This window comes from Cryptomeria japonica, chromosome 1 (genome assembly GCF_030272615.1).
Source record: "Cryptomeria japonica chromosome 1, Sugi_1.0, whole genome shotgun sequence".
NCBI lineage: Eukaryota > Viridiplantae > Streptophyta > Pinopsida > Cupressales > Cupressaceae > Cryptomeria > Cryptomeria japonica.
Genome location: NC_081405.1, coordinates 550,335,815 through 550,407,903, shown reverse-complemented (window position 1 = coordinate 550,407,903; position 72,089 = coordinate 550,335,815).

The following is a 72,089-nucleotide window of genomic DNA, read 5'->3' as shown; positions in this document are numbered from 1 at the left end:
CTTTTCTGGAGAGGCTTTTCTAGGGCAATGTCCATACTCGGTGCATCTTTAAAAACAAAAAGTGATATTAACATGGTCTGAAGTTTGTGTCCAATACCAATGGTTCTTCTTAAGGACGATGAACTTTGGGAGAATCTTGTTAATGTTCATTTCGATAAAAAATTTCATAAATGTTGTGCAAAGATGAAGTTGGGTATCATAAAATGGGCGCTTTTAAATAGTGGTGTCAAATCCCTGCAAGATGGAATCATACCCAAATTTTAGAGGAAGTTAGAGAGGGTGAATTAGCATAGGAATCATGTGATTTTTGTTTTTATATTATTTTTTTAAGGGAAAAGTAGATATTAATTAGATGTATATATATAATGTTATATTACTTGATAGTAGTGGATATATTCTCTTATAAAGGGGAAAGGTAGATTTTGTGTTGGTGTAATTATTTATTCATATAGGATATAATTACACCTTACTTAAGTTGACTTAGGTAAATGCATAACATCGTAGTTTGCATATGAGACACTTAGGGATGTACATACATTGGGAGTGTGTATGTAGGAGAAATTCCACGTTTTATGGTGTGATACTGTTATTACTTTATCATATCCACTTATCGTGGAGTGATAATTCCACCTTTGGTGGGTGATCCACCTCATGTGAAATATTTTACCATTTCTCCTACCTACCCTTGCATCTCATTGAGCCACATGTCATCTTTGTGTGCTCCCTTGTCTCTTTGTCTTGCCTTTATAAGCAAGCTCATCTACATTGTATGTAATTCTTGATGATCCAGTTGATTAGTATTTGCATCTTGATTAGAATACAGTTTATTCTTATCAAATATTTTGTCTCTTTTGTGCTATTCAATGTGCTCTTGGTATTGGCTATTTTCAACAAATTCTCACATGGTATCAAGGCCATTGGCGCTTCATTGATTAGTCTTTTTTGGAGAGATTTTGGATATTTTCGGATCTGGAGAGCTTCTCATTTTGGGTGCATCCTATGGCGATTTCGACTTCACCGTTGCGTCTGGGAGGCTATTTCCATGAATTTTGAGTATAAATTCGTCTATATTTGGTGAAAATCAGATTGGGGCTTTGGAGGAAAAATTCAGCCAATTTAGCTATACGGTACGGATTTTGTAAAAAAAATTATTAAAAAATATTTTCTGTGAATATATATACTTTTTTTAAATCAATTTTTAATTCGCAGATTTTATCTTTTAAAAAGTGTTTATTGAAAAAAAAAAAAATCAAAATATTTTTATATTTTTCGGGGGGGTTCCCACCCCGTACACTGTACTGTAGTGTTTTTTTTGTAGGGGTCGTACCTTGCACAACACGCAGGGTCATACCACCTACCCGACCCCTGCGTCCTCTGGTAGTCTTGTCATACCACTCCTTGTTCTTCCAGCCACTCTCATCGGCTCCTCACAGTATCGCCTACCTGCAATTCTCGGACCCGCCACTGCAACTTCCGACCACCTGCCGACGACCCTCTTTTTTGGCATCCTCTGTGTCACCGACAACCTGATCCACCGGCTCCTGTGTTGTTTTTGTTGTCGGTGCTCTTTTCTCCAGCCTCCATGTTCCTGCCTCGCCTGCCGCTGGTCTGTAGAGCCACGTGGTAGCCAGCTATTTGTGGCCTCTACTTGCCACACAATAGACATGCAGTGTATGGACCTGCACAGTCTTACGGTCCAATCATCGCCACATTGTCCACCGTACAGTCCGCGTGTTGGGCCACTTCAGCAGTACGAACTGCCACGTCAGGGCCACACGAGTCGACCATACACTGCCACATGACTGCCACGTCATCCGGTCATACGCCATGTGTCATCTTTTGATTCGATCTAGTCCACTGCCTGTAATGTACGGACATCCACACGGGCAGTGAGGCGAATTTTTTTTGATGGCTAGACGCCCGTCAAATTTAACCCCATAAATGATGGCATCATCTTTTTAAAAAAATATTTGGACCCCCTCTCCAATGGGCTTTTTAGTTTTGCAGTCCAACTTTGAAGGCCCATATCTTGCTCATTTTGAGGCCTTTTTTAGTGCAATGTTTTTTTATTTGGGCTAAATTTTCATGTACTTTCACTTGGTGGTGTTATTTTCTGATTTTGGTGGACACATTTTTCAGAAGAAAAAAAAATTGTGACTGTACTTGTCCAATCCTCATTTCTGCAACTTTCGGGGCTCTGTTCAGGCTCATATGAACTCTTTTTTAGGTGCCTTTTATTTGAAAGTGCATAATTTTTTGTCAACTTTCATAATCTGCCACCGGTTTGCATTGATTTTGAGTGGATAGTGTACTTTCAACATTTGGTCATTTTTTGGCCTATTTGGTACTTGTACTTGCTTGTAGATCATTTTTTTTTTGTTTGAATCTATTATCAGCCTATTGTGGCACTTGTAAAACAAAATCATAAGTCCACTTTTCCATTGATTGGAAGTGGCCTATTATACATGCACTACTTATAAAGTGCCCAAATCATCATTTGAGTGAATTTGGGGGGTCTCTCTTGTGCTCTTGTCTTGTGATCTTGTGCTCTTTTGTTTCATCATGGTTTCACCTAAGTTTCCTTTGTTAACTACATATAACTACGCTTCTTGGAAAATTGATGCTTGGAGCAAGTTAATGGAAAAAGGTTTGATACAATATGTTGATGGAACAATAACAACACCTATAGATCCTAAAGCTGATCCTAATGCTCAAGCAGATTGGCTTCTTAAAAACTCTATGGCTATTGGTACTTTAAGGAAATATGTTTCAAAAGATCTCATTTTCCATATTGAAAAATGTAAAACAGTCAAAGAGGCTTGGGAAAAATTTGCTTCTTTATATGGCAAAGTTGATAAGGTTAAGGGGTACATGCTTGATAGTGAACTCTCTAGCCTTGATCCCAAGAATTTTGATTCCATTGAATATTATGTAACCAAAGCTAATGAGCTTAGAGCACAACTTATGGATTGTGGTATAACCAAGGATGATGATCAATTGGTTTTCAATTTGGTGCACAAGCTTCCATCAAAATATGCAGCCTTTGTCTCTAGCTTCCATACTCAAAGATTGACAAGCAGTACATACTAGACACCATCTTTTGCTACATTGACAGAATTGTTGATTCTTGAGCAAGATAAGTTGAGGCAAATTGGGATTCTCGAGTCTTCAAAGTCCATGGCTTTGGTGGCTAATCAAGGGAGTCAAGGAAAGGGCCCAAACAAGAAGCATAAGCACTCTAAGTCAAAGCTACAACAAGAGAAAACACTATCACCCTCTTCACAACAAAGTGATTCTACATCCTCAACCCCATCTAAGGGGAAATCATCTAAGGAGAAGTATTTTTATGCATATTGCAAGAAGTCGGGACATGAAGAACACTATTGTTACAAGAAGGATATTGATGAGTTGAAGCATCTTCTTGAGAAGAACAAAATCAATTTACCTTCTATAATGTCCACTTCATCTTATCCTTCATCCTCCAAAGAAAAGGAAATTGATAAGGGAAATAATCACACTAAAGGACAATCATTTTGTACCACTACAAGTCATGATTCAGGGAGATGGCTTCTAGATTTAGGGGCTTCTCATCATATGGCATCTTCATAGTCTATGTTCTCTTCATTTGAGCGTTGCCACATGCCACCAAATTTGTTGGGAAATCGTACTTACATGAATGCGATTGGGAAAGGATCTATTTCCATTGGGGATAACTCCTTCAATGATGTGTTGTGTACCTCATTTGACAAATAATCTTCTTTCCATCCATCAGATCATTGATGGGGCAAAAAGGAGAACTATGGAGTTCACGCTTGATTTAGTTATCATTAGAGACTTGGAGAGTAGAGGTATCCTTGCAACTGGGGTGGTGGATCATGCATCTCAGTTGTACTCTTTTTCACATTTTGGTCCTTTTGATGATGTTGATTCTTCACATGATGATCACAATTCTTACGATGATTCAGATTTTGAGGAGAACTTTGGGTACTTGAACTTGGGGATTCTCACATGTGACCCCGTTCTTGAGCCTTGCATTTCATCTCCTCTTCTTGATATCACATCACCTATTGCACTTGATGATGCAGATGATGTGACAGTTTTGTCTTCTTGTGATTCAATGCAACAGGATATTCTATGTCTTCCAACTTCGGTTTATTGGGATGACTACTTGATAGACATTGCAGGTTTGTTTGTGGAGTCCTACATTGCAAATTTGGGAGATATCATTGATGATATTCATCTTCTCTTTGATTAAGATGATCCTTTTTTGATTGTTGTGAGGGAACACTCTGACCCTCTTATTTATTCTCTATATGATCATTCTTTCGAGGTTGACATAATTATGGATACTTATGTACAACATTTGGAGGAGGTATCTTTATCCTTAGAGGAGACATGTGAGTCTTTGGATATTGTTCTACATTAATCACCACTAGATCTTGGAGTGCCTTTTTCAGCAGTGTGGATTAGTACACCACCTTTAGAGGGGGTAACTTTCAGCATCGACATGAGGACACTTGAGAAGTTTTCAGAGATTCCATACATCATAAGTTTTGTCCCTACATCTTCCCTTCATGATTGGGGAGACTTCACGGATACACCTTTGGTTTTGTTTCTTCCTAAGGGGAGGAATGTTATTCGATGTTCGTGGAGCAGTTTCTTCATTCAGCTTTGAGCTTCTACCATTGTGTAGATTTTACATTGAGGGGGGGCTACTTGGTCCCTCTTCTTCTCTCATATGGGGGGGACTTTTTCCTCACATGGGGTTTTGTCCTCCATATACTTCTTTGAGAGTTCTCTTGTATATATTCATCTCTCTTTTGGGGGGGAGGACTTTTTTCCCACGTGTTTTTCTCCCTTTCTTTGTTTGTGAGAGTTTCTTTGCATTGGTTTGTGTGCATTAACATTTTTACATGGGTATCTAACATGGCCTAGTATCCAAGACCCATCTTGCATTGTTGACTTAAGTGCATTCCCCTAAGTTGCACTTAAGGGGGGGTGTTGGTGTAATTATTTATTCATATAGGATATAATTACACCTTACTTAAGTTGACTTAGGTAAATGCATAACATCATAATTTGCATATGAGACACTTAGGGATGTACATACATTGGGAGTGTGTATGTAGGAGAAATTCCACCTTTTAAGGTGTTATTGTTATTACTTTATCATATCCACTTATCGTGGAGTGATAATTCCACCTTCAGTGGGTGATCCATCTCATGTGGAATATTTACCATTTCTCCTACCTGTAGGATTTGAGAAATACAAATCCACAGAACCCAAAGAAACCTACATGCAAGAAACCTGTCACAGAGAAAGAGAGAGAACGAATACAAGGGTTTTGGCTCTGACAAAGTGAAAAGATTTATTATCAGAGAAAAATGAATCAAGAATTTCACAATAATACAAGAGATCAATCCTTATAAAGGAGATCAACACCGAAAGGAAAACCTAACCCTAAGGTGAGAGCATTTAATAATTAAATATTAATTATTAAATGACTAATGTATGCATAAAGAGAAATCTTAAGAGGAGAGTAAAGTTAATTAATTACTTTACTCTAACACCCCCCCTTAAGATGAGCTACAATGCAGCTACAAACAATGTAGAAGAAAGCAAAGGAACTACAATGCAAAGGAGGGTCCCGGCAACAAGGCCTGATCAGGTACCCTAATACAAGAAAATCTCTATAAAGCGGAGTAAAGGAGAAAACTCAGTGGGAAAAAACTCCTCTCCAAAAAGAGATACAGAAACATGCTGAAAAGAAAACATGAAGGAAGGAAGGCCTCACTGAGACCCCCCAAGGACAACTTCCTTCACCCCAAGCATGGAGCGCAACTGAAGATAGCGCGGAGATGCCAAAGGTTTAGTGAAGATGTCTGCAACCTACTCCTCTATAGGAATATACTCCAAGATGAGAGAACCATCCTGAATCAACTGTCTGATGAAGTGCATGTGGATTTCAATGTGCTTTGTCCGCTGATGTTCCATTGGGTTGCGAGAAATGTGAATGGCACTCTGATTGTCACACCAAAGAATAGTGGGACAATCTGGAGGAAACCCAAACTCTGTCATCAACTGCCGAAGCCATAAAACCTCCTGACTGGCTAACACTGCTGCACGGTACTCAGCCTTTGTAGATGATAATGCAATAGCAGACTGCTTCTTGCAAGACCATGTAATAGGACTAGAACCAAGGCAAAAAACGAAGCCAGAAGTAGACTTCCGATCATTGACATCACCAGCCCAATCGGAGTCAGTGAAGCCAATGATGTGAGGGGATCCTGAAGTGTAGTGAATGCCATAATGTGTGGTGCCCCGAATGTACCTCAAAATACGTTTGGCTGCTTGCCAATGGCTCTCATGAGGATCATGGGAGAACCGAGAGACAAGGCCAACCACAAAGGAAAGATCAGGACGAGAATGTGTCAGGTACAACAAACTGCCAACCAACTGCCTGTATAAAGTGGGGTCTACTGAAGGAGTAGAGCAAGTGGAAGACAAAACAACACCTGACTGAAATGGAGTGGGGACAGACTTGCAATCAAGCATGCCAAATCGCTGAAGCATATCAAGAGCATACTTCTCCTGAAATATGGAAATCCCATCCGAAGACTGAATAACCTAGAGACCCAGAAAGAAGTGCAAGAGACCAAGATTTGTCATCTCAAACTGCTCCATCAAAGCTCTCTGAACACTCTGAATCATGGAGGATGAGCTACCTGTAAGAATGAGATCATCTACATATAGCACAAGAATCAAAAGATCACCCTCCTGATGCTGAATATACACTGTGTGATCGGAATGATAGCGTGTGAAGTGAGAGGAAAGCAAAAAAGAGTCCATCTTCTCATACCAAGCCCTAGGGGCTTGTTTGAGACCATACAATGAACGTCGAAGTCTGCAAACCAAAGAAGTGTCCTACACAAAACCCTGAGGCTGCTCCATATAGATCTCCTCATGTAGGTCTCCATGCAAGAAGGCACTCTTCACATCCATCTGAAACACTGTCCATCCCTATGAAGCTGCAAGTGAAAGTACCAGGCGTATAGAATTCATCTTGGCGATAGGAGCAAAGGTCTCAGAGTAGTCAATACCCTCTACCTAAGAAAACCCCTTCGCAACAAGACGGGCCTTATACTTATCAATAGAACCATCTGCAGCATACTTGGTACGATACACCCAATTGCACCGAACCAACTTTCTTCCCTTAGGAAGAGGACAAAGATCCCAAGTATGATTCTTCATCAAAGAAGAATACTCCTCATCCATGGCCCTATCCCACTCAAGGTGTCTTGTCGCCTCTAAAAACTTTTGAGGATCATCTGAAATGGCATGACTCAAAAGAATAGAACCAGATGTCTGAGCACGAGTGCGACGAGTATCGGAAGGATCACCTGCCAAAGAACCAGCTGCCTCAATAGTATCACGGGCCCACCTCGGCAAAGACAGAGCAACTGGTGGTGGTGGAGATGGTGGATCATCATCTACATCATCCTCAAGAGATAAGTAATCCTCAAGAGATGAAGAGGAAGGAGTAGGCAATGAGGGAGAAGCTGGGGATGGAGAATCCATTTGAGGATAGCACTCATCAAACTGGACATCCCGCCGAAACAGAACCTCTCTGGAATCAGGATCAAACAACCTGTATGCCTTAACATCCTCATAGTAGCCAACAAATATGAGTGGTCGGCTCTTCCTCTCCATGGCGTTCTGCTGAGCATCAGGAATAAATGTCCAAGCCTCACTACCAAAAACTCAGAATCTAGAAACATCAAGCTTGACATGGGTCCAAGCCTCCTCAGGAGTCATATGTCACAATGCCTTATGAGGCATCCGATTCTGAATATAATTGGCACAATTGACTGCCTCAGCCCAAAATGAAGAACTCATATCTCGTGACTGTATCATACAATTTTCCATCTCCCGTAAGGTTCTGTTCTTTCTCTCAGCAACACCATTCTGCTGAGGGGTGTAAGGAACAGTAAACTGATGTTGTAAACCATGCTCAGTGCAAAAATCTCTGAAGGCCTGATTTACATACTCCCCCCCATTATCTGTGCATATCCTCCTGATAGAAAGTCTAGATTGCTTCTCCACAAATGTCTTAGAAATCCTAAAGGAGTCAAAGATATCAGACTTGTACTTAAGAAAGTACACCCATATACGTCTGGAGAAGTCATCAATAAAAGTGAGCACATAACGGGCCCCTAAAAAGGAAGGAGTCAGAAAGGACATAAGATCACTGTGTACCAACTCTAGGGCTGCCCTAGCACGAGAGGCTCGACCCTTAGGAAAAGGATCGCGATGATGTTTGCCAAGAACACAACCACGACATACACCATCCGTACAAGAAATCTGTGGAAGCCCAATCACAAGTGCCTGTGTACTCATCTGCTGTAGATATCTGTAATTGACATGGCCAAAATGCTCATGCCAAAGCCTGCTCACTGAATTTGCATGTGCTATAAGAGAGGAACCAACAGTGTCTGAACTCTCAAAGCCATCAAAACTATATAAGTGAGATGCAGAATCCACACTCCCAGTAGCCACAACCAAGTCAGGATCATGAAGTTCTCGAATAATCACATCATGAGGTGAGAACTCAACTGTCTTACCAGAGCCAGAGTGGCAAATCTGATAAATGGATAGAAGGTTTGTCAAAATGTTAGGAACCAAAAGCACATCCTGAAGACAACCACCATCCAATGAAACAGTACCAGAACCCTGAACGGAAAGTTGTGCTGAGTCACCAACTGCAATATGTCTAGTGCCGGTAGGGGCAAGAGCGATGACCAAATCCTCTGTGTGTGTCATATGGTGAGAGGCACCAGAATCTAGAATCCAAGTGGATGCGGAGGACAATGCTCATGCAGAAAGAGCATGACCTTTCCCTGTGGGCTGTGAAGGAGGCTGAGGTGCACTGATATTATGCTGCTGCATGGCTTCCTCCAAAGCCTCTAAACGTTTCCAACACCTGGAAACGGGATGTCCTTCCTTGCCACAAAAACTGCAAGGATCACCAGATTTCTTCTTAGTTTTGGAGGAAGACTCACCAGACTTTGAAGATTTGCCCTGTTTAGAATTGGACTGTGGTTTTGAATCAAACTTAGGTGGTGGCTTGGAGGGATTCTCACTAGCCTTTGAATCTTTCTTAGGCTTCGGTTTCTGCTTCTGTTTTCCTTTGGAGGACTGGGCTACCAATGCTTGGTTCTGTAAACCTGAAAGTGAATCCAACTGCTTAAGCTTAGCTTGCTCACGAGTCAGACGATCACAAAAGACCTCAAAAGAAGGCATGACATGTCGAGCACCCAAGGCATCCATGGTGGAATAGAAGGTCGAAGAAAAGATCTAAAATGGACCTCGAAGCTTGGAGAGGATCAGGAAAATGCACTATGTATCAGTCGTAGTCTTACCACAACCCTGCAAGATAGATCTTTGCTGTTTGAACTTCATCAGAAAGTCCTCAATAGAGGGAAATGAATCAGGTACCAAGGAAGTTAACTCTGCCTCAAGCTGCAAAGCTCTGAACTCGTTGACAGTACCAAAAAATCCTTCAAACTTGGTCCAAATGGCTCGAGGAGTGAGACAACCCTCAAGATGAAACTGGAGACTGTCGGAAATGTGTAAAGCCATCAATCCCATAGCCTGATCCATATTGTTCCTGTGCTGCATAACCTCAAAGGGACGTGCCAATTGAGGTTGAATCTCATCTAAATAGGGCCATAACCCTCTATACTGGAGAAGAGTCATCATGCGACCCTTCCAAGTGTGGTAATTATGTGGTGTGAGAGAGTCAATAGGTTTGTTGGCCATCCTGTGAACTGTGCCTCAACTGCTCTGAATTTTTTTAAATTATTATGAAGTGGTCTTTCAAAACTAGACAGAAGATGCAGAAGGGGTTTGATTGTTTTGTATTGGTGTTTGTATATTCTGGTTTTCTGATGTAAATAACAGAAAGCAAGAGAAAAACACCCCCCCACAATGCAAAAAACTAATCCCCAGTACAAACTGAAAGCTAGAAAATGGTAGAAAGCAGTAACAGGTTGAGACAAAATTTTGAGCACCTGAAGAATTTACTGATGAAATAGACTGTAGATCTAGAAAGAGAACAGAACCACCTTTCCGATGCCTATTTGCTTTCAAAAAACGGAGCAAAAACGAGCAAGTTATGCCCCTCGGAGTGCAAAAAGGCTCTTCGAACTTTGACTGCGAAAAAATGCAATCAAACTGGAGAAATTTGAAAAAATTCCTACACCATTAGAATGGGCTTGGATTCAGCTTTCCAACACCTATTCGTTTTTGAAAAACGGAGATCGGACGCCCGAGTTATGCCCGATTTTGTAAAAGAGCTCCAAAAGACCCAGATGGGCCCTTATAGCCCTCAAGGGCTTAAAAAAAATAAGCCCTGGTCCGCTGGGTGACCAGGGGCTGACTCAGGCTGGTGACTCTGTGGCAGCGCGGGGGCGGCGTAGGGCGGTGCTGCTGGTGGTGGCGGGCGGCGGGCGGGCGGCGGGCGGCACGACAGTGGCTGCTGGGCCGCGGCCGGTGGTTACTGCCAGCGGTGGTGGCCGCTGGGCTGCGCATCGGTGGCGCGTAGGGTTAAAACTGACTGTGCTTTTGTTGTTAAAAAAATGTTGTTTTTTTGTTATTTTTTTTGATTTTTTTTTTAATTTTCCGCCTCGTGCTGCATGCCCTAGGGCTGTACGGCCTTGGGGCAAAAAATTTTTTTGCCTTCTGGAGCAACAGTGTCCAAATCGGATGAATTTTATATGAAAATAGGGGTTTTTGGGTGCTACGAGCTCAACGGTGTGGTCCGTTTGGGCTCAAAGTGCACCGAAAAAAAATACCCCCTATTCCAAAATAAAAAACAGAAGACAAAAACAGATCTGATGCAACCAAAACCTAGATCTCAAAATCTTTCAAAAGTCTGAACAAGCTGCAGCAGATATGGTTCTGATACCATGTAGGATTTGAGAAATACAAATCCACAAAACCTAAAGAAACCTGCATGCAAGAAACCTGTCACAGAGAAAGAGAGAGAACGAATACAAGGGTTTTGGCTCTGACAAAGTGAAAAGATTTATTATCAGAGAAAAATGAATCAAGAATTTCACAATAATACAAGAGATCAATCCTTATAAAGGAGATCAACACCGAAAAGAAAACCTAACCCTAAGGTGAGAGCATTTAATAATTAAATATTAATTATTAAATGACTAATGTATGCATAAAGAGAAATCTTAAGAGGAGAGTAAAGTTAATTAATTACTTTACTCTAACACTACCTACCCCTACCTACCCTTGCATCTCATTGAGCCACATGTCATCTTTGCGTGCTCTCTTGTCTCTTTGCCTTTCCTTTATAAGCAAGCTCATCTACATTGTATGTAATTCTTGATGATCCAGTTGATTAGTATTTGCATCTTGATTAGAATACAGTTTATTCTTATCAAATATTTTGTCTCTCTTTTGTGTTATTCAATGTGTTCTTGATCTTGGCTATTTTCAACAAATTCTCACATTTTGAAAGGGTTCAAACTCTTTTACGAATTCAAGAATAGGTATAGTGTTGAAGTTCCATAAATCAATAGAGAGATCATACCATGGGCTTAAATCAACCAACAATTATAAACACAACACTAATAAGATAAAAACAACATACAAAATGGGAAAGACATAAAAAGCATAGAGTGAACTACCTAGAAAGGGACTAGTTAGGTGTCTTAAAACCATAAAGCTCTAAATAGCCCTAAACACACGTGCCATTGTCACGGGGGCTTCACTTAGTGAAACTGGGTTATAACACGTGCATTCATGGCATACTAAATAATCCCCCTATTTTCAAAAATATTGCCCTAAACTCCTTTTTATCACCCCTCCCAAAACATAGCTTGAATTAAAAAACCCCCCTATTTTCACAAAATATTGTATTCTTTTATAGCCTGAATTAAAAAAAAAACCCTATTTTCACTCGATAGGCAATATATTGTTAAAACAAATTGGGATATTAAACCCCCAATATGAATGCAAGTGATATATTATTGCCTAGCCAGGTGAAACCCTCATGGCCATTGTTAGAAAATCAAGAAGAAATTTGGCCCAGGAGTTAGGGAATCGGGCTTGAGAATCAATCATAGCATGGCAGGAGTGGATAATTGGTAATTGGAGGTCGAGTGGGAGGGAATATTATTGAGCATGTACATTGAAAAATGGGATATTGTGGAGCTTCTCAATAATAGTTTGTGCAATAATTATGTACAATTAGTTTCTAAAGTAGATTTTCTTCCATACCTTTCTTTCTTCTTTAGTGTTTGAAAGGGAATTAGGAGACATCAAAGTGCTTCTTGGAAAGCTTGAGCTAGAAGGAATGTTAAGGCTCCCTTTTACATCTTTCTTTTTTCCCTAATTAGAGATGGTTTAGAAGAGAGAAATCAAGATTACTACCACAAGGCAAATATTTCCCTTAAACCACCACTAACTTCCCTCTCCTCCATTAAAGGGTTAACAACTACAGAAGCCAAACTTTCAATAGAGAAAATCATGGCCATTTAAGGGTGTGAATGATTAGGATTGGAAAAAAGATAATTCAACAAAAAAAACAAGTTGCAACCAGAAAACAACTAATCATGAAACAACCTAATCACTCCCAATCAAGATGCAAAGACAAAATGAAATAATAAAGCATGCAAATCATAGCACAATTCATCTCCTTTGCATGGCTCGATTGTTCTTCTTTCTACTTCAAATGGGTGAATGTGGCTCTCAATCAACAAGTGCTAATGTATTGAAATCAAAGTGATAATAAGGATACTAGAAGCATGGTTAAAATTAGAATTTGAGCAACATGATTTTACTTCAAATGTGGTTGTTAAAATGATTGAAATTGAATCTAATTTATAAATTTGAATGTGCAAAATTGAATGGTTGAGATCAATTCAAATCAATGGATAAGCAATAATGTCTTGTAGCACAAATCATACTAATTGATTGAGAAATCAATGGAGTGCAAATAGCCACTTCAAAATCATGGAAGGGATGGCCAAATTAATAGAGGAAAGATGAAGCACAATTAGCGGGGAAAGATGTCATATGTCATATATGGCATATATGACAAAATGAGTGAATTGTGGAGGGAAATTTGCCATTCAAAAATGAGGAAAGTGGAAGGCTAGAAAAGAGGAGGGGAGGCTAGAAAAGAGTAATAATAAATTAGTGTCATAGAAAGTTGATGACATGCTATGACAAATGGAGAGAAAATAAGAGGAATTAGTGGAAATGAATTAATAAATTGAGATTTATTAATTCATGCAAATTAGCCAATTAATAAAATATTAATTGTGACTTTGGGTAGGACTTAATAAATATAAATTTATTATTCCTAAGAGGAAATGTTAATAAATTAACATCGCCAATGCCATAATTAACTAAAATATAGACATGATGAGTGACATTGAGACCAAATTGGGATGAATGGATGCCAATTAAGACCCTTAAAATTTGATTTACCCAGAATTGATGATAATCAAGATTGAGATGAATTAAATGAAATTGATTGATAATGATTTGATAATACTTGAAATTGATTGAAAGTTATTGATAATGTGAAATAGGACCACAATGAGATGAAATGGGAGAATTAGGGTCCAAATGATGCGAAATGAGATGACCAAGGTCAATTAGGAAATGAAAGGAAAAGAGATGTTAATAAGGGATGAATAATTAAAGAATTATCAAAACCCTAGGTAGAAAGAGAGAGAAGTGAATTAGGTCAAACAATGTCATGATAAGATTGACATGATTAATGATAAACATGGGCATGGTCAATTGAAATGATTAATAAGGACTGAAAATTGATCAAATTGATGAGAATAGAAACCAATGACAAATCGGTTCAAATTAACAAGGATGATGATATGACAAAATGATGATTGAAATGATAGATGATCGATGACGAATCAATCAAGATTGATAGAGATGATGATGATGATTGATGGTTGATAATTTATTGAAATAAGATTGATATTGAAAATGATTGAAAACAACCCTAACTAACATCGATTACGGTTAAAATGGTGTCTGATTAATGTTAAAAGTTGATCATGATCATGAAACGACAATTGAAATTGACATAGAGAAGACCTAATTCAAATTTGAGAATCGAGATAAAATAGGAAAAGATTGCAGAAGAATGACACAATGTTAGCAGATGATATTACATAGAAGAAACGTTAGTAAATGCAAAAACTCTGAAAGAAGGTAACGAGGACATGTTAACATGCAACAACGTAGGTGTTGACCATTTTTAGATGCCTACATTTTGTCTCTCTTTGAGACAATGTGATTCTAAGCGGGTTTTCAAAGAAAAATCAAGAAAAAGAACATCAAACATTTCCCCAACAATGATGGGTTACAAGGGTTCCCCCTTGAGAAATTGGGTGAAAAATTTAGAAAATAGGCCAATTTGTCAAAAAATAATGCTAGGACTAGACCAAGATGACTGGAAGGAATGATTGAATAAATGTATGTAGGAAGTGGAAATTGGATGAAGAATAATTACTGGTGAAAAAACCTTGCTTTCAAAAATGCACTAATGTAGGTGAGAGCCTTTATTTAATGTGGCAAAAGATGGATGCAATGCACCATGGCACTGAAAAAGTGAAGGTGATAATGCTACCCTTTTGCATAAACATACATGTTGTAGACAAGGAATGATTCAACTATCCTAAGGCATTGTGTGTGTCAAAGGTCAAGGTATGTGCAACAACCATAATGTGAATGTGCCAACACAGATACCCAAGACATACTTGCCCCAGAATGGTATGGAATACTCCACAAATAGAAGACAAACAAAAAAAAAGGACCATGAACCATCCCGACCACTCTAAATCACTTATTGACATCATCGAGCAACATAGGAACATGATCGAGGATAAATAAATGAAAGATAAGACTCACAAATCCAAGCAAGTGAAACAACCATTCTGATCTTCATTGTCAAAAGTGATAGTTATGTTGGATAGTAGGACGATCATGCTGCCTAGTTTCAGAGAATGTAGTACCCCGTCTAAGATAGGACACAGTCTGGTTTTGAGTATACCACACCCTGTATAAAACACATGATAACATTGATGTTGATGGTGATTGATACAACAATTTCAATCCGATCGAATGCTTGGTTGATTGAACAATTCATCTGTTGATGCATGGTGTGAACTGTCTAGAAAAGGACACACCATGCGGATCCTATAGAACATTTCAGTAGGATCCACATGACGTGTTTCCTTGTGTGGAACTATGTGTGAGCTTATTGGGCTAGACCAATTGCACATTTTATATGGCTGACTTGCAAATAAAATATAGCATATGTGTTTGTCAATTATCACATGTGGATAAACTTTAGGAATTTCTTAAGATTCCTTACGAATCATGCAACATGTTATTTTGTATTGATGTTAGTATAGGCTAATTAGGACTTGACCTACTACACATTTAGGGAAGGAAAGTTGTATGGTCAAAATATAGATGTTCAATTATGTGTTAGGATGATTTGTAATTGTGACACATATATATGAGTGTCCTAGATTTATTTCATGAGTGTTCCAAGTTAAGATCATGTTGATGTACTTCTGAGGATATAAGTTCATATCATGCGAGCTAGAGAATGAGACAAAGTGATTTCCTTATTCATCTACATCATTATCATAATATCATAAGTTGTAGAGAAAAGTGTGTGAAAGGCGATTTGATCAAAGGCAAGTTGTATGTTGAAGGTCCTAAAACTATACATCCATATTGTTGAGATTGAGGTCCTAGCTACTAAGTTGTTGCTTAGACTTAGGCATTTCACATTGGTGTCCCTAGTGGATTGGTACCTTCTTAATATTTTTTAAGTGATTTATTATTTTCATGAGGCTAGATTTGGGTAATAGATCCAAGTAGCTATTCTCATTGTTGTTTTTCCCATCTCGTTTTTTCATATCTAGTGTTCATTGTGTCGATATGTGTTGTTTTACATGGTTTAGTTGGCACATCATTGAAGCACTTAAGATAAGTAGATTTGTTGATTTATGGTTATTGATTGGAGAAGTCATTAATGTTAACTAATGTTTAAAATAGATTGAATATTGGATTTATTGATTCACCTTCCCCTCTAGGTATATTGTGTGCCTTTCACATGCACCCATCTTCACTTTTTGTTGCATACTGCAAGATACTTTTTCAATATCATGCATGTAGCCGCATCCACTGTCATTTTTATTCTAAGGCCATGTGGTTTTACTACACACTTGATGGAGAACTTTAATGCATGTAATCTAGTCATATCAATCAATTGCTTGACAAGATGCCTTCATATATTTGGATCTCAGTGCACTTCATGTGTGTCACATATCAATTCCACTATCTTTAAATAGAAACTATTCACATTCAATCATTTCTTTAACATGTGATATTATTTTCACTATCAACTTCACACACATGTTATTCATTATTTGCTCATATAGTGTGTCACCTACTTGCCATTTTTTATCCTTTGTACTCCCTACCATCTTGTCATCAATTTGAGGAAAGATTAATCTTTTAGTTGGTGGGGAGGGGACTAAAAATTTCTGAATGTTTACATGCCTTTTGTGTCGCTAATTTTTTTTAATATTTATCAACAATATATTTACTTGGCTTATGAACTCAACATTGATTTCAATTTTTTTACACAGGCTGATTTAGAAAAGTTAAGCATTAGGCATTACATTCCTTTGGTTACCCTACAAAAGTAGAGAATATAAATGAAATTTCAACATTTACCAATAGTCTAGGAGTTTTGAAGTCTACAATTTGGGAGATTTAGTGTGAATTCTAGAAGTTTAGATTAAAATCGAGACGATTCATTTGTCAGGAGGATTTTTCAAACAAATATAAAGGATGAGTGGAAAAATTATTAGGAGAGAGCTGATGGACCATATGCAATTGATAATTGTATGCCAAAAATGTGGTCTTCAACTTGCAAGAAGAAAAACACTTCAAACACACAAATGAAGCATTGCATTAGAGTTAGAAATCATAAACAAGATAGTGGACTTAAAACTCCTAAAATCGCCTCATTGTCCTCTATCTCAAGATATTTAAGATTCAAGGCGACCCTCACTTGGAAGAGCACTTGATCTCTTAGATGACAACTTAGAGAATGAGATTTTAGTGATGTGCTAAGATCAAAATGAATGCAACTAATATCTTAGCTAAGATTAGTTGATGGATGAAGATAGGATGCAAGATGCAAGACTAGATTACTAAGATGTTAAATATATTCCAAATTAAAGATTAGATGATGCTAGATGAGTTAATTAAAATAGATGAGTATAAAATACTATGAGATGATATGCAATTAACTAGATGATATGCTAAAATGAAGCTAAAACGCTTATGCTAATGCCAAATGGCTTGGATGCTTGAAGATGGCTTGAATGCTTGAAGAAGACAAGATGAGCTCCTTAACCTGCAAAATGACTATAATTTAGATGCACAAGATTGAGATATGAATTGAAGGAGAAATGGGCTCTATTTATAGAAGAATTGGAGAATTGGATGGCCAAGATTGAATTGGCTTAAGGAGGGTCAAGATTGAAAGTTATCAATCCATGTGAGATTTTCAACCCAATCCCATGTTGACAAGTGTCACCATGAGATTTCTTGAGAGGAGAGGGAGGAGGCATTAAATTCTTTAGAAGACTTAATGGTTAATACCATGTGGTCAAATTCATGGAATAAATCTTTTATCCAATGAATAAAGATATTGTCCAATGGACAAAATCTTGTGTAAAGCTCAATATGTTGAAAATGTGAAGTTTTGCAAGAGCATTAAAATATATTTGGATACCTTGGAGGTTATCTTGTTGGAAGTTAGATAACCTTGAATAATTTTGTGTGTTAGACACAATGCACCTCTAAGAGGGGGGTGAATCAGTGGTTCTCAAATTTTTCCCTTTAACTATCCTTATGAAAGTAGACCGATTAATAGATCTAGTTGAATGCATAGTTATCAGTTAGTGAGGGGACTAAACACAAATGAATTCACACAAAAGGGACATCACATAACACCAACATGTATGGGGAAAACCCAAGATGGTAAACACCTCGGTGAGAAATGTTGTTGGAGTTTACTGCTCCAATCTAGCCTCACAATGAATCTCTATTATAATGTTTAGGGCACCAACCCAAGTAGCACCAACCCAAGGAGCGCCAACCCCTGATTTAGTTAAGGGCTACAACCCAAAGGAGCTACAACCTCTGCACCGAGCTACAATTTCGTGACCACAATGAACATTCAAATACAAAAAGTAATATCCTGGTTACAAAAGAGTTTTGCAACCTCTACACATAACTTCCTTTTGCTGACGAGACACCTTCTTTGCTACATCGGTTCACTCTTTTGCTGCTCTCATCTGTTGTTGTATTGCCGGTAAACTCAACCGGTTCACTACTACCCTTCTTCTTTATCTACTCGTCCTCCTTCTCACTACTCAGCTCTTTAGCACTGTCTGTTGTCTTCTTGCCGGTACAAGAACCTACTGGTTATCTTCCCTGATACAATCTAGCTGCTATACTAATTGCTCAGACCATAGCAGTTAAACCCTCTGTTAAACCCTATCACCAGTTTAACCTTCACTCCCTCAGTCACTGTTATCTTCAACTATTTTCCCTCTAACTAATCTAACTCTCTCATGCAATACTCAATCACTTCACAACCACTCTATCTTCTCCCATTTAGTAGAACTTAACAATATCTTTGGTTTCCAAATTTATAGCCCAGTCTTCCCACCAAAAGACAATTCAAATCTCAGTCGGTTAGGGTTTCCTCATCAACCTCAAGGCAAACTAAATCTAATCAGATCTTATCCGATCCGATCACCCAGATAGCTATTTGCACATCACTGCCATTGTCGTGCTTTCTTGGTTACACCTTCTATCTTTGGCAATCTTCTTTTTACCCTGTCAGCTGATTTCTTGATCAATCACCAAGATTGGTCTTGTGGCTTCCTTCATCTGCCTCGATCTCCTCAATCATTCTGAGCTAGCTCTCTGTTTTCCTCCAGATCTCGATCCGCACACCTCTGCAACACATCCCATGATTTATGGAATCTACCATTAATATTGACCAACTCTGCAAAAACCTCGTCGGTGCGCACTCAATCTACCGTTGCATGCAAGTCCGCCACCTTGACTCCACGTGGCACCTTTGTCGACCAATGGCCAGCTTGGACCTTTGTGTCAGTACAAATAGGATCACTAACCAACCACTCAGCCCATTCTTCTTTTCTGTCGGTTCACTAACCCTACCGATGTCTCACACTCTACCGGTTAGCCTTCATGTCTGCACATTTGTTGAATTGTCGATGGTACACCTTAATCGGTCGCCAGACATGTCTATCCATAGCATGCTCATTCCCATCAAGTGGGAAGTATTTTGCATCTGCACCTTGTCCATTTTACTGGTGGACTTATATATCGGTAAACCACCTTGATGACACCATGTCATCAATATTCAATTGTTTTCATTTGAGGCATCTTCATGCCAGTTGCACTCTCTATCTGCAGTTTCTTTGCCTTGCCTTCTTCTTCATCAGACTAGACATCATCTCTACTGGTTTGTCAAAGTGACAAACTCATCACACTTCATCAGTTTCAGCAACTCAACATGCATTCTCTGTCGGTCCAGTGCATATCCCCGATCTCATGCACTTGAGGCATTCTTATGTTCCACTAGTTCATCCGATCTTTGCATTCAATCACCTGTCTATCTTAGAGAATCACTTTGTTGGTACAAGTGTGACATTGTTGGCATATGATGAACCGACATGTTGATATGATGATAATGTATGTTATCATTGATGTCAATAAGTGTAAGTGAACCGGTATGCAGATTGGAAGAAGTTGGTGAACCGGTATGAAGAAATGCAGTGAACCAGTGTCGAGGTTTCACTGAGTGTGACTACCAGTTGGTAGTCTTATCTCTAGGGTTTCTGGTTTGGCAATCTCACTTGTGCGATGCAACTAATGACATTCTATGTTAGGTTAGCTAAGATATGAAGATGAGATCATGATGCCATGTCAGCTTTGTGCACGTGAAGGATTTCCTTGAGGATCTTGCATGAGAAGATAGACTACATTAAATGTCCACCTCGAGAATGAACATTCTTCTTAGCGGTATGAGAAGAAAGTGTGATGAGTTACTGATTGCTATGTGCGGTGAATAATGGATGATGCAAATTGTCTTGTGATCTGTTTGAAATTGTATTGCTCTATGCAAAGTGTTTGGATGGTTAGGATTAGACAACTTGTATTGTAAACCTAAAATGCTTAGGGTTTAGGGTTTATGCTACCGATTTAATTGTTGTCTATAAGGTCAATGATGTTTGTTATTGTAAGTTGTTGGAAAATGTTGTGTGTGTATCTGAGTGATGAGATACTGGCCAGACCAGTAAGAGAAAACTGCAGAGTGAGATTGTAGAAGTAGAGGAACTGAAAAGGATCTGCCTTAGCATATAGTGTTGTTATCAGATCAAAGCTTTACATGTTGTCTTCTAACCATTTTGATAGAAGGAAAATCCCTTTGCCGAGTAGCTTTAACAAGCTTACTATAAATCCTCTAACCAGGTGACTCAAGTTCATTGAGTTCTTCAAATCCTATAGCAAGGTAACCTTTAACAAGGTATATAGCCATCCCTTAACTGGGTGATCTTTAACAGGATCGGTTCCTAGCAGAACCTTATTATAAAGTCTTTAACCGGACTAGGCTCCTAACAGAGCGAGCTTCAAAAGAGTTCAAAAACAAGCTCATGGATATTCATCCCCACTGTGGTTTTTCCCATTTGGGTTTCCACGTGAAAAATATGTGTGTCATGTGTTGTGCATTTTTCATGTGATGATTGAGTGTTCTTTGTTTAAGTCATTATGCATGCAGAGCTAATGGTTATGGTATTGGTGACACACCACATGCATATGTTTATGGGTAAAGTAGATATCAAGTATTAAATGTATTTGATGTGGTTAGACTTACCAGTCTATGCTATCTGAAGTCTTATTGTGTTTAACCAGTATTGCCATGGTTAAGTTCAGTGGTGGAGACAACTGGTTAGTGTTGTTTTAGCTTGAAAAGATTGTTAGAAAGTCTTTGACTGTACTGATTCACCCCCCCTCTTAGTACCAGTTAGGGTATCTATTGTTCATCATTATTCAGCAATTGGTATTAGAGAAACTCTAGGTCCTCATTGATATAAGATTAACTACTTGAGGTAAAAGATCCTACCTTAATGATGATGAGGGAAGGTCCTAAGTTCAATAGAGATAACTTCAAAATATGGAAGGACAGAATGAAGATCTAATATCAATATTTTGGGTTCTCAACACTGGAGCTATGTTGAAAATGTCTATGTAATTCCCACTGGCACTTTAACTGATGATCATAAAAGAGAGATTCAAGAAAATGGACAAGTCATGGAAGCCCTTATTAGCAGTTTGTCTGATATTGAGTTCATTGATGTACAAGATAAGGACACTCCTAAATATGTATGGGACACATTGGAAACTATTTATGGGGGTGATGAGCATGTAAAGAAAGCTAAGGCAGAGAGCCTTAGAGGAAAATTTGAAGACATGAGGATGGTTGAAGGTGAGACCATTCAACAATATGACATAAGAATCAAGACTGTTGTTGGAGATATCAAGAGCACTGGTGGAACAATTGATTATGCCACCGTTGTTAGTCAAGTCTTGAGATCATTGTTACTGGTCTATGCAATCAGAGTTGCTGCTATTTAGGAACTAAGGTCTATTGACAAAACCATGGTATCCTTAGACTTTATCATTGCAAAGTTAACTGTATATGAGTTGAATAACTATGATGGCAGTGTTTAGAAGAGTGAGTCAGCTTTTAGAGCATTTGTTGCACCAACCAGAAAAGGAAAAGAAGAAAGTACCAGTTATGAATCCATGCAAAGCAGAGGTATGGATGATGAAGAAATTTTGATGGAGTTTGAAGCTCTTCTTGCCAAGAGACTTCCAAAAGGTACTAGAAAATACAGAGGTAAGCTTCCTTTAAATTTTTTTTCGTGCAATAAGATAGGACATATAGCTGTTAACTATCCTAAAAATGAGAATAAGGATAAACTGGAGAGGTTTAGAAAGTATAAAGGAGGAAATAGAAGAAATTGTCTTGTTGCAGTGGATGAAGGTGTTACTAATGAAGAATTTGAGGATGAAGAAAATGAAGACATAGTATTTATAGCTGTAAAGGAAGAAGTGTCTGACAAGAAAGCACTTGTCTCTCGCATTGACAACTCTAATGAGTGGATAATTGATAGTGGTTGTTCTCACCACATGACTAGTGATAGGAGAAAGTTGTTGTCTCTAGAAGAATATGATGGAGGTGTTGTCAGATTTGGCAAAGATGTACCATGTTTGGTGAAAGGTAAAGGATCCATCTCACTGAATGGAAAGAGAAGTGCAGATGATGTCTATTGGGTAGAAGGTCTTAAGCATAACTTGTTGAGTGTTGTTCAGCTAAATCATAAAGGACTCATTCTAGAGTTCAAAGGTAGAGTCTGCAGTATAAATGGTAAAAGTGGTGAACTTATTGCTGCTAGTAAGCAGACCAGAATTAACCTGTTTCAGTTGAATGCCAAGATAAGTCAGTGTCTAATGGTGAAGTTTGATGATAGTTGGATATAGAATAGGAGACTTTGTCATATGAACTTTAATAATATTGTAAAGGCTAGTAAGATCAAGGTAGTAAGAGGATTGCCTTTGCTGAACAAACCAAAGAATTCTTTGTGCAGAGTATGTCAACTTGGGAAGATGTCTTCCTCGACTTTCAAAGGTAAGTCTTTTTCAGCAGAAAACTTACTTGATCTTGTGCATACTGATTTGTGTGGTCCTATGAAAACTAGAAGTATTAAGGGATATAGGTATTTCATGATTCTTACTGATGACTTCTCAAGGATGATGTGGTTCACATTCTTGAAAGACAAGTCTGGGGCATTTGGAAAGTTCAAAGCCTTTAGAGCATTAGTAGAGAAGGAAAGTGGTCAAAGGATAAAATGCCTAAGAACTGATCAAGGAGGTGAATTCACTTCTGATGAATTTAACAAGTACTATGAAGATAGCAGTATCAAGAGGCAGTTGTCTACCCTAAGGACACCACAACAAAATGGTATAGCAGAAAGGAATAACAAGACTGTAGTTGAAGTGGCTAGAACAATATTGATCCAAGGAAAGGTTTCTCACACTTTTTGGAGAGAAGTGATGAGCACTGTAGTCTATACTATGAATCGGGTACTCATTAAGAAAGGTAGAGTTAAAACCCCTTATGAGTATTGGACCGGGAAAACTCCCACTGTGAGTTATTTTAAAGTGTTTGGTAGTAAGTGTTATATCAAGAGAGGTGAACATTTGAGCAAGTTTGATGCTAAAAGTGAAGAAGGAATTTTTTTGGGATATTCCACTAAGAGCAAAGCTCTCAAGTGCTACAACAATAGATCACAGAAAATTGTTGAGAGTATCAATGTCAGGGTTGATGAATCCCCTGAGGAACCTGAGGAAACCTGCAGCGAAGAAGTGGAAGATGAATCGCGTATAGCCTTTTGGGAGCCGATTAAGAAAGAAACAAGTAAAGATCTCAGTGTTCCTATATCGATAGAAGCTGTAGTAGGAGAAGAAGAAGAGGTAAGTGAAGAATAAGAGGAAAAACTAGCAGAACAAGCTAGAGTCATTCCTAGATATGTGAAACTAAATCATGATCTGAAGCAAATCATAGGAGATAAAGATGCAGGGATACTCACAAGAAGAAAGGTGAAAGAAAATTCTTGCATGATTTCTGAATTAGAGCCCAAGACTTCCAGAGAAGCACTTACAGATGAAGACTGGATTAAAGCAATGGAAGAGGAGCTAGACCAAATGGGTCTTCAGGAATAAGCTAAATGAAGAAGGCACAGTTGTGAGGAACAAGGCAAGACTTGTATGCAAAGGATATACTCAGGAAGAGGGAGAAGACTATGGAGAAACCTTTTCTCCTGTGGCCAAACTGGAAGGTGTCTGAATGCTACTTGCATTTGCAGCATTTAAGGGATTTAAGGTTTATCAGATGGATGTGAAGTCTGCATTTTTTAATGGAATCCTAGAAGAGGAAGTGTATATTGAGCAACCATAAGGGTTTGCCTTATCAGAAGATAGTAACATGGTGTGTAGATTACACAAAGCCCTGAGGAAATAGTCGGGGCTGTTATCCGCCCTCTATCCCTTAAGAGTGCCCCAAGTTGAAACTATAGTTGCAACATCCCTATTCTTTTTTTATTGTTTCGGTACAATTCCAGATCGTAGGGTTTATGCCTTAAGAGTGCCTAGAGACGGTCTAGCCGTATTCATGAGAAGCGGACAGGTCTGTCCTCTCTCTGGCAATAAAGCCAATTCCGTATTAGATCCTTCGATCGATGAATCCCTTAGTGAGCTCTATTGATGGATCTATAGGTACTGCTCGATGCATCCTCATTACCGAACTGAGCAATAGAGCGCTACTTTAGCATCCTGAATCCAACCGATGCACGATAGAGATTTCACCTAAGGAAAGAATAGGCCAGTGCTCGTTTGACCCCGTCTCCAATATCCAAGGTGGAAGCTATTCCCTATTCCTATGGGTATGGGATTAAAAAGGGTTCACATCGCATCTTTTGTTCAACCAGAAACCTACTCTCGTAAACATACTCATGGGGATTAAAACAAGCACCTAGGGCATGGTATGAATGGTTACACTCTCATCTTGTGAAGATTGGATTTCAAAGAACAAGTGATGATAGCAACATCTATCTAAAATCTAAAGGTGATCAGATTCTTATCTGTGAAGTATTTGTAGATGACATAATCTTTAGAGGAGATGATAAAATGAGTCATACTTTTGCAGATGAAATGAAGAAAGATTTTGAGATGTCTCTGATTGGAGAGATAAAGTTCTTCATTGGTTTATAGATTCAACAAATGAAAAAGGGTATCTTTATTACCCAGTCCAAGTATGTCAAAGAGGTATTGAAGACCTTTGGCATGGAGGAGAGCAAATCGGTTGGTACACCAATGGTGATCGGTTGTAAACTGACTAAGGAAGATGATTCAATGTTGGTGAATGAGAAGGAGTATCGGTCAATGATCAATAAGTTGCACTATGTGGTGCACAATAGACCAGATATTGCTCATGCAGTGGGCATAGTAGCTCATTTTCAGAAAAGTCCAAGAGAATCCCACTTGGTAGCTATCAAGAGGATTCTTAGATATCTAAAAGGAATAATTGACTATGGATTGTGGTATCCATATAATGGCGACTTTAACCTCAAAGATATACCAATGCCGATTGGGCAGGTAATGTGGATGACTAGAAGAGAACAATCGGTGGAGCATTGTTTCTTGGTGGAAGACTAGTCTTGTGGACAAGTAAGAAGCAGAGTTGTATTTCTCAGTCTACAACTGAAGCAGAATATATGGCAGTATTTATGAACTACACTCAAGCAATTTGGATGAAACATGTATTGGAAGGTTTCAAAGTACCTATATTTGAACCGGTGAATATATTTTGTGACAACACAAGTGCAATAAATATTTCCAAGAATCCGGTACTGCATGCTAGAACTAAGCACATTGAGCTTAAGTATCACTTCTTGAGACAAAAGGTTCAAAATAAGGAGGTTGTACTAGAACATGTTTGTAGTAAGGAGCAACTAGCAGATATATTCACTAAGCCCTTATCGAAGAATACATTTACCTATTTGAGAGGTGAATTAGGGGTTCTGCCCCTTCATGAAGCCAACTAAAGTTGTATGCTCCACATTAGTCAGGTACTACAGTTTCAAATCTTTCAGGATTGATGTGTTGAAGGATGCTACTCCATAGGGGGAGCAGCATAGTGGAGAATGGAAGCTTGTGCCTCCACTTTGGCATTTTTGTCAAAGGGAGAGAAAATATTTGATGTATGGGTAGAAGATATTTGATGATGCAGAATACACTGGTCTATGATGTCTACAGTTGCAATTCTACATTGAGTATTGCCATCAATGCCAAAGGGGGAGATTATTGGCATATGATGAACCAACATGTTGACATGATGATAATGTATGTTGTCATTGATGTCAATAAGTGTAAGTGAACCGATATGCAGATTGGAAGAAGTTTGGGAATCGGTATGAAGAAATGCAGTGAACCAGTGCCAAGGTTTCACTGAGTGTGACTACTAGTTGGTAGTCTTAGCTCTAGGTTTTTCGGTTTGGCAATCTTGCTTGTGCGATGCAACTGATGATATTCTGTGTTAAGTTAGCCAAGAGATGAAGATGAGATCATGATGCCACGCCAACTTTGTGCACGTGAAGGATTTCCTTGAGAATCTTGCATGAGAAGATCGACCACATTAAATGTCCACCTTGAGAGTGAATATTCTTCTTAGTGCTATGAGAAGAAAGTGTGATGAGTTATTGATTTCTATGGGCGGTGAAGAATGGATGATGCAGATTGTCTTGTGATCTGTTTGAAATTGTATTGTTCTATGCAAAGTGTTTGGACGGTCAAGATTGGACCGCTTGTATTGTAAACCTAAAATGCTTAGGGTTTAGGGTTTATGCTACCGACCTAGTTGTTGTCTATAAGGTCGATGATGTTTTTTATTGTAATTTGTTGGCAAAAGTTGTGTGTGTATCTAAGCGATGAGATACTTGCAAGACCAGTAAGAGAAAACTGCAGAGTGTGATTGCAGAAGTAGAGGAACTAAAAAGAATCTGCCTTAGCATATAGTGCTATTATCATATCAAAGCTTTACCTATTGTCTTCTAACCATTTTAACAGAAGGAAAATCCTTTTGTTGGGTATCTTTAATAGGCTTACTGTAAATCCTCTAACCAGGTGAGTCAAGTTCATTGAGTTCTTCAAATCCTCTAGCAAGGTAACCTTTAATAGGGTTTCAACCTTTAATAGAGTATATAGCCATCCCTTAACTGGTGATCTTTAAGAGGATCGGTTCCTAGCAAAACCTTATTGTAAAGTCTTTAACCACACTAGGCTCCTAACAGAGCAAGATTCAAAAGAGTTCAAAAACAAGCTTGTGGGTATTCATCCCGACCGTGGTTTTTCCCATTTGGGTTTCCACGTGAAAAATCTGTGTGTCATGTGTTATGCATTTTTCATGTGATGATTAAGTGTTCTTTGTTTAAGTGATTATGCATGAAGAGCTAGTGGTTATGGTATTGGTGACACGCCACATGCATATGTTTATGGGTAAAGTAGCTATCAAGTATTAAATGTATTTGAAGTATTCAGACTTACTGATCTATGTTGTCTGAAGTCTTATTGTGTTTAACCGGTATTGCCATGGTTAATTTCAGTGATGAAGACAACTTGTTAGTGTTGTTTTAGCTTGAAAAGATTGTCAAAAAGCCTTTGACTGTACTAATTCACCCCCCCTCTCTCAGTACCAGTTAGGGTATCTATTGTTCATCATTATTCATCAGCCATCACCAAGGAGAGGATACATCTTCAACTTGACATATGTCTTGATATCTTTCCATATGTCATCTTTCTCATAGAAGCATCATACTCTGTCAACTTATCACATAACATGTGATAGCTTCTTCATCTGGTGGGAGTTTTGTTGTTTTGCATCCACACAACATACCGGTGACCTGTTCCTTCTTCTCCTCCAGTGTTGATGTGATTTAGGTAGCATTCCGCCTCTTCATCACAAACAACAGCTCAAACACCTTTCTTATTGTCAACACTTCACTTACCAGTTGACATCCTTTCCTTACTGGTGATAGATGTATCAGTAACCTATCCATTTCATCCACACAGGTCAGTTACTAACTTGTGTATCGATGACCATAGTGATCATTCCTCTGAATGACACTCACTTCCTTACCCTACCGGTGTTCTGCAACACAAGGTGATCTTAAAGATCTCTCATCTTGTACTCCATGACAGTGTTGCACATACATCTCTCATAGCAGTAGTTGTCCTATACCGGTTGACATCAATGACAACACAATGCCAACAATCTCCCCCTTTGGCATTGATGTCAACTCATCTAGTATCCGACATACTACATAATCTCTCTCTCCTCCTTTGTATGGTCCAATGGATTCTCACACACAAATGTAGTATGCGGTATACTACAAAATATTTCTCCCCCTTTGTCAACAATGGCAAAGAGCATTGTCAGGATATCATTCCTCCTTGTATTTACCAGCCACTAACATAATTATTTCTCCCCCTTTATCTTCATTGGATGCATCTTCTCCTTTGATACCACTTGTTACATTTTCTCAAGTCGCAACCCTTGAGATGGAGGACTCAACCATCAACTAACACCAATTGAGTATGCAAATATGACACTGTTTGTTAAAGCACTCAATTGAAAAAATATGTGTCAGTGAATACTACTTACCTTCCAGTCAAATTGCATTACTTCTCGTTTGATCCCAAATTTCTTTATAATCAAATGTGATTGTACAATGAATACAACCAACCAAATGACAAGTAGATACCCTTAACCATGAAATTCTCTTGGGTATTCCTACTGCAATTTCCAACATTTGCAGTTTGGGCAGTTAGTGCACTTACACTTACAAGTTCAAGCATACCGTCTCTACATCATAAGCATGTGAACTCCCCCTGAGGCATACATCTCAGGTCCTCAATGCTTACCAAGTTCAATATCAGGGCCCCAATTATCTCCATATGTCAGTTGAATTGTGCAACTGTGATCATCTGATGATCTTTTAGCTTGATTATTTCACTACAGCCTATGACATGATCCTGGATGTATACAATTACATGCAATGTCATCATCAAGTCATAGATCAGACCAGTTAGCTTAAGAACATGCGAGCATGCATGATCAACAACTGGGCCATCATATGTCTTTCAGGTCTTCATCAACACCACCTGAGACATAAATTCCCATTCCAAGTTATGGGGGCTATTGCAATGATCTCCAACCTCATTGTCTTACATAACCTGCAAGTACCTGTTAGTATTCATGTTGGTAACATCTTGCACATACTGATTCCTTGTACCAGTCCATCATCACTACCGAAGCACCTTCCTGTGACTCCTATCATTTTGTGTCACATTGTATTTGATTCCAATTGTTAATTTCCATCCATTGACACATGCAATAGTGATCCAACTTTCATCTGTAGGTGTGTAGGCAAGGTAGCCTCTACACACACTTATCTTCTCATTTACTTCCTTTTATTAGCAGCAGCTTGATCTTCCAAGTGTCCTCCTTCACTTAGGGGGTAAATTATCTAGTTCAATAAACTACTCCCCTTGAGATCCTACATCTCGTTTAGGCTTTAGGAAATATCACATGTGCAATGAATGCACAGTGTCAGTCCATGGTCCTACTTTCCTGCTTCTTCCTCCATATTTGCTTGGTCTCACTTTTCTTTCCCTTTTCAGTCGGGGGAGCAAGTTTCTTCTTCTGTTGCTGATTGATCCCTACACTTCCGAATTTTGCACCATGACCAAAAGTAGTGTTGTAGTAGCACACAACATCCATGCCAATGTCATGATCTAGGAACCTTCTACTATACTAGTTTTCTCTTCCTATTTTGATCATGCCTTTGTGGCTGGTTACCGGTTTCCTTGGATTCCTTGATTGTGCTGGAACGTTTCTCCTTTTGTTCCAAGTAGGTCTATGTTGCTCATATCCCCTGTAACTGCTCTTACACTGAGCATGATTATTCCACCGGTTTCCATAGAAATGCATATTCTTCTTCCTGCATTCATAACTTCTATGACCTAATCAGGTGAACTCACAATATCGGTTCCCACTTTTTGGTACATCCTGATTTTTGCAGAAATCGTACATTTTTAAAAAATATAATGATTTAAGATTTAAGAGGTCCCATTTGAAGTAATTAATTGAAGAGAGTTAGATCAAAGGCTCTTAGATTAAAATTTCTTGGATAGAACCTCTCTACTTCTAAATCATATTTGCAATGGAGTCTCCTTTGTATCTATCAAATGCTGATAAAAAACCAATTTTACATTAGCTTTTGGGGGGTCAAATGAATTCATTTAGAATTTTTGTTTTTTGAAGTATTTCATACTTATTATAAGCTTTCCAAATAGTATAATTTTCAATATATTTAATTTCATAAATATATTTTTGTTTTATTTCTTATGAATGTAGGTTTTTTACTGAACATGAACTTCTTTGTTCAATGCATTGGGATAAATAGTAAACTAATTTAAAAAAAATCTAAAGAATATCTATGCCCTAGGTATTGATGTCTTCTTTCTATCAAAAAAAATAAAATTGAATTTTGATATATATAGAACAAGTTATGTGTTCAAACATACACCTATATATAAATTATAATTAGTCAGACTTCAAAACTAAATAAAATAAAAAATATTTAACATATCACTATCAAACCAACTGCATGCCCTAGGTATTGATGTTACAAACCAAAATTCAAAAGAATTAAGTTTTTATCATTTATAGAAAAAAAGTTATGTGTTTCAAGATGTACATCACTCTTAAAAAATGTTGTTTGCTATAAAAATCTACTTTTCGAAGGAGATGGAAAAATCAATAAAATTTTCAAAAAAATATATTTAGAATCTACAAACAAGATGTTACAATTCACTAGTTTACATCATCTTCAAATTCTTAATGGTTTAGAATTTATAGGTGTCGAAAAGTGAAGGATTTTTTCAAAATGTTCATCTAACTGTCAAAGTTGGTCAAAAAGTGGGAACCAGTATTGTGAGTTCACCCAATCCATTGCAGTTATAACACAAAATATTTACATTATTAGGAACAACAAATGGATTCTTCCTAGCATAACTGGGAGAGGGGATATGCATGCTTCTACCCCTAGATGCATTATGCTCATATGCATGATTTTTATGAGATCTTAGATAGTTTCTTCTAGATCCCTTTCCACATTCTTCTACTTTATGGCCATAGCCATTACATGCAAAGAAATAACAGGAGAGAAGAGATTTATTACTTACAAATTTATTCTGCCAAACATGAGGTGATCTTACTAGCTTGGCATCTCCATTTCTGCTTCTCTGATAATCGATTCAGGGTTGTCCATTCTTTGTAGGTCTTCTAACAGATCGCTTCTTCCTCCACACTTGACTTGATTTGCAGATAGTAGCATCTCCTTGTCTTCTTTCGGTAGGAGGTCCTCTTTGTTGTCTTCTCATGTTCTTGCTTCTAGTGAATCTCTCTTTTCCCATCTTCCCTTTACCTTTGGGATCTGCATTGTTCCTACTTCTTACATCACTAGTCTTCATTCTTGTTTGCAAGTCTTCACCGGTTGTATTTAGGTCAACCTTCTTCCAGGGAGCATTTCTAACTGTGAAGGTATGTCCCTTGTTTTCTCCATTTGAAGAGACAAACAAAATATCATTGTGAAGGACATTCTTCCTGGTGGAGTATTCATCGACACCACTTTCTAATCCTTTAGTGTCCTTAGCATGCTTTTTCTTTTTCTACACTTTGCCCAAGGCATCACTACTACCATCAAATTAGATTCTTACCTTGAGCTCATCCTGACACTTCTCAAGGTTATTTTGGAGAGCCTCCATTTCTCCAAGCAACTTTTGATATTCTTTATCTTTTACTTCTAGCACAGAGGCTAGATCACTGCACTGACATTCCTGGTGTCTCCTTCTTGGGATTTCAACTCTGAGATGCATTTCTCAGATTCTTCAAGGCATTTTATCAATCGGTTCTGCTCCACTATAGTAACATTCTTGAAGAGCTTGTATTCCTTTCTTACTCCACTGATCTCTTCAAGTGCATTTACAAGCACTCCTTCAAGATCAACTTCTACTTCTTCTTCTCCTTCACTATCAAATAGATCTTGCTTGCTAGATCTATCTTCCTCATCTCCTTCTTCATCATCTTCTTCATTATCACTACCAAACACACCATATCGATGGGATCTATCTACATTAACCTATTTTGATGTGTGATCCTCAATATTTGTCTCATGGGTTATGAAGAGATGAGTTTCCTTATCACCATTGCTACTGCAACACTCTGATATGCCTCTATCATATGTACATATGTCTGCTACATTGTTCTTCTCACTTTCACAAACTAACTCAGTGGTGTAGGGTTCATTTCCATACAACTTCTTTAGTCTATCCCATAGACTCTTTGTCAATTTGCATTTATCCATTTGTGAAGAAACATCATCGGTTATCCCACTGAGTATAGCCTTTATGGATTCTTCATTGCAAATGCATCTTCTTTCTTCTTCAGAGCCGGTGGGAGGATAGACATTTCTAGGGAGACCATTAATAGCTGACATCCATACATCAAACCCAAGAGAGGACAAGTAGACTTCCATTCTACAACTCTAAATAGAATAGTTTGAACCATCAAAAATTGGAGCAAGGATTGACAGTAAACAAACCATTATATCCTTAAGCCATAATCTACCCAAGCGAGAGAAAGCTTGATAAATAGGGTACCTATGCTTTGATACCAATTGTTAGACACAATGCACCACTAAGAGCGGGGTGAATAAGTGGTTTTCAAACTTTTCCCTTTAACTATCCTTATGAAAGTATATCGATTAACAGATCTTGTTGAATGCAGACTTACCGGTTAATGAGGGGACTAAACACAAATGCGTTCACACAAAAGGGACATCACATAACACCAGTATGTACGAGGAAAACCCAAGATGGGAAAAACCTTGGTGAACAATGCTACTAGAGTCTACTTCTCCAATCCAACCTCACAATGAGTCTCTATTACAATGTTTAGGGCACCAACCTAAGGATCACCAACCCCTAATTTAGTTAAGGGCTACAACCCAAAGGAGATACAACCCTTGCACTGAGCTACAAATCAGTGACCACAATGAACATTCAAACACAAAAAGTAATATCCTGGTTACAAAAGAGTTTTGCAACCTCTGCACATAACTTCCTTCTATCGGTGAGATACCTTCTCTGCTACACTGATTCACTCTTTTGTTGCTACATTGCTAGTAAACTCTACTGGTTCACCACTACCCTTCTTCTTACTCTACTCATCCTCCTCCTCACTGCTCTGCTCTTCAGCACCCTCTGCTATCTTCCTGTCAGTACAACCACCTACTGGTTATCTTCCCTGATGCAATCTAGCTGCTATACTAGTTGCTCAGACCATACCGGTTAAACCCTCTGTTAAACCCTATCACTGGTTTAACCTTCACTCCCTCAAGTAGCTGTTATCTTCAACTATTTTCCCTCTAACTAATCTAACTCTCTCATGCAACACTCAATCACTTCGTAGCAGCTTCATCTTCTCCCATTCAACAACACTTAACAATACCTTTGGTTTCCACATTTATAGCCTAGTCTTCCCTTCAAAAGCCGATTCAAATCTCAGGCGGTAGGGTTTTTTCATCAACCTTGAGGCAAATTGAATCCAATCAGATCTTATCCGATTTGATCCCCCAGACAACTGTTTGCACATCACCACCATTGTCGTGTCTTCTTGGTCATGCCTTCTATCTTTGGCAATTTTCTTTTTACCCTGTCAGCTGATTTCTTGATCGATCACCAAGATTGGTCTTGCGGTTTCCTTCATCTGCCTCGATCTCCTCAATAGTCTGAGATGGCTCTCTATTGTCCTCCAGATGTCAATCTGCACATGTCTATAACACATCCCATGATTTACGGGATCTACCATTAATATCGACCAACTCGGCAACAACCTTGGCGGTGCACACTACATCTATCGTTGCATGCAAGTCCGCCACCTTGACTCTACATGGTACCTTTTTCGACCAACTTCCGTCTTGGACCTTTGTGTCAGTTCAAACAGGATCACTGACCAACCACTCAGCTGGTTCTTCTTTTCTGTTGGTTCACTAACCCTGTCGGTGTCTCACACTCTATCGGTTAGCCTTCATGTCTACACATTTGCTGAACTGCTTGTGGTACACCTTAACCGGTCGCCAGACATGTCTATCCATAGCATGCTCATTCCCATCAAGTGGGAAGTCTTCTGTATCTGCACCTCGCCCATATTACTAGTGGACTTGCATACCGATAAACCACCTTGATGACACCATGTCATCAATCTTCAACTATTTTCATTTGAGGCATCTTCACATCGGTTGCACTCTCTATCTGCAGTTTCTTTGCCTTGCCTTCTTCATCATTAGATAAGACATCATCTCTACTGGTTTGCCAAAGTGAAAAACCCGTCACACTTCATCAGTTACGGCAACTCAACATGCCTTCTTTGTCGGTCCAGTGCATATCCCTGTTCTCATGCACTTGAGGTATTCTTATCTTCCACTTGTTCATCTGATCTTTGTATTCAATCAATGAGAAGGAAAGTGGCATCAGCGAGAAACCTAGCCTCACTGATTACTCATTCTCCCCTGCCTCGCTAAGGAGTGTGTGCTTCAGTTTAATGGAGAGATTCTCTTTCTTACTGAGGAGCACTATCAGTCGTAAAAGACTATGACATGCATTTTGGTAGAGTCTCATCCCCTTTTTATGCCCAAAACCCTTTAAGGAGAAAAAGTCTCCTATCAAGCCAGCCTGTGCTCTTATACACTGATGATATTGTTATTCTTGCTTCAACTATTGACGATCTTCACAAGCAACTCAAAGTTCTCTAGCATTTATGCCAAAAATATGAGCTTTTCATTAATATTGATAAAACCAAGATTATTCTAATGAGATCTAAGAAAAGCCTAATATAATAGAAGGGCTCCTCCAATTTTGTATGGTGATAACACCCTTGAATAAGTTCAATCTCACAAATACTTAGGCATCAATTTAAATTGCCATTGAAATTGGAACCATAGTGTCCAGAAGAGAATCCTCGGCGGTTGGAAAGCTTACTATGGTCTTTCAAATCTATGTCTTCATTTTGATGGGTGTTCTCACTAGCCAAGTTGTGATTCCGGATGTTACCCTTGGCCTTGGATACTTTTGGATTGGTTATGAGCCTTTGTTGCTTTCTTCTCTACCTCGGTTTGATTCCCTTTGGTGGGTTGGCCTCTTATTGGTTTGGCTATAGGCTTGTACACAGTTCATTATAACTTAGCCGCCATCCAGCGTGTGACTTTCTGAGAGTATTGCATTGATTGGATTGGTTATGAGCCTTGACTCCTTTCTTCTCTACCTCGGTTCAATTCCCTTTAGGGGGCTAGCTTCTTTGTGGGGGTAGGTTGTGGGCTAGTACAAAGTGCATTAAGACTTGTCGCTTGTGCCACTGTGTTACGTTTGAGAGTCATGCATTGGCTGGATTGGTTATGAGCCTTTGCTCCTTTCTTCTCTACCTCGGTTTGGTTCGCTCTAGGGGCTGGCCTCTTCTTGAGTGGACTATAGGCTAGTATACAATGCATTTGGACTTAGCTGCCATCCAGCGTGTTACTTGGTTTGAGAATCATGCATTCGCTAGATTGGTTATGAGCTTTTGCTCCTTTCTTTTCTACCTCGGTTTGATTCCAGGATACATCTTCAACTTGACATATGTCCCGATATATTTCCATATGTCAGCTTTCTCATAGAGGCATCATACTCTGCCAACTTATCACATAACCTGTGATAACTTATTCATCCGGTGGGAGTTTTTTTGTTCTACATCCACACAACATACTGGTGACCTGTTCCTTCTTCTCCTCCGGTGTTGATGCAATTTAGGTAGCATTTTGCCTCTTCATCACAAACAATAGCTCAAGCACCTTGATTATTGTCAACACTTCACTTACCAGTTGACATCCTTTCCTTACCGGTGATAGATTGTACCGGTAACCTGTCCATTTCATCCACATAAGTCAGACACTAACTTGTGTACTGATGACCATAGTTATCATTCCTTTGAATGACACTCACTTCCTTACCCTACTGGTGTTCTACAACACAAGGTGATCTCAAAGATATCTCATCTTGTACTCCTCCATGACAGTGTTGCACATGCATCTCTCATACCGGTAGTTATCCTATACCGGTTGGCATCAATGACAACACAATGCCAACATTGTGAGAGTCCTCCAAATTTGGGGAACTCGACAAAGTTAGCTTGTTGAAAAGATAAAACTTTAAATGCATTTAGAAGACTTTCTTCCAAAATTAGAAGTGACTTCCCCAAAATTTAGGTATGTGACCATGATAGAAGAATTAGACTAATTAAGTGGGTTTTGAGAGGTTCTAGAAGAATGCTTAGGAAGTTAATGGAAAATGTAGGAGAAATAAGAATTTTTAATTAAAAAAAAACATTGATTTCAACTAAAATGAATGCAACTTGCATTTGGAAATATATTTAAATAAATATTAATTTATTTAAACGTGAATGTGAATTTTGGATTTTTTTAAAAAATAAATCTTAATTTATTTAAATGAGAAAAAAGGGGTTTAAAGCATTGAATGCTTGAAGACTTTGAGGGAAACCATTAAAGACTTAAAAAGACTTTAAGAGAAACCATTAAAGGTTTGAGAAGACTCTAGAAGGAAGCCATTAAAGGTTTCAAGTGGGTGGAGATAAATAGGATTTCAAATAAATAATTAATTTATTTAAAATTGTGGTGCGACTTGCATTTGTAGGAAAATGAGTGGGTGGAGGAAAACAGGATTTTTTAGATAAAATAAAAGATTTATTTTAGCCAAAAGGAGATGCAACTTGCATATGTTGTAAAATACAAGTGGGGTGGGGGAAATAGGGATTTCTAATTAAATAGGAAAGGGGATTTTAATTAAATGTTGAATTTAATTTAAATGGAAAGGGGATTTTAATTAAATGTTGAATTTGATTAAAATGGCTAGAAGGGGATATTTAATTAACTGACGAATTTAATTAAAATGGCTAGAAGGGGATATTTAATTAAATGCTGAATTTAATTAAAATGGCTAGAAGGGGATATTTAATTAAATGTTGAATTTAATTAAAATGGCTAGAAGGGTATATTTAATTAAATGTTGAATTTAATTAAAATGGCTAAAAGGGGATATTTAATTAAATGTTGAATTTAATTAACAATTGAATTTAATTAAAATGGCTAGAAGGGGATATTTAATTAAATGTTGAATTTAATTAAAATGGCTAAAAGGGGATATTTAATTAAATGTTGAATTCAATTAAAATGGCTTAGATAGAAGAAAGGGGAAATTAATTAAATCTTTAATTTGATAAATGGTTGATTAGAAGAAAAGGGATATTGATTAAACCTTAGTTTAGTCAATAGGCGGATTAGGGTAATTAAACAAATATAAATTCATTTAATTAGTTGTGCAAGTTTTAGGAGTTTACATTTTGTTCCTCTTTGAAGTAATGTGTGACCACATGTTGATTCAAAGAAAAATGCTCAATTTGCTGCCATAATTTTTGATATGATGTCGCTTGTTTAAAATGCCAATATGATGCCCTAGATATGAAAAATTATGTCGATATGAAATTCGATGATAGAACCAATGTCGATATGATACTGATATGTTAATGGCCCCTCGAGAGATCATTTGTGCCTTAAGGGCATGAAGGATCTCTTGAAAGAAGAAGAATGTTATATGAAAGATAAAATAGTGAATAGATTGATGACATGCATGGGTTTGATTGGATTGATAAGATTGATAGAATTGATAAGATTGAGATCATGTCTGGTTTCAGGAAGGACACCTTCTGTATAAGACAAAGATGATCAAAATATCTGGTTTCAGGAAAGATACATCATGTATAAGACATGATAAATAACAATTGGATAAATGATGAAGATATGAAGCTGAAGAAATATTGCATGATGATGCGATAGATTTGCATGTGATGGATGTAACGGTGAAATATGATGATGCAACTAAATGCAATGATATGCCACTAAATGCAATGATTAAAATGATATGGTACTAAATGAAATCTAATATGCACATTAACATGATAATGCAGCTAATGCTTGATATGATATGCAGTTATAATGCAACTAATGCAAGATTAAAATGCATTCTCGTTCCCAGATGTTGCCATCTATTTGGATCAAATTGCCAGTGCTTCCTTTGTTTTCATCATTGGGCCTTGATATGTTGAAAGTTGATACAAGCATCATGGTATAATTAAACCATAATGACCTGAGTATAACTTGCATGGATTTTGATATTGTAAGATAGCACAAGAGTCAAGGTATAATTGAACCAAGATGACCCGAGTGTTGCTTTCTCAAACAAACAAGATCAAACAAGAGTTAACTTTAAGCCAATGCAAATCCAAAATATCCTCAGCGATATGCCACCTGATTGCTTAGTAGGACAAATTTGCATGGTAAAAGGCTTCATTCGCATATAGTAGACAAAGAAAACATCATATTCCTTCCTTGCTTCTCTAGTCATGAGACATCCTAGAGGTGCTCAGGAGATATGATAAGCAAAATATCAAAACCACAAGTAAACATGCAAGTTATTTGAAATGTATTTTTGTCACATAAAACATCTTGCAAGTATGATCTTTGTTTAGTTGTAATCAGTTCAAATAGCCTTGATGTTTTCCCTCTCATTTTTTCGCTCTTATGTTGATATGTTCCTCATTGATTGCCATGATCCTTGTTTTTTTCTTAATGCGCATTTGATCTAATGCTAAAACTCAAAGGCGAGATGCCCCTAGCAAGGTGAGGATTTTGCCCCCACTTTAGATACTACTCGATATGGATATGGACAACTGATCACCAAGCCATGGTAGGATATGATATTAATAACTGTTTAGATAAGCAAGGACAGTGAGTATGCTAAGTATGTCCAAGATAGGTGTTGCGTGACAAAGTGTTCTTTGATGGCCATTGGCCTAGATCAGATGGTGCCAAGATATGTACAAACACTTATAAATGGAGGAGTTGCTTATCACAAGTATTGCCTGTTGCCAAGTTTTCACTACTTGTTTTTATTGCACTTTTTGATTTGATTTTTATTTTTTTTCTATTTTTCTTTCTTTTTCAATTTTTTTTTTGTGTCACAAGGTGCTTGTTTGCCAGGTTTTGGCCATAGTGACGATTTTGATACTTTTTAAATTTTTTTTGGCTTTTTTGCTTGATCCATGCATTGGACGACTCAAGTGTAGAATTTATTCAGATGGATGTTGTTGGTTGGTTCGTCAAGCACGTCCCCTTCTGAAGTTGACAACTGATATGCTCATGATCCATAGGCTGATATGATGACAAATGGTCCCAACTAGTTGGACTCAAATTTCCCCTTCTTTTCTCGATCTTGCTGATTTTTAGGATTTTCTTTTAGGACAAGATCACCAATTTTGAAATCCCTTGGGATGACTTTGTGATTATAGCTTCTTCACATTCATTGTTGATATGCCTTGAGATGGTCATAGGTACATTGTCATTTTTCATCAAGAAGCTCTAGTTCCTGCAACTTGTTCACTCAATATTCCTCATCTGGTGTGAGGCCCTTCAAAGATACTCAGAGAGATAGGATTTCTACCTGAAGAGGCAGAATTGCCTCTGAACCATACACCAATGATTATGGTGTAGCCCCTATAGGTGTGCGGATGCTCATTCTTTAGGCCCAAAGTGTCAGATTGAGTTGTATATGTCAGTCCTTGCCAGCATCATTCACTGTTTTCTTGAGGATTTTCAAGATTATTTTGTTTGATGATTCCTCTTGGTCATTTCCTTGTGGATAGTATGGTGTGGAAAAGACAAGTTGAATTTTGAATCATTCGCATAGCTCTTGCACATCTTGATTTTTGAAAGGACGTTTGTTATGTGATGATGGAACTAGGAATGCCATATCTGCAAATGAGATAGTTGAGGATGAATGATGAGATCTGCTTTCCAGTCATGGTGGTCATTGGGACTGCTTTGATCCACTTGGTGAAGTACTCAGTGACTGTGATGATGAACTTGTGTCCATTTGATGGGGAAGGATGATTCTTTCCCACTAGATCAAGTCCCCATTGGCAAGACCGCTAGATATGGTGAATGGTTGCAGTTCCTATGCTGGAACATGTATGCGGTTACCATGAATTTGGCACTTATCACATTTCCTAGAAAATTGATAGGACTCTCTTTGCATTGTCCGCCAGTAATATCCCATTCTCAGAAGTTTCTTGGCAAGAGTAGGACCACTTGAATGCATACCACAAATACCTTTGTGAAGCTCATGTAAGGCAGAGTCAGATTCATTACGATCAAGGCATCGAAGAAGAGTACCATCTAGACCTCAACAGTAAAGTGTGTCAGCGGTTAAGGTATAGTGGGAAAATTGTTGGATAAAGCTTCATTTTTGGTTGCGAGATAGGTCAGGTGGGAGGGTATTGTTTTTGAGATAGTCATAGATCTTCCCGTATAGAGAAGAATCAAAACCGGCTAGGGCACATATGACTTGGGATGCTGAATTATCATAGGTTGGGGAAAACAATTGCTCCACCAGGAATTCATAATGATTGTGTTTATCTAGAATTTGTCTAGCCTTGGAATCTACTCAAAGGTGATGTGCACAAAGTATTTTTTAAAATCATCCATCATGCATTTGTAGGGAATTAGCTTATCATATTTTGTCTGATAGTCATCATTGATCTGATTGATAACTAATTGAGAATCTCCATAGACTCTCAATTCTGTGATTCTCTATTCTACCATGACTTTGATTCCTATTACCAAGGATTCGAATTCAACAATTTTGTTAGTGCATGGAAACATTAGTCAGTAAGATCTTGGAATTGTGTGCCCTTCTAGAGTGACAAATAGGATGCCGACACCCGATCCATGTTGTGTATAGGATCCATACAAGTATAGGGTCCATTAATTAGGTGTGATAGTGAGCACATCCATATCCAGAAATTTCACCTGTAGTGGGTGTTGGTTTGGTAGTGGTGCTTCTGCTAGTTGATCTGCAATTGCTTGTCCTTTGATAGCTCATCATTCTATGTATTGAATTTTGAACTCACTTAGGATCATAACCCATTTATCTAATCTTCTCATAAGAGAAGCTTTGCTAAGTAGATATTTGAGAGGATCGATCTTTGCTACCACCTTGATTGTGTGGGCTAGCATATAGTGGTAAAACTTTTGAGAAGAAAACACCATTGCTAAGCAAGCCTTTTCGATGAATGTATAATTGAGTTCATATCCGTTCAAAGTCCTACTGATGTAATAGATAACCCTTTCTTTTCCCATTGGATCTTCTTGCGCTACCAGTCCCCCCAATGATACTTCTATTGTTGATATATAAAGGATGAGTGGCTTGCCCGCTATTGGTGGTACCAAAACTGGTGGATTCATCAGATATTGTTTGAGCTGCTAGAATGATTCTGCACATTTGTCTTCCCACCTAAAAGGTATATTTTTATGAAGCAGATGATTGAATGGAAGACATTTATCTGCTAACTGAGCGATGAATCATCTGATGGATTTTAGCCTGCCCTGCAGAGATCGTAGTTGGCTGATGTTTTTAAGAGGTGGCATCTCCATGATAGCTTGAACCTTTGCTGGATCTACTTCGATGCCTTTTTCTGATACAATGTAGCCCAACAATTTATCGGTTGTGACTCCAAAGACACACTTATTAGGGTTTAATCTGACATTGAACTACTCCAATTATTGAAAGATTTTATCTAGTATGTCTAGTTGTTCAGCTCTTGTGAATGATTTAGCTAGAAAATCATCTACACAATCCTCCATGAAAGTATGCATCATGTCGTGGAAGATGGTTATCATGGCTCTTTGATAAGTTGCACGAGCATTTTTCAAGCCAAAAGGCATGACGTTCCAGCAATATGTTCCCCATGGACAGGTGAATGCAATTTTATCTTTATCCTCTGGAGCTATCTTGATTTGGTTGTAGCCAGAGAAACCATCCATGAGGGATAACATAGTGTGCCCTGTTGTTAGATCAACAATAATGTTGATGCTTGGCAAAGGAAAGTCATCTTTTGGACATGCTTTGTTGACATCCCTAAAGTCTGTACAGATTTAGATGCCTTTGTTAGGTTTAGAATCTGGTACAATATTCTAGATCCATTCGGCATAGTCTATAGGTCAGATGAATCTGATATCTAATAACTTCTTCAGCTCCGCTTTGACCAATAATGCCACATGTGGATTCATTTTCCTTAATTTTTGTTTGACAGGTTTAGCTCCAGGAGTGATGGACAAGTGATGCATGATTAGATTTAGATCTATCCCTAGCATGTCTGCATAAGACCAAGCAAAGTTGATTTGCTTCTCTGTGAAGAATTGGATGTCATCCAGTTGCTCCTGTTCTGTCAATGATTCTGCCAGATGTATGGTTTTTACTGCTACTCAAGTGCTGATATTTATTGATTGGTGACCTCTCTTGGTAATGTTCAGGAAGAGTGCCAAGTCTCTCATCTCTAGGTGCCTCAAAGAGGTTTTCACCCTCAGACACATCCTTTATTTTTAGATGGTTTTCACCATTAGATCCATTTTTTATTATACTTTTGCGACTGAGAGACTTGGCACTCCCTTGATTGTAGATGTTGTTATGTGGTTCACTCATGGAGCATGTTTCCAGGTTAACTAAGAAAAGGTATTGAACAATGGTCTCATCATTTGGGAATATAGGTATATCATGGTGTTTGGGTTCTTCCCAGTCTATGAGGTAATGATATATGAGCAGTAGGGAGTCATTTGGTAGGTCAAGATCAGTTGCGGTAACTGTCATGATGGAGATATTATCATAGTTGTCTGGGACATCGATGAGGTCTATGATATTCTTGAAGTTTTCGATGGTACTCTCATTGACATTGCCTCGTTCATATTGTCATTTCTCATTCTCACTAGCCTCATAGATATGTTGTAGCCCGAATTCAAATGATCGATATCTTGAGGCTTGTCCCTCATGAGAAATGGGTGTGTATGCATGGATTGTATCCACTTCAATATCTTTAGTAATATTAGAACAACTATCCCACTCATACTCATTGGAATCGGTTTCAAAATCACTGTCCCAGGTTACCTCACTGAATCTGATAGGTATGTTGTATGGTGAGAAAAGATCACTGATAATTGACACAAGTTTAGTAGCTTGTTCTAATTCGGGATCGATGCTTGTTTGTACTCTTTGAATTTGTTCATACATTGTTTCCTTTATTTGAGTAGCAATTTCCCTAGATCATGTCTCAGCCTTGGTTTGATCAAGTTCTTGTACATGATGTACGTTTTTATAAGAAGCTTCCTCCCTTTGAATAGAGAGTTCTTCTTTTCGTCTCTCATTTTCGTCATGTTTTTGGTCCTTCCTTGTCTTTCTGCTACTTGGTTCAGTGCTTCTTGCCATGAGTCTTTGTTATAGTTTTTCTTTTCTTTCCATTAATTTTTTTGATGATGAGCTTTCTTTGGTACAGGCAAAACATGTTGGCCATACCCAAGTCCTTTTTTGTCTTTTGCAAATTGTGAACGAGGTTGTATGGGTTCTATGATGCCTTCTTGGCACTTGCCAATAGGTCCTTTTCCTTTGTATCCCATTCATTGCATGATCTAAAACCCATTGCCATACTGTTCTGTTGGTACGATTACTTCTATGGTAGCAGCTCTGATTTCTTCTTCATCCTTGTATAGCCAGCTAAGGATGTCTTTATCTTTTGATTCTTCAGCCAATGTGCCCATTTGGATAAATTTACCATCAAACTTTGTGATGGATTGTGTTGCCTGATTCCTTGATGTGGAAGGTTGTCCATAAGACTTTGGTGAAGTTGGCAACTTAGATATATATAAGGGTTCAAAAGAGTACTCCCCCATTCCTTGGTCCTTTATTTTAGATGGATAGGGACTTGAGTTCTTCTTTATGGTTGGATGATGAGGAAGCTCAGGCCTCCCCATTGTATGGAACCAGGCTATCTTGAGCTACCCCCATAGTATTGCAGTACTGAAATGGGTTGGTATTTGTAGATATTGAAATTTCCTGTCCACTATAGGGGAACTTGAGACATTGATGGTAGGTGGAAGGCACTGCTTGCATTTTGTGGATCCATGGACGACCCAATAGTATATTGTATGTCAAGTCTATATCCAAGACTTGGCACATTATGTCTCTTTGTACAAGACCTACTTGAATGGGTAGTATCACAGTTCCTTCGGATGATCTTTCTTCATCATCATAGGCTTTGATAGTGATTTTCATTTCAGGATCAATAGCTTTCTTAGATAAGCCCAATGCACAGATAATCTTTAGAGTACATATATTGAGACTAGCTCCTCCATCTATTAATACTCTTTTTACCCAATGTTTATAGAGTAAGACCTCGATATGTAGTGGGGTGTTATGTGAATGATTCAAAGAGACAGCATCATGTTCAAAAAAAGATACGTTATGTGGCATCGTCTATGGGCCACCATGGCTTGGAATTGATTAATATCCAGATCATTTGGAATGATTTTTTTTATAAGAGCTTGCTCCAAGATATCCTTGTTTTTTGGTGAAAGTTTTAGCAACTCAAGTATAGATATCTGAGCAGGTGTTCTTCGTAGTTGGTCAACCAAATTATATTAAGTCTTGGGGAGAGTTGTTGATGTTGATGCGTTCCCCTTCAAGACATATTTATGTGCTCTTGTTGTCACATTTATTGACGCATGTTCTTTTTTGTCTTTGATTTTTATGTCATTCACTTGATTGTCATATGTTGATATGTTATTGATGGTGTTTTCATATATGTGATTGATACAAGCTCCTTTGGTGTTGTTTGATGTTGATGCTCCTTCCTTGTCATAATTGGGAAGATGATTTTTGAAAGCTTCATGATCATCATTGGTTTTATGTCCATCGACTGTTAGGTCTCCCTTGTCTATCATATTTTGAAGTAGGTTTTTCAACCTCATGCAATCATTTGTTCTATGCCCCTTGTTTTGATGATAATCACAATAATGTGAGTCATTCCACCATGGTGGTTTGACTTAGGGTTTAAAGTTGCTTGTGTCTGGCAATGTGATGATCTTATTTGCCAATAGTTCTCAAAATGCAGATTCCAAGGTTTGTCCTAATGTTGTGTATATTTGCCGATACAAGAAAGTATTAGTGTTGCTTCTTTGGTTTGTGTTGTTCCCTTGGTTGTTATTGTTGTTGCCTCGGTGATTTTTGTTGTTTGATGTTGAAGCTCCTTGGTTAGTATTTCATTGATAAGTGTTAGTGCCTTGATTAACACTTCTTTGATTAGTATTGCATGGTGGGTTGTCTGATAAAGTCAACACTGGTTGTTTAGACTTTACATTGTTGGCATCGATTACCCCATCATTAATAATGTTTTTGTTTCTAGTCCAAAATTTGGATTTGTATGAGTTGTTATTGTTTTGATTGTTAAAGGTGTTATTGTTTGACGAACTAACACCTTCCTTGAAGAACTTCAAGGTTCCTTTCTTGATGGAAGCTTCCTCTACTTGGATACCTTTCTCTATTAATTTTTAAAAAAATATGGTATACATTGTAGTTTTAGTTGATAACTCATTTCACTATTTAAATTGTCTATGAAGATCTCCATCTTTTCCTTTTCAGGTACATCTCATGGGTACCTTGAGACCATGTGCCTCCATCATTGTAGAAACACCATGAATGTTTCATTGTTATTTTTCTTTGTATTGCATATGTCAAGCATGGTGATCGCGTGTTGGATATTATAGGAGTATTCTGTTATGAATTTATTTACCAACTCATCAAATGATCTAATGGGAGGTGTGAGTTTTGACAACCACTCCATTGTTTTCCCTCCCAAACTTCTTGGGAATAGTCTCATTAGGTATTTGTCATTGTGAGCGAACTCCAAGCTCATAGTACAAAATTTCTGGATGTGATCATGGGGATCACTCTTACCATCGTATTTGTCATACTTTGTTATATCTGAATTTGAGGGAAAAGGTAGCATGTTCAATTTCCTATCAAAATGACAAGGACAAATTTCGTCTAATGAGTATCGTATCGTGGTTCCTTGTTGCTTGTCTTGCATTTTTCTTTGAAGTGTCTGGATTTGTTGTGTAAGAACAACTAGGGATGCATTTTTCCTTCAATGGGGAGCTTCCCCTCATTCATTAAGATTGTCCCTATTGCTGGTATGGTCTTGTTTGTGAGTGTTATCTTGTTCATGGGTATGATCTCAGTTGCGTATGTTTTCTTGATCATGCGCTTCTTCTTCTCTTATTTGTTCTTGATTGTAAGCATAGTTTCTCGCCCTTGTTCATGAAATTATCTCATTTGTATTGCTTAAGTTTTCTTTGTCAAAATCCTCAGGAATACTGACTCCTTTACTAGTCAGCATGAGTAGATATTTTTGCTTATCTACTTCTATAAGTTTTTCTACGAGTTTTTGGAAAGCCACATTCTCTTGACATTCTTGGAGAAGTTCTTAGGTGATATTTGTTTCTCCCATATTTGCATATTCATCAAAAGGATTGGACAATCTACAACTCATGCTTAATTCTGGTTGTGATTCCTTCTTTTTGTTTCTCTGAGATCAAGTGACAATGGGCATTAATATATCTCTACAGTAATGAATTATTGTTCTATTGGAGTTCTTGGTGGAGTTGGTGTCTCAGGTCGAGCTTTGTTGTAAGTGATAAGAAACTTTGGAAACAAGGCGGGGTTAATCCTTCCTCCCCTATTAAGGTGTTGGTTGAATGTTGCTTTCTGAATGTAAGCCCTACTTCTCAAAGGTTATTTGTCAAATTTGTTGGTTTTTCCTTGGATATACAACCGCATATGATGCAAGAATGTGTGACGTGATGTAAAGAGTTGATGGTTGATATAGAGAAATTTACTCCTCTTGATAAGTGGCTAAGAACTAGGTTGTCTCTTCTTCAACTTAGTATTTTGATGAAGACTTCTTCTTCTCAAAATGTGGTGAGTGGTCATACACAAATGGTCAATATTTATGTTGATGTTGGATATGGATACTTCATTTTGGAAACTCAAGTTTACTTGTTAAGTATAATTTTAGTTTGATTCTCTTCCACGACAAAGTGTGTCAAATGATATGAGTCAAGTTTCATGATGTAGAAACTTAATTTGACAAATTGAGAACCTAACTAGGTATTTGTTTTGATAGGATTTGCTAGATGGTGGAACCTTTGATCACTATTTTGACACTCCTCAATTTTGTTGGATGAAATCTAATCTCAAGATAGTTGAAAATTTCATACATTTTTCTAAGGGTGGTTAGTTGGATTCGGAAATTCTCTTCTCACTAAGGTTGCTCTTTTCTCTTTGTTTTGAACTTGATTGTTGTATTGATTGATTTGTAAGATATTTTAATATTTATGACAAGAAGACATAGCACACATGAAAACAATGGTCATCCCTATGCTAAACATTAAGTGTATGTTTTGTGAGGATGTTTTCAAATCCCCAATGTTATCACTAGTTTGATTTACAACAAAAGACACATCAGATAGACTCTTTATTCAAAAGGTCATTGACAATATCATAGCCCACTATTCTCGATACTCCATCAGCTCAAACAACCTTGTCACCCCCTAGAGGGCGCTCATTTTTTTGCCTTTTGCCAGAAATTAACCCAAAGTGAATTGCTTCACAGTTGAGTAGTCATCTTGGGAGATATATGGTGAGTAATCTTGGGGGTGGATTCTTCCCCTCCCTTGCACTACGATATTGCCAATGTTTGGCAACTAACTTGGTTCAAAGCTTCTAATGCTAAGGTTTGTAGTAAGGATTATGTTCGGTGCGACAAATGATAAACTCAATTAAGAGACTTCCCAGCCTTTAGAACAAAGACTTTTCACATCTCAAGGATACTAGGGTAAGGATACCAAATACACACTTCCATTGGAGGGGATTTTCATCAGCCTCCACATTTGATTAGAGTGGGTTAAAATACTTGGCGATACAGTCATTCCCCATTTGGGTCGTACCCTTCACACTAGCCCTTTCGAGGCTTCAAGAAGGCAGGCCCTCTAAAGGTTTGAATTCTTTGAAAGTAAATAAAGAAATGAAAAAGTGGATTTGGCTTTTTGATCACCCAATTAAGGGGAGAGAATATGCCTACCACTATAAGACAAAGTAAACAAATTTCTTTTTAACTTTGCAAAGCAATGATTTGTTAAGTCCTATTTTGGAGATGTTGCTCCAACAACATGGTGTTCTTTTTATCCCTTTATCAAAAAATGTGTGTTTTAAAACTTTGGAAAATAAACCTGGTCAACAAAATGAAAATCGTGTAACCAATCGTCAATGAGGTTCTTTTTATTTTGTACCAAAGAAAATGATGTTCTTTTTAGTTTGCACCAAAATGAAAGTGAGATCCTTTTTAACTTTCCAAAAAATAAAGGTTTGTTCGTAGTTCTTTTTAACCTTTTACAAAATAGAAAATGAGGTCTTGTTTTAAACACAAAAGAAATGATGAGGTTCTTTTTAGTTTGCACCAAAATGAAAGTGAGATCTTTTTTAACTTTGCAAAAAATAAAGGTTTGTTTGTAGTTCTTTTTAACCTTTTGCAAAATAGAAAGTTAGGTCTTGTTTTAAACACCAAAGAAATGATGAGGTTCTTTTTAGTTTGCACCAAAATGAAAGTGAGATCCTTTTTGACTTTGCAAAAATAAAGGTTTGTGTGTAGTTCTTTTTAACCTTTTGCAAAATAGAAAGTGAGGTGCTATTTTAAACACCAACGAAATGATGAGGTTCTTTTTAGTTTGCACCAAAATGAAAGTGAGATTTTTTTAACTTTGCAAAAATAAAAGTTTGTTTGTACTTCTTTTTAACCTTTTGCAAAATAAAAAAGAGGTCTTGTTTTAAACATCAAAGAAATGATGAGGTTCTATTTAGTTTGCACCAAAATGAAAGTGAGATCCTTTTTAAGTTTAAAAAAATAAAGGTTTGTTTGTTGTTCTTTTTAACCTTTTGCAAAATAGAAAATGCGGTCTTGTTTTAAACACCAAAGAAATGATGAGGTTTTTTTAGGTCCTTGTAAAATAAAATTCAGTTCTCTTTTTAAATCCCTTTGTAAAAGAAAATTTTGAGAAAAGAAATCAAAATCTACTTTAACTCCTTGGAACCTGCGACAAAATATTAGACATGCAAAAGCCTCTCAAAAAAATTAGTTCATATGGTGGGCTTTACAAGCCTAAAATTTCCTTGTGTTACATAAATTAGTTCTCTTCCTATTACAAAAGTGCTACTCTGGAGCAGGTATGCGCTATTCTGACGATTCCATGTGCTAAGAGGAAGTAAGACAGATTAGATTAGAAAAGTCCACATATGCCCTAGAATATTTGAGCGTGAACCTGCTGAAAATTTGTGGGTTGCCCCACGGTGGGCACCAATTAATGTATTCCAAAAATGTGGTCTTTAACGTAAATTAAGAAAAACACTTCAAACCCACCAATGAAGCATTGCATTAGAGTTAGAAATCATAAACAAGTTAGTGGATTTAAAACTCCTAAAATTGCCTCATTGTCCTCTATCTCTAAAGATATTCAAGATTCAAGGTGGCCCTCACTTGGAAGAGCACTTGATCTCTTAGATGACAACCTAGAGAATGAGATTTTAGTGATGTGCTAAGATCAAAATGGATGCAACTAAGATCTTAACTAAGATGAGATGATTAATGAATATAGGACGCAAGATGCAAGACTAGATGATTAAGATGTTAAATATATTCCAAATTAAAGATTAGATGATGCTAGATGAGTTAATTAAATTAGATGAATATAAAATACTATGAGATGATATGCAATTAACTAGATGATATGCTAAAATGAAGCTAAATGCTAATCCTAAATGGCTTGGATGCTTGAAGATGGCTTGAATGCTTGAAGATGACAAGATGAGCTCCTTAACCTGCAAAATGACTATAATTTAGATGCACAAGATTGGATATGAATTGAAGGAGAAATGGGCTTTATTTATAGAAGAATTGGAGAATTGGATGGCCAAGATTGAACTAGCTTAAGGAGGGTCAAGATTGAAAGTTATCAATCCATGTGAGATTTTCAACCCAATCCCATGTTAACAAGTGTCACCATGAGATTGCTTGAGAGGAGAGGGAGGAGGCATTAAATGCTTTAGAAGACTTAATGGTTAATACCATGTGGGCAAATTCATGGAATGAAGCTTTTATCCAATGAATAAAGATATTGGCCAATGGACAAAATCTTGTGCAAAGTTCAATGTGTTGAAAATGTGAATTTTTGTAAGAGCATTAAAAGCTCTTTGGAGACCTTGGAGGTTATCTTGTTGGAAGTTAGATAACCTTCAAGACTTTTGTGAGAGTCTTACAAATTTGGGGAACTCAACAAAGTTAGCTTGTTGTAAAGATAAAACATTAAATGAATTTAGAAGACTTTCTTCCAAAATTAGAAGTGACTTCCCCAAAATTTAGGGATGTGGCCATGATAGAAGAATTAGACTAATTAAGTGGATTTTGAGAGGTTCTAGAAGAGTGCTTAGGAAGTTAATGGAAAATGTAGAAGAATACAAGTGGGAGAAATAAGATTTTTTAATTAAAATAAAAATATTTATTTTAACTAAAATAAATGCAACTCGCATTTGGAAAGATATTTAATAAATATTAATTTATTTAAATGTGAATGTGAATTTTGAGTTTTTAAAAAATAAATCTTAGTTTATTTAAATGAGAAAAAGAGGGATAAAGCATTAAAGGCTTGAAGACTTTGAGGGAAACCATTAAAGGCTTAAGAAGACTTTAAGGGAAGTCATTAAAGGTTTCAAGTGGGTGGGTATAAATAAGATTTCAAATAAATTGTGGTGCAACTTCCATTTGTAGGAAAATGCAAGTGGGTGGAGGAAAATAAGATTTTTTAGATAAAATGCAAGTGGGGTGAGGGAAATAGGGATTTTTAATTAAATATAAATTTAATTAAATGGGAAAGGGGATTTTAATTAAATGTTAAATTTAATTAAAATGGAAAGAAGATTTTAATTAAATGTTGAATTTGATTAAAATGGCTAGAAGCGGATATTTAATTAAAATGGCTAGAAGAGGATATTTAATTAATTGTTGAATTTAATTAAAATGGCTAAAAGAGGATATTTAATTAAATGTTAAATTTAATTAAAATGGCTAAAAGGGGTATTTAATTAAGAGTTGAATTTAATTAAAATGGCTAGAAGAGGATATTTAATTAAATGTTGAATTTAATTAAAATGGCTAAAAGGGGATATTTAATTAAATATTGAATTTAATTAAAACGGCTTTAGATAGAAGAAAGGGGAAATTAATTAAATCTTTAATTTGATTAATGGTTGATTAGAAGAAAATGGATATTGATTAAACCTTAGTTTAGTCAATAGGCATATTAGGGTAATTAAACAAATATAAATTCATTTAATTAGTTGTGCAAGTTTTAGGTGTTTACATTTTGCCCGTCTTTGAAGTAACGTGTAACCACATGTTGATTCAAAGAAAAATGCTTAATTTGCCACCAAAATTTTTGATATGATGTCGCTTGTCCAAAATGTCAATATGATGCCCTAGATATGAAAAATTGTGTCGATATGAAATTCAATGATAGAACCAATGTCGATATGATATTGATATGATAATACCCCCTCGAGAGATCGTTCGTGCCTTAAGGGCATGAAGGATCTCTTGAAAGAAGAAGAATGTTATATGAAAGATAAAATAGTGATTAGATTGATGACATGCATGGGCTTGATTGGATTGATAAGATTGATTAGACTGATTGGATTGCTAGAATTGATAAGATTGAGATCAAGTCTTGTTTTAGGAATGACACCTTCTGTATAAGACAAAGAAGAAAAACACTTCAAACACGCCAATGAAGCATTGCATTAGAGTTAGAAATCATAAACAAGTTAGTGCATTTAAAACTCCTAAAATCGCCTCATTGTCCTCTATCTCTAAAGATCTTCAAGATTCAAGGTGGCCCTCACTTGGAAGAGCACTTGATCTCTTCAATGACAACCTAGAGAACGAGATTTTAGTGATGTGCTAAGATCAAAATGGATGCAACTAAGATCTTAATTAAGATGAGATGATTAATGAATATAGGACGCAAGATGCAAGACTAGATGATTAAGATGTTAAATGTATTCCAAATTAAAGATTAGATGATGCTAGATGAGTTAATTAAATTAGATGAATATAAAATACTATGAGATGATATGCAATTAAATAGATGATATGCTAAAATGAAGCTAAATGCTAATCCTAAATGGCTTGGATGCTTGAAGATGGCTTGAATGCTTGAAGATGACAAGATGAGCTCCTTAACCTGCAAAATGACTATAATTTAGATACACAAGATTGAGATATGATTTGAAGAATTAGACTAATTAAGTGGGTTTTGAGAGGTTCTAGAAGAATGCTTAGTAAGTTAATGGAAAATGTAGGAGAATGCAAGTGGGAGAAATAGGAATTTTTAATTAAAATAAAAAGACTTTATTTCAATTAAAATGAATGCAACTTGCATTTGGAAAGATATTTAAATAGATATTAATTTATTTAAATGTGAATGTGAATTTTGGATTTTTTTAAAAATAAATCTTAATTTATCTAAATGAGAAAAAAGGGTATAAAGCATTAAATACTTGAAGACTTCGAGGGAAACCATTAAAGACTTAAGAAGACTTTAAGGGAAACCATTAAAGGTTTGAGAAGACTCTAGAAGGAAGCCATTAAAGGATTCAAGTGGGTGGAGATAAATAGGATTTCAAATAAATAATTTATTTATTTAAAATTGTGGTGCAACTTGCATTTGTAGGAAAATGCAAGTGGGTGGAGGAAAATAAGATTTTTAGATAAAATGCAAGTGGGGTGAGGGAAATAGGGATTTTTAATTAAATGTAAATTTAATTAAATGGGAAAGGGGATTTTAATTAAATGTTAAATTTAATTAAAATGGAAAGGGGATTTTAATTAAATGTTGAATTTGATTAAAATGGCTAGAAGGGGATATTTAATTAAATGTTGAATTTGATTAAAATGGCTAGAAGGGGATATTTAATTAAAATGGCTAGAAGAGGATATTTAATTAATTGTTGAATTTAATTAAAATGGCTAAAAGAGGATATTTAATTAAATGTTAAATTTAATTAAAATGGCTAAAAGGGGATATTTAATTAACAGTTGAGTTTAATTAAAATGGCTAGAAGGGGATATTTAATTAAATGTTGAATTTAATTAAAATGGCTAAAAGGGGATATTTAATTAAATATTGAATTTAATTAAAACGGCTTTAGATAGAAGAAAGGGGAAATTAATTAAATCTTTAATTTGATTAATGGTTGATTAGAAGAAAATGAATATTGATTAAACCTTAGTTTAGTCAATAGGCATATTAGGGTAATTAAACAAATATAAATTCATTTAATTAGTTGTGCAAGTTTTAGGTGTTTACATTTTTCCCCTCTTTGAAGTAACGTGTGACCACATGTTGATTCAAAGAAAAATGCTTAATTTGCCGCCAAAATTTTTGATATGATGTCACTTGTCCAAAATGTCAATATGATGCCCTAGATATGAAAAACTGTGTCGATATGAAATTCGATGATAGAACCAATGTGGATATGATATTGATATGATAATGCCCCCTCGAGATATCGTCTTTGCCTTAAGGGCATGAAGGATCTCTTGAAAGAAGAAAAATGTTATATGAAAGATAAAATAGTGAATAGATTGATGACATGCATGGGTTTGATTGGATTGATAAGATTGATCAGACTGATTGGATTGCTAGAACTGATAAGATTGAGATCAAGTCTGGTTTCAGGAATGACACCTCCTATATAAGAAAAAAAAAAAAAAAACTTCAAACACACCAATAAAGCATTGCATTAGAGTTAGAAATCATAAACAAGTTATTGGATTTAAAACTCCTAAAATCGGCTCATTGTCCTCTATCTCTAAAGATCTTCAAGATTCAAGGTGGCCCTCACTTGGAAGAGCACTTGATCTCTTAGATGACAACCTAGAGAACGAGATTTTAGTGATGTGCTAAGATCAAAATGCATGCAACCAAGATCTTAGCTAAGGTGAGATGATGGATGAAGATAGGATGCAAGATGCAAGAGTAGATGATTAAGATGTTAAATGTATTCCAAATTGAAGATTAGATGATGCTAGATGAGTTAATTAAACTAGATGAGTATAAAATACTATGAGATGATATTCAATTAACTAGATGATATGCTAAAATGAAGCTAAAATGCTAATGCTAATGCTAAATGGCTTGGATGTTTGAAGATGGCTTGAATGCTTGAAGATGACAAGATGAACTCCTTAACCTGCAAAATGACTATAATTTAGATGCACAAGATTGAGATATGATTTGAAGAATTGGACTAATTAAGTGGGTTTTGAGAGGTTCTAGAAGAATGCTTGGTAAGTTAATGGAAAATGTAGGAGAATGCAAGTGGGAGAAATAAGAATTTTTAATTAGAATAAAAAGATTTTATTTCAACTAAAATGAATGCAACTTGCATTTGGAAAGATATTTAAATAAATATTAATTTATTTAAATGTGAATGTGAATTTTGGATTTATTTTAAATAAATCTTAATTTATTCAAATGAGAAAAAGGGGTATAAAGCATTAAATGCTTGAAGACTTTGAGGGAACCCATTAAAGACTTAAGAAGACTTTAAGGGAAACCATTAAAGGTTTGAGAAGACTCTAGAAGGAAGCCATTAAAGGTTTGAGAAGACCCTAGAAGGGAGCCACTAAAGGTTTCAAGTGGGTGGAGATAAATAGGATTTCAAATAGATACTTTATTTATTTAAAATTGTGGTGCAACTTGCATTTGTAGGAAAATGCAAGTGGGTGGAGGAAAATAAGATTTTTAGATAAAATGCAAGTGGGGTGAGGGAAATAGGGATTTTTAATTAAATGTAAATTTAATTAAATGGGAAAGGGGATTTTAATTAAATGTTAAATTTAATTAAAATGGAAAGGGGATTTTAATTAAATGTTGAATTTGATTAAAATGGCTAGAAGGGGATATTTAATTAAAATGGCTAGAAGAGGATATTTAATTAATTGTTGAATTTAATTAAAATGGCTAAAAGAGGATATTTAATTAAATGTTAAATTTAATTAAAATGGCTGAGAGGGGATATTTAATTAACAGTTGAGTTTAATTAAAATGGCTAGAAGGGGATATTTAATTAATAGTTGAGTTTAATTAAAATGGCTAGAAGGGGATATTTAATTAAAACGGCTTTAGATAGAAGAAAGGGGAAATTAATTAAATCTTTAATTTGATTAATGGCTGATTAGAAGAAAATGAATATTGATTAAACCTTAGTTTAGTCAATAGGCATATTAGGGTAATTAAACAAATATAAATTCATTTAATTAGTTGTGCAAGTTTTAGGTGTTTACATTTTTCCCCTCTTTGAAGTAACGTGTGACCACATGTTGATTCAAAGAAAAATGCTTAATTTGCCGCCAAAATTTTTGATATGATGTCGCTTGTCCAAAATGTCGATATGATTCCCTAGATATGAAAAACTGTGTCGATATGAAATTCGATGATAGAACCAATGTCGATATGATATTGATATGATAATGCCCCCTCGAGATATCGTCTTTGCCTTAAGGGCATGAAGGATCTCTTGAAAGAAGAAAAATGTTATATGAAAGATAAAAGAGTGAATAGATTGATGACATGCATGGGTTTGATTGGATTGATAAGATTGATCAGACTGATTGGATTGCTAGAATTGATAAGATTGAGATCAAGTCTGGTTTCAGGAATGACACCTCCTATAGAAGAAAAAGAAGAAAAACACTTCAAACACACCAATAAAGCATTGCATTAGAGTTAGAAATCATAAACAAGTTATTGGATTTAAAACTCCTAAAATCGCCTCATTGTCCTCTATCTCTAAAGATCTTCAAGATTCAAGGTGGCCCTCACTTGAAAGAGCACTTGATCTCTTAGATGACAACCTAGAGAACGAGATTTTAGTGATGTGCTAAGATCAAAATGGATGCAACCAAGATCTTAGCTAAGGTGAGATGATGGATGAAGATAGGATGCAAGATGCAAGACTAGATGATTAAGATGTTAAATGTATTCCAAATTGAAGATTAGATGATGCTAGATCAGTTAATTAAACCAGATGAGTATAAAATACTATGAGATGATATGCAATTAACTAGATGATATGCTAAAATGAAGCTAAAATGCTAATGCTAATGCTAAATGGCTTGGATGCTTGAAGATGGCTTGAATGCTTGAAGATGCCAAGATGAGCTCCTTAACCTGCAAAATGACTATAATTTAGATGCACAAGATTGAGATATGATTTGAAGAATTGGACTAATTAAGTGGGTTTTGAGAGGTTCTAGAAGAATGCTTAGTAAGTTAATGGAAAATGTAGGAGAATGCAAGTGGGAGAAATAAGAATTTTTAATTAGAATAAAAAGATTTTATTTCAACTAAAATGAATGCAACTTGCATTTGGAAAGATATTTAAATAAATATTAATTTATTTAAATGTGAATGTGAATTTTGGATTTATTTTAAATAAATCTTAATTTATTTAAATGAGAAAAAGGGGTATAAAGCATTAAATGCTTGAAGACTTTGAGGGAACCCATTAAAGACTTAAGAAGACTTTAAGGGAAACCATTAAAGGTTTGAGAAGACTCTAGAAGGAAGCCATTAAAGGTTTGAGAAGACCCTAGAAGGAAGCCATTAAAGGTTTCAAGTGGGTGGAGATAAATAGGATTTCAAATAGATACTTTATTTATTTAAAATTGTGGTGCAACTTGCATTTGTAGGAAAATGCAAGTGGGTGGAGGAAAATAAGATTTTTAGATAAAATGCAAGTGGGGTGAGGGAAATAGGGATTTTTAATTAAATATAAATTTAATTAAATGGGAAAGGGGATTTTAATTAAATGTTAAATTTAATTAAAATGGAAAGGGGATTTTAATTAATTGTTGAATTTGATTAAAATGGCTAGAAGGGGATATTTAATTAAAATGGCTAGAAGAGGATATTTAATTAATTGTTGAATTTAATTAAAATGGCTAAAAGAGGATATTTAATTAAATGTTAAATTTAATTAAAATGGCTGAGAGGGGATATTTAATTAACAGTTGAGTTTAATTAAAATGGCTAGAAGGGGATATTTAGTTAAATGTTGAATTTAATTAAAATGGCTAAAAGGGGATATTTAATTAAATATTGAATTTAATTAAAATGGCTTTAGATAGAAGAAAGGGGAAATTAATTAAATCTTTAATTTGATTAATGGCTGATTAGAAGAAAATGAATATTGATTAAACCTTAGTTTAGTCAATAGGCATATTAGGGTAATTAAAATAATATAAATTCATTTAATTAGTTGTGCATGTTTTAGGTGTTTACATTTTTCCCCTCCTTGAAGTAACGTGTGACCACATGTTGATTCAAAGAAAAATGCTTAATTTGCCGCCAAAATTTTTGATATGATGTCGCTTGTCCAAAATGTCGATATGATGCCCTAGATATGAAAAACTGTGTCGATATGAAATTCGATGATAGAACCAATGTGGATATGATATTGATATGATAATGCCCCCTCGAGATATCGTCTTTGCCTTAAGGGCATGAAGGATCTCTTGAAAGAAGAAAAATGTTATATGAAAGATAAAAGAGTGAATAGATTGATGACATGCATGGGTTTGATTGGATTGATAAGATTGATCAGACTGATTGGATTGCTAGAATTGATAAGATTGAGATCAAGTCTGGTTTCAGGAATGACAACTCCTATATAAGAAAAAGAAGAAAAACACTTCAAACACACCAATAAAGCATTGCATTAGAGTTAGAAATCATAAACAAGTTAATGGATTTAAAACTCCTAAAATCGCCTCATTGTCCTCTATCTCTAAAGATCTTCAAGATTCAAGGTGGCCCTCACTTGGAAGAGCACTTGATCTCTTAGATGACAACCTAGAGAACGAGATTTTAGTGATGTGCTAAGATCAAAATGGATGCAACCAAGATCTTAGCTAAGGTGAGATGATGGATGAAGATAGGATGCAAGATGCAAGACTAGATGATTAAGATGTTAAATGTATTCCAAATTGAAGATTAGATGATGCTAGATGAGTTAATTAAACTAGATGAGTATAAAATACTATGAGATGATATGCAATTAACTAGATGATATGCTAAAAGGAAGCTAAAATGCTAATGCTAATGCTAAATGGCTTGGATGTTTGAAGATGGCTTGAATGCTTGAAGATGACAAGATGAGCTCCTTAACCTGCAAAATGACTATAATTTAGATGCACAAGATTGAGATATGATTTGAAGAATTGGACTAATTATGTGGGTTTTGAGAGGTTCTAGAAGAATGCTTGGTAAGTTAATGGAAAATGTAGGAGAATGCAAGTGGGAGAAATAAGAATTTTTAATTAAAGTAAAAAGATTTTATTTCAAGTAAAATGAATGCAACTTGCATTTGGAAAGATATTTAAATAAATATTAATTTATTTAAATGTGAATGTGAATTTTGGATTTATTTTAAATAAATCTTAATTTATTTAAATGAGAAAAAGGGGTATAAAGCATTAAATGCTTGAAGACTTTGAGGGAACCCATTAAAGACTTAAGAAGACTTTAAGGGAAACCATTAAAGGTTTGAGAAGACTCTAGCAGGAAGCCATTAAAGGTTTGAGAAGACCCTAGAAGGAAGCCACTAAAGGTTTCAAGTGGGTGGAGATAAATAGGATTTCAAATAGATACTTTATTTATTTAAAATTGTGGTGCAACTTGCATTTGTAGGAAAATGCAAGTGGGTGGAGGAAAATAAGATTTTTAGATAAAATGCAAGTGAGGTGAGGGAAATAGGGATTTTTAATTAAATGTAAATTTAATTAAATGGGAAAGGGGATTTTAATTAAATGTTAAATTTAATTAAAATGGAAAGGGGATTTTAATTAAATGTTGAATTTGATTAAAATGGCTAGAAGGGGATATTTAATTAAAATGGCTAGAAGAGGATATTTAATTAATTGTTGAATTTAATTAAAATGGCTAAAAGGGGATATTTAATTAAATATTGAATTTAATTAAAACGGCTTTAGATAGAAGAAAGGGGAAATTAATTAAATCTTTAATTTGATTAATGGCTGATTAGAAGAAAATGAATATTGATTAAACCTTAGTTTAGTCAATAGGCATAATAGGGTAATTAAACAAATATAAATTCATTTAATTAGTTGTGCAAGTTTTAGGTGTTTACATTTTTCCCCTCTTTGAAGTAACGTGTGACCACATGTTGATTCAAAGAAAAATGCTTAATTTGCCGCCAAAATTTTTGATATGATGTCGCTTGTCCAAAATGTCGATATGATGCCCTAGATATGAAAAACTATGTCGATATGAAATTCGATGATATCACCAATGTCGATATGATATTGATATGATAATGCCCCCTCGAGATATCGTCTTTGCCTTAAGGGCATGAAGGATCTCTTGAAAGAAGAAAAATGTTATATGAAAGATAAAATAGTGAATAGATTGATGACATGCATGGGTTTGATTTGATTGATAAGATTGATCAGACTGATTGGATTGCTAGAATTGATAAGATTGAGATCAAGTCTGGTTTCAGGAATGACACCTCCTGTATAAGAAAAAGAAGAAAAACACTTCAAACACACCAATAAAGCATTGCACTAGAGTTAGAAATCATAAACAAGTTATTGGATTTAAAACTCCTAAAATCGGCTCATTGTCCTCTATCTCTAAAGATCTTCAAGATTCAAGGTGGCCCTCACTTGGAAGAGCACTTGATCTCTTAGATGACAACCTAGAAAACGATATTTTAGTGATGTGCTAAGATCAAAATGGATGCAACCAAGATCTTAGCTAAGGTGAGATGATGGACGGTGATAGGATGCAAGATGCAAGATTAGATGATTAAGATGTTAAATGTAGTCCAAATTGAAGATTAGATGATGCTAGATGAGTTAATTAAACCAGATGAGTATAAAATACTATGAGATGATATGCAATTAACTAGATGATATGCTAAAAGGAAGCTAAAATGCTAATGCTAATGCTAAATGGCTTGGATGCTTGAAGATGGATTGAATGCTTGAAGAGGACAAGATGAGCTCCTTAACCTGCAAAATGACTATAATTTAGATGCACAAGATTGAGATATGATTTGAAGAATTGGACTAATTAAGTGGGTTTTGAGAGGTTCTAGAAGAATGCTTGGTAAGTTAATGGAAAATGTAGGAGAATGCAAGTGGGAGAAATAAGAATTTTTAATTAGAATAAAAAGATTTTATTTCAACTAAAATGAATGCAACTTGCATTTGGAAAGATATTTAAATAAATATTAATTTATTTAAATGTGAATGTGAATTTTGGATTTATTTTAAATAAATCTTAATTTATTTAAATGAGAAAAAGGGGTATAAAGCATTAAATGCTTAAAGACTTTGAGGGAACCCATTAAAGACTTAAGAAGACTTTAAGGGAAACCATTAAAGGTTTGAGAAGACTCTAGAAGGAAGCCACTAAAGGTTTGAGAAGACTCTAGAAGGAAGCCACTAAAGGTTTCAAGTGGGTGGAGATAAATAGGATTTCAAATAGATACTTTATTTATTTAAAATTGTGGTGCAACTTGCATTTGTAAGAAAATGCAAGTGGGTGGAGGAAAATAAGATTTTTAGATAAAATGCAAGTGGGGTGAGGGAAATAGGGATTTTTAATTAAATGTAAATTTAATTAAATGGGAAAGGGGATTTTAATTAAATGTTAAATTTAATTAAAATGGAAAGGGGATTTTAATTAAATGTTGAATTTGATTAAAATGGCTAGAAGGGGATATTTAATTAAAATGGCTAGAAGAGGATATTTAATTAATTGTTGAATTTAATTAAAATGGCTAAAAGAGGATATTTAATTAAATGTTAAATTTAGTTAAAATCGCTGAGAGGGGATATTTAATTAACAGCTGAGTTTAATTAAAATGGCTAGAAGGGGATATTTAATTAAATGTTGAATTTAATTAAAATGGCTAAAAGGGGATATTTAATTAAATATTGAATTTAATTAAAATGGCTTTAGATAGAAGAAAGGGGAAATTAATTAAATCTTTAATTTGATTAATGGCTGATTAGAAGAAAATGAATATTGATTAAACCTTAGTTTAGTCAATAGGCATATTAGGGTAATTAAACAAATATAAATTCATTTAATTAGTTTTGCAAGTTTTAGGTGTTTACATTTTTCCCCTCTTTGAAGTAACGTGTGACCACATGTTGATTCAAAGAAAAATGCTTAATTTGCCGCCAAAATTTTTGATATGATGTCGCTTGTCCAAAATGTCGATATGATGCCCTAGATATGAAAAACTGTGTCGATATGAAATTCGATGATAGAACCAATGTCGATATGATATTGATATGATAATGCCCCCTCGAGATATCGTCTTTGCCTTAAGGGCATGAAGGATCTCTTGAAAGAAGAAAAATGTTATATGAAAGATAAAATAGTGAATAGATTGATGACATGCATGGGTTTGATTGGATTGATAAGATTGATCAGACTGATTGGATTGCTAGAATTGATAAGATTGAGATCAAGTCTGGTTTCAGGAATGACACCTCCTATATAAGAAAAAGAAGAAAAACACTTCAAACACACCAATAAAGTATTGCACTAGAGTTAGAAATCATAAACAAGTTATTGGATTTAAAACTCCTAAAATCGGCTCATTGTCCTCTATCTCTAAAGATCTTCAAGATTCAAGGTGGCCCTCACTTGAAAGAGCACTTGATCTCTTAGATGACAACCTAGAAAATGAGATTTTAGTGATGTGCTAAGATCAAAATGGATGCAACCAAGATCTTAGCTAAGGTGAGATGATGGACGAAGATAGGATGCAAGATGCAAGACTAGATGATTAAGATGTTAAATGTATTCCAAATTGAAGATTAGATGATGCTAGATGAGTTAATTAAACCAGATGAGTATAAAATACTATCAGATGATATGCAATTAACTAGATGATATGCTAAAAGGAAGCTAAAATGCTAATGCTAATGCTAAATGGCTTGGATGCTTGAAGATGGCTTGAATGCTTGAAGATGACAAGATGAGCTCCTTAACCTGCAAAATGACTATAATTTAGATGCACAAGATTGAGATATGATTTGAAGAATTGGACTAATTAAGTGGGTTTTGAGAGGTTCTAGAAGAATGCTTAGTAAGTTAATGGAAAATGTAGGAGAATGCAAGTGGGAGAAATAAGAATTTTTAATTAGAATAAAAAGATATTATTTCAACTAAAATGAATGCAACTTGCATTTGGAAAGATATTTAAATAAATATTAATTTATTTAAATGTGAATGTGAATTTTGGATTTATTTTAAATAAATCTTAATTTATTTAAATGAGAAAAAGGGGTATAAAGCATTAAATGCTTGAAGACTTTGTGGGAACCCATTAAAAACTTAAGAAGACTTTAAGCGAAACCATTAAAGGTTTGAGAAGACTCTAGAAGGAAGCCATTAAAGGTTTGAGAAGACCCTAGAAGGAAGCCATTAAAGGTTTCAAGTGGGTGGAGATAAATAGGATTTCAAATAGATACTTTATTTATTTAAAATTGTGGTGCAACTTGCATTTGTAGGAAAATGCAAGTGGGTGGAGGAAAATAAGATTTTTAGATAAAATGCAAGTGGGGTGAAGGAAATAGGGATTTTTAATTAAATGTAAATTTAATTAAATGGGAAAGGGGATTTTAATTAAATGTTAAATTTAATTAAAATGGAAAGGGGATTTTAATTAAATGTTGAATTTGATTAAAATGGCTAGAAGGGGATATTTAATTAAAATGGCTAGAAGAGGATATTTAATTAATTGTTGAATTTAATTAAAATGGCTAAAAGAGGATATTTAATTAAATGTTAAATTTAATTAAAATGGCTGAGAGGGGATATTTAATTAACAGTTGAGTTTAATTAAAATGGCTAGAAGGGGATATTTAATTAAATGTTGAATTTAATTAAAATGGCTAAAAGGGGATATTTAATTAAATATTGAATTTAATTAAAACGACTTTAGATAGAAGAAAGGGGAAATTAATTAAATGTTTAATTTGATTAATGGCTGATTAGAAGAAAATGAATATTGATTAAACCTTAGTTTAGTCAATAGGCATATTAGGGTAATTAAACAAATATAAATTCATTTAATTAGTTGTGCAAGTTTTAGGTGTTTACATTTTTCCCCTCTTTGAAGTAACGTGTGACCACATGTTGATTCAAAGAAAAATGCTTAATTTGTCGCCAAAATTTTTGATATGATGTCGCTTGTCCAAAATGTCGATATGATGCCCTAGATATGAAAAACTGTGTCGATATGAAATTCGATGATAGAACCAATGTCGATATGATATTGATATGATAATGCCCCCTCGAGATATCGTCTTTGCCTTAAGGGCATGAAGGATCTCTTGAAAGAAGAAAAATGTTATATGAAAGATAAAAGAGTGAATAGATTGATGACATGCATGGGTTTGATTGGATTGATAAGATTGATCAGACTGATTGGATTGCTAGAATTGATAAGATTGAGATCAAGTCTGGTTTCAGGAATGACACCTCCTATATAAGAAAAAGAAGAAAAACACTTCAAACACACCAATAAAGCATTGCATTAGAGTTAGAAATCATAAACAAGTTATTGGATTTAAAACTCCTAAAATCGGCTCATTGTCCTCTATCTCTAAAGATCTTCAAGATTCAAGGTGGCCATCACTTGAAAGAGCACTTGATCTCTTAGATGACAACCTAGAGAACGAGATTTTAGTGATGTGCTAAGATCAAAATGGATGCAACCAAGATCTTAGCTAAGGTGAGATGATGGACGAAGATAGGATGCAAGATGCAAGACTAGATGATTAAGATGTTAAATGTATTCCAAATTGAAGATTAGATGATGCTAGATGAGTTAATTAAACTAGATGAGTATAAAATACTATGAGATGATATGCAATTAACTAGATGATATGCTAAAATGAAGCTAAAATGCTAATGCTAATGCTAAATGGTTTGGATGCTTGAAGATGGCTTGAATGCTTGAAGATGACAAGATGAGCTCCTTAACCTGCAAAATGGCTATAATTTAGATGCACAAGATTGAAATATGATTTGAAGAATTGGACTAATTAAGTGGGTTTTGAGAGGTTCTTGAAGAATGCTTAGTAAGTTAATGGAAAATGTAGGAGAATGCAAGTGGGAGAAACAAGAATTTTTAATTAAAATAAAAAGATTTTATTTCAACTAAAATGAATGCAACTTGCATTTGGAAAGATATTTAAATAAATATTAATTTATTTAAATGTGAATGTGAATTTTGGATTTATTTTAAATAAATCTTAATTTATTTAAATGAGAAAAAGGGGTATAAAGCATTAAATGCTTGAAGACTTTGAGGGAACCCATTAAAGACTTAAGAAGACTTTAAGGGAAACCATTAAAGGTTTGAGAAGACTCTAGAAGGAAGCCATTAAAGGTTTGAGAAGACTCTAGAAGGAAGCCATTAAAGATTTCAAGTGGGTGGAGATAAATAGGATTTCAAATAGATACTTTATTTATTTAAAATTGTGGTGCAACTTGCATTTGTAGGAAAATGCAAGTGGGTGGATGAAAATAAGATTTTTTAGAGAAAATAAAATATTTATTTTAGCCAGAAGGAGATGCAACTTGCATATGTTGTAAAATGTAAGTGGGGTGAGGGAAATAGGGATTTTTAATTAAATGTAAGTTTAATTAAATGGGAAAGGGGATTTTAATTAAATGTTGAATTTGATTAAAATGGCTAGAAGAAGATATTTAGTTAACTGTTGAATTTAATTAAAAGGGCTAGAAGGGGATATTTAATTAAATGTTGAATTTAATTAAATTGGCTAGAAGGGGATATCTAATTAAATTTTGAATTTAATTAAAATGGCTAGAAGGGGATATTTAACTAAATGTTGAATTTAATTAAAATGGTTAGAAGGGGATATTTAATTAACAGTTGAATTTAATTAAAATGGCTAGAAGGGGATATTTAATTAAATGTTGAATTTAATTAAAATGGCTAAAAGGGGATATTTAATTAAATGTTTAATTTAATTAATATGGCTTAAGATAGAAGAAAAGGGGAATTAATTAAATCTTTAATTTGATTAATGGTTGATTAGAAGAAAAGGGATATTGATTAAACCTTAGTTTAGTCAATAGGCGGATTAGGGTAATTAAACAAATATAAATTCATTTAATTTGTTGTGCAAGTTTTAGGTGTCTACAATAATAGATGAAGACTCTTTGTTATTTTGTAGGATTCGGGTTGGATTCATTACTATGTAAAGCTAACATAATTTAATAAAGCGATGACTAAGCAATTTGTAGCTACATTCTAGGAAAAATGAAGTAATCATCACAGGGACTGAGAGTGCAAGTGTCTGAAGTTGCAATCTCAAAGGAATCTTGTCTTCAAATGACAAAGAAAGCCTATCCAACATCTTTAGATGTATTCTCAGTTAGGGCAGAGTTTGCAAGACTAAGGGAAGGTTTTGAGTCTTCATCTCAAGGAATAGAGTACCTCTCCTTACCTCTATTATGAAGGGTGTTGGCCAATTTTGTTGTTGTGTCAAAAGACCGATCTGTTAATGCCTGACACAAACTGTAGAGATATGGATCACATGGGAGGCGGTCAGTACCTTGTCACAAATCCTTAGGGGAGCACTGACCATTTTGCTAAAAATCTCCCCCTCAGTGTTACCTGAGGGGATTCAAACCCGTAACCCAATGCTCTAATACCATTTGTTAGCCCAGTTTGTCGTTGCGTCAAAAGATCGATCTATCAATGCCCAACACAAATTATAGAGATATGGATCACACGAGAGGCGGTTAATCCCTTGTCTTGAATTCTGAGGGGAGCGCAGACCATTTTGCCAACAAAGGGAAGTAGCAATCCATGTGATAAAGTACTTCAGTTGTGACAGAAGACAATCTCCTTTTTACACAATTCATTCCAAGTTATTAAATTATCTATGCCATAATAGATTGGTAAGTGTCCCAAATTATCTGCACCATATGCTTAGTAGAATGGTTGTGGATTTTAAGAGAAAGAGGACCCATTAATCTCTATCACACCATTATTTACTTACCTTTATTGTAAAACTAACTCTATCTACCTAATTTCCACATATTATCTAGGAAGAATTTTGTTCTTATAATGGTATTAATAACAAACTCACATGGACTCCTCCAACTAAAGATGATAAGGCTAAGGATGATGTCAATCAATCAAAGGATACAGGGGAAAATGGACCTACTAGGTTGAATGTATAAACAAATTTACCTCCTCATTCGACACCTACCCATAACCCCAAGGAGCACATGAGTGAAGAGTTGTCATAGGAACAACTCGTAGCATCTAGAAACTCACTTGTAACATCTCAACTAGAAAACCATGTTCCTCCATCTCCACCTAAAACCAACAAACAAAAAGACCCTGCTTCCTCTTCAACTGAGAAAAACCTTAAGAAACAGAAGCTTGAAGAGAAACCCAAAAGGAATAATCCTAAAAGGAATGAGCTTAAAAAGAAGAGGCATCCAAAAAGGCATTCACATTTTCTTCAGAAAAAGGGGGTTATAGGAGCAAATAAGCCTTAGGAGCAAGAAAATAATTTTAATGTTGAAACTAAATCAAAGAGAGAGTATTTGTTCAAAAAAAGAAAGCAAGAAACCCTATAAGAGGAAACACAAAAGATATATATATATATATATATATATATATATATATATATATATATATATATATATATATATATATATATATATATATATATATATATATATATATATATATATATATATATATATATATATATATATATATATATATATATATATATATATATATATATGTAATATATCTTATAGCATGAATTAGATAAAGATCCCTATATAGATATGCGAAGGCTTAAGATCCAAACCCCCTACATCATCCCTAGTGTTAACAACATTAACCCTTGGACTTTCTCTAAGTAATACAATAATGGAACTTGACTAGCCAAGTAGAATTGGGAGAAGGAGAAAGAAGATATTAAGGCTAAGAATAAAGTAGAATTAGAAGAAACAGACTTAGAGGTAAAGGAATTAACAGTTGACACATGGGAAAACTGGTTGACTTGACAAATCAATTAATGAGTTGTAGACCACTAGCCCGAGCGTATGTCTTATATTTGAAGGAAAAAGTTATATGTTTTCAAATAAATCAACTCATTAGTGACCTTCCAATCTCCATCATTACACCAATGTTATTCTTAATTGCTTACTCCAAAGACACCCCAGACATGCAAGATCAATTGTGCAAGTACAAATCATAACCTAGTTGTTTCCACTTGGAACCCATTGACATAAGTGGGGTATGTCTAGCTTAAGGTTCTTGCATCTTATATAAAAAATTAACAACAAAGGGGATAACTATTTCAAAAATATCAAGAGAGAGAAAAATCAGCCCCTTTACAAATTAGAGTAGAAGTGGTGGAGCTAGAGAAGATTCTTGACGAATGGGTAGAACACTTTAGTAAACAAGAGGTGATTGAAAAAAAATTCTTCAATGTCTAGAAGAGGATTACAAAAGATTCAAGGTACTAATAGCAGCATTAGGAAAGGATACATTAAGATTTTTCAAAAACAAATGGAGTGAGATCACCCCTAAATTGTAAAGGAAGGATCCCTATTTAGTTTACCACTGCATTGCATTGGAGTCAAGAGAAAACATATATATTAGGGCCTTAAAGGATATCAACATAACTTGACTCCCAATAATATTTCACCCAACTCTTCTCCTATATATCCAATTTCTCATTGATAAAGTAGAAGGTTGGTGGACATGATTGTATAGAAGGAATTGTGGGAGAAGATAGTAGAATCAGTAGACTATAGGCTTGTTGCAATATAGTATAATATTAGGCCTTAGTTTTATTGGGGACAAGGAAAAAGTGTAGTTGAGATCTAGAAATGATACTATTTTACATGCTTTGTTTCATCTTTCAGAAGATATTTTTATGTTTTTAACACTTTATCATGAACTTTGTTCAAACTTAATAGGTGATATATGGCATATAATGGGTGAGTGTGTTATGTGGATATTAATAAATGATATAAAATTTTATGATTTATGAATGGTGATAATGTCGATGAATGCTTATTTTTAAGATACTAACCTAATACTAAAAGATTGACTGCTAGTGATAGGGAGGATCCTAGATTGCTTGAGTCAGCTTGACTCACTCTAAGGCTTTCTTCCTAGCCTAACCTGAGAATGCTCTTCTCACTATTCCCCTAGTCCACTCTAGGTATTGATAGTTCTAATACTTAATATAAGTACAGATCCAATAGCCAACAAGATGAGAGGGGGGGGGGGGGGGGGGTGAATCATACAAACTTAATCTTCCATAAAAACATCAGATTCAACCTCGGTAACATATATTTCAGTAATATAACTAAAACTGTTAAACATGCAAACTCAAAAGCATATAAACATCATAAACCTCATAACACCAGATTTAACGTGGAAACCCAAATAGGGAAAAACCACTGTGGGATTTTGGACCCACTAAGAAATATACTCTTCTAGAGTATGCTCGGTTAAAAGCAAATCCTGTTAAAGATTACAAACACATTGCTAGATGTGACCCGGTTAAGGGATTTCCCTCAGATCTGTTAGGATCTTCACCTTGTTAGAAGTGACCTTGTTAAAGGATTTCAAACACTCAATCAGAATGTCACCTTGCTAGAGGGTTTTACAAATAAGACTGTTAAGTCCACTCAGTTAAGAGATTTTCTGTCACTTTCACAAAATAACAGTAATAAAATCTATCTGCAACTTCACATCTAAAATGCTAAAGCAGATTCCTATTTGTTCAATACAATCTAGACATAGAACTAATCTTGTCTATCTATTAGGCTTTTGTACTCTGTTATTCTAACAAGTCTTCAAGCTTCTGTGCTCGATAATCACTATGTAGCATCCCTGTGCATACACTTACCCGCATACATTGTTTATCAATAGTTTCCTATTTATAAACAATTAGGTAACCGCTAAATCTCCTTGATCACATTTCCCATGATCAATCATAGCCATCAGATCTTCGATCTTGTCCAGGTTCAATGCATCTTTCGATCTGAAAATGTTTTGCCCAACCTAGGAACATGCATATTAGTCTTGGAACTTGTGCCAGGGTATTGTGGTTCAATCTGAGCTATAGATCTTCATGTTGACTTTCCATTGCCTTAGATTCGTTAACAAACTTCATTCATGGCTCACCAATCATTTAATCAGTTCCAACTCATCAGCTTCCTTCATTAAATACAACATGTAAACATTTAATGCATTCTGTTATAGCTCGGTTACAACTCAGTGAATGCTAAACTTCACTCGGTAGACATTCCGCCTTCATTAACCGATAGCGATAACCTTAGGGTTTACCGACTAGGTTCCTTAGGGTTTACCGACTAGGTTCTTTGCTTGATAACATAGTATAGTATTAACCTTTACAATTTACAACATATATATGATGTTAAAACAATCTAAAACATCATGATCTCATCATTGTCTGACTCGGTACTAGCTGCCCATTGAATACCTTATTCATCCCCTTATTCATCATATTCTTTCCTGTGTCTTTTACCGACATCTTTATAATCTTCATATCATACTTCTCAAGATATGGCAACATCATACTGAATTAGAAAATCAATTTCTTGACATCAATGACAAAATAATAATATCAAGATAGTAAACATTTTTAATCAGTTATATCCATAATCATCAACAACCTTCTCAATATCCTTATTGAAATGCCAACAATCTTTCATTGTCTGTTATAATGCAATATTGCCAACAATCTCCCCCTTTGGCATTGATGGCAAAACCAATTGATTTGACCTTAAAAGATTCGGATTGCTATGATTCTAAAATGCTGAAATGCTCTCCCCCATACATTAGACTTCTCTTGTTTTAATTTTTCTTTCCAATCTGTAGTCTGCTCAGTTTTCTTTTAATCTTCTCCCCTGATAGGTCTTCTTCCTCTATATTAGTCTTCTCCCCCTTTTTAGGCCTTCTCCCCCTTTGACAACAATGCCAAAAAGTAAATAACTAAAACATAATTACTTTCTGTAAGAAGTTATTTCCTACTGTTGTGTATCAACTGAGTCTCGGTCAGAGCATTTGTCTTCAATACCTGTTCCCTGTAATATTTCTTGTATTATTTCTTGTACAGCTTTAGAAAACATCCTAAAGTGTATAAATCAACATCAACTCCCAATAGATATGTGATAGAGTCATCGGATTGATGCTTTCACAGAACTTGGTCAGTGAGTAGAAGATAGGGGTAGGACCCCTAACTTACTTCTGAGATATTCAAAAGTGTCCCTTGGTAGTGGCTTGGTGAAGATATCTACTATTTGTTCCTTTGTGCTAGCATACTCCAACACCGCTTTCTTCTCTTGAGCTTCTTCTCTAAGATAATGATATTTGATAGATATGTGCTTTGTCTTAGAGTGCATAACAGGATTCTTTGAAATATTAATGGCACTAGTATTGTCACAGAATATAGTTACTGGCTCGGTAACTTTCTCATTTATACCTTCCAACAGTTGTTTGATCCATGCAATGTTGGTACAATTCAATGTTGCAGCAACGTATTCAGCTTCTGCTATTGACTGTGAAACACATCCTTGTTTCTTGCTAAGCCAACTCACTAGTCTTTCTCCTAAAAAGAAAACTCCTCCACTTGTACTTTTTTTGTCATCAATGTTGCCTGCCCAATCAGCATCAGTATAAAATTTTAAATCAAAATCATTTCCTTTCTGATATACTAAGCCATAATCCTCAGTGCCTTTCAAGTATCTAAAAATTCTTTTGATTGCTGTCATGTGTGTTTCCTTAGGATCTGCAGAGAATCTTGCAACTATACCTACTGCATGTGCTATTTCTGGTCTGCTCTGAACAACATATTGTAGCTTTCCAATCATGGATCGTTAAAGTGTCTCATCAATAGATGCAGATTCATCATTCTTTGACAATTTATAGTTGGTAGTCATAGGAGTACTTACTGGTTTTGAATCCTCCATTCCAAATTTCTTCAAGATTTCCTTTATGTACCTGGATTAAGTAATGAAAATCATATTTTTCATTTGCAATATCTATAAACCTATAAAATACTTTGTCTCACTGATTAATGACATCTCAAATTCTTTGCTCATTTCATTTCCAAAGTTCTTGCATAAAGAGTCATTGCCACAAAATATAATATCATCAACAAATATGGCTGAGATCAGTATTCCATTTTCATCATTCTTCATGTACATGTTGTTGTTCTCACTTGTCCTTATAAAACCAATCTTAATCAAATAAGAGTGCAATCTTTCATACCATGCTCTAGGTACTTGTTTCAAACCATATAAAGCTTTGTTCAATTTACATACCTGATCCTTATTATTGTCTTCAACAAATCCTTCAAGTTGTTCAATAAAAACTTCTTCTTCTAATATTCCATTCAGAAATGCAGATTTGACATCCATTTGATATACCTTGAAATTTTTGAAAGCAGCATAAGCCAACAATGTTCTTACTCCTTCAAGTCTAGCAACAGGTGCAAAAGTTTCACCATAATCAATTCCTTCTTCTTGAGCATAACCTTTGCAAACTAGTCTTGCTTTTTTTTGAATGACCTCTCCTTTTTCATTTAGCTTGTTTCTAAAAATCCGCTTTGTACCGATTACATTTTTGTCCTTTTGTAATGCCCCGCCAGGAAACCCCGAAGGGATAAGCCAAACACAAGAATGTAGTGCAATTTTTTTTATTTTTTTTAAGGTTACACCACATTAAGATACAACAAGATAACAAAGATTCAGATTACATAGCGGAAGACATCAACTAACACCTAAAGAGTTTCCCAACGAGATTACTTAAATTTCACAATTCACTTAACTCACACAATTAATCCAATAAGCTGATTATCTTAATAACGAGATAATTCTTAATCAAGATAATTTCTTTCAGAAGATGGAAATATAAAGCACAAGCAAAGATTCATCCATTGAGATCTATTCATAATCTTCATTCGAGCTTTTCA